Source organism: Ricinus communis, chromosome 5 (assembly GCF_019578655.1).
Source record: "Ricinus communis isolate WT05 ecotype wild-type chromosome 5, ASM1957865v1, whole genome shotgun sequence".
In the NCBI taxonomy this organism is placed as follows: Eukaryota; Viridiplantae; Streptophyta; class Magnoliopsida; order Malpighiales; family Euphorbiaceae; genus Ricinus; species Ricinus communis.
The window spans coordinates 5,925,360-5,997,448 of NC_063260.1; the positions used below are offsets into that span (position 1 = coordinate 5,925,360).

General features: G+C 32.1%; 3 protein-coding genes and 2 long non-coding RNA genes across 8 annotated transcripts; 3 read left to right on the forward strand and 2 right to left on the reverse strand.

Moving 5' to 3' along the window:
- Positions 1 to 4,011: 4,011 nt before the first annotated feature.
- LOC112535868 lies at positions 4,012 to 5,068 on the reverse strand. Its single transcript, XR_003079956.2, has 2 exons — positions 4,566 to 5,068; positions 4,012 to 4,475 (listed from the first exon to the last, which is right to left on the reverse strand). It is a non-coding gene; the product is annotated as an uncharacterized LOC112535868 (long non-coding RNA).
- On the forward strand, positions 4,883 to 6,241 carry LOC112535867. Of its 3 annotated transcripts, none has more exons than XR_003079955.2 (4): positions 4,883 to 4,994; positions 5,062 to 5,739; positions 5,816 to 5,899; positions 5,983 to 6,241. It is a non-coding gene; the product is annotated as an uncharacterized LOC112535867 (long non-coding RNA). The 3 variants fall into 3 exon arrangements; XR_007215753.1 differs by having other exon boundaries at positions 5,062 to 5,408; positions 5,491 to 5,739; positions 5,816 to 6,241; XR_007215754.1 differs by having other exon boundaries at positions 5,816 to 6,241.
- A 1,833-nt stretch (positions 6,242 to 8,074) lies between these two features.
- Positions 8,075 to 14,526, reverse strand: LOC8277867 (helicase SEN1). The gene is made up of 11 exons (XM_048374961.1): positions 14,375 to 14,526; positions 14,045 to 14,239; positions 12,639 to 13,190; positions 11,074 to 12,456; positions 10,673 to 10,997; positions 10,322 to 10,580; positions 10,006 to 10,222; positions 9,221 to 9,585; positions 8,913 to 9,059; positions 8,702 to 8,763; positions 8,075 to 8,375 (listed from the first exon to the last, which is right to left on the reverse strand). Exons 2-10 carry the CDS (start codon positions 14,162 to 14,164, stop codon positions 8,721 to 8,723), a joined length of 3,411 nt encoding a protein of 1,136 aa, XP_048230918.1. The 5' UTR covers positions 14,165 to 14,239; positions 14,375 to 14,526; the 3' UTR covers positions 8,075 to 8,375; positions 8,702 to 8,720.
- Positions 14,527 to 27,471: 12,945 nt separating this feature from the next.
- LOC8277868 (exopolygalacturonase) lies at positions 27,472 to 36,996 on the forward strand. Of its 2 annotated transcripts, XM_048373691.1 has the most exons (5): positions 27,472 to 27,654; positions 27,727 to 28,032; positions 28,139 to 28,577; positions 36,284 to 36,360; positions 36,490 to 36,996. In XM_048373691.1, the coding sequence occupies exons 1-5, from the start codon at positions 27,526 to 27,528 to the stop codon at positions 36,715 to 36,717; spliced, it is 1,179 nt and encodes a 392-aa protein (XP_048229648.1). In that variant the 5' UTR covers positions 27,472 to 27,525; the 3' UTR covers positions 36,718 to 36,996. The 2 variants fall into 2 exon arrangements, with proteins under 2 accessions (XP_048229648.1, XP_002526191.2); XM_002526145.3 differs by lacking the exons at positions 36,284 to 36,360; positions 36,490 to 36,996 and adding an exon at positions 28,784 to 29,290 and having other exon boundaries at positions 28,139 to 28,654.
- An 8,724-nt stretch (positions 36,997 to 45,720) lies between these two features.
- LOC107262575 (exopolygalacturonase-like) lies at positions 45,721 to 47,546 on the forward strand. The gene is made up of 4 exons (XM_048373692.1): positions 45,721 to 45,901; positions 45,987 to 46,292; positions 46,411 to 46,926; positions 47,055 to 47,546. Exons 1-4 carry the CDS (start codon positions 45,773 to 45,775, stop codon positions 47,280 to 47,282), a joined length of 1,179 nt encoding a protein of 392 aa, XP_048229649.1. The 5' UTR covers positions 45,721 to 45,772; the 3' UTR covers positions 47,283 to 47,546.
- Positions 47,547 to 72,089: the final 24,543 nt, after the last annotated feature.

Consider the following 72,089-nt stretch of genomic DNA (forward strand, 5'->3'; position numbering starts at 1 on the left):
CTTGCTCTGATACAATAAGGTGAAAATGGATTTATAAAATTAAAACTTGATCAAATGAAAACATTGAAGTTATAGGGCATGACTCGTAGAAAAAGAATTTACTCAATAATATGGCCTTTTTTGTAAAGAAACATTTGCTCCAATAGCTCGGCTTACCACTATTCGCACTCTTATTACTATAGCTTAAGTTCATCATTGGCCTCTGTTCCAAATGGATGTTTCCTCAATGGTGATCTTTCTGAGGAAGTCTATATGAAGCCACTTCCTAGATTAAACCATCCACCACATAAAGTTTGTCATTTGCGCAAAGGTTTATATGAGCTAAAACAAGCCCTGCGAGCTTGGTTTGCCAAATTTAGTACTACTATTCATGCTCTTGGATTTCAGTCTAATCCTCATGATTCAATATTATTTTTACATCAAACAAATCATGCTACTATTATTCTGCTTCTTTATATGGACAACATGATCATTACTAGGAATGATCCTCAAGGCATTCAACAGCTTAACTATTCTCTCAGTCAAACATTTGAAATGAAGAATTTAGGTCCTTTAAACTATTATTTTGGGAATTGAAGTTAACTTATGTTCTTATGGTTATTTTTTATCTCAAGCTAAGTATGCATCAGATTTTTTTTTCTTGAGTTGGACTTACAGATAATAAAATCTCTGATACATCATTAGAACAAAATATTAAACTTTGATCAACTGATGGTGAATTACTTCTTGATGCTACTTTATACATACAGTTGGTTGGAAGTTTGATCTACCTTGCTGTCACTCGTCCTGACATATCTTATTCAGCCCATCATGTGAGTTAATTCATGGCTGCACAATGATCTATTCATTTTGCTACAGTCTTGCGCATCCTTCGATATGTTGAGGGTACTTTGTTCTACGGGCTTCATTTTTCTTCTAATTCCTCTTTGCACCTTCAAGCCTATTTTGATGCTGATTGGGCAAAAGATGCAATAGATGGGTGCTCTACTATTGGCTTTTGCTTCTTACTTGGTGACTCACTCATTTCTTGGCGAAGTAAGAAACAGTATGTTGTTTCTCGCTCTAGTACTGAAGCTGAGTATCATGCACTTGCTGATACAACTGCAGAGTTACTCTAGCTTCGTCGGTTAATTACTGATTTTGGGGTGCCTTTATCTGCTTCTACTCTATTACATTGTGATAATCAAAGTGCGATTCACATTGCTCATAATGGTATTTTTTATGAACGTATTAAGCACATCAAAATTGACTGTCACTTTGTGCGCCACCACCTATTGCATGACAATCTTCATATTATTTATGTTTGCTCTATTGATCAAGCTGCCGATATCTTTACTAAAGCTCACTCTATTAGACATTTCCGCATATTATTATCTAAACTCAAGTTGACATCGCATATGCCACCTTGAGTTTATGGAGAGATGTTGTATGATACAATCCTATAATCATGATTATATGTTGTAATTATGCCTTTATTATTATTTTCTTTGACCCTGTGATAGAGGTTAGGATTAATCCTTCTTTATTCGTTTTTATATTTAGTTATAAATACCCTTTCTCTGTATAGTATTGAAAACACAAGAAATATAAAATATTCTATATCATTCTCTTATTCTTTTCCAATCATCATAACTTATACAAATTCTTAAAAGATATTCTACTTTGTGAAATTGACATCAATATCGTGGCTTAAAAGTCAAGTTTTCCCCTCAATTTGAGATCAAATGGCCAATACACCCAGTTTTAACTTTTTTTTGGCTCATTTACCGACTAATTTTCTAAAAGTGATCAATTCAGCCTAAACTTTTTACAAAATTAAGAGATTGAGTTTCCCATTCAATGAAAAGTAAGTGAAAAACTCAATTAGGAGACGATTAATAAATAAAGTTCAATTTGGTCCTTGCACTTCGTATTATCAAATTCTTTTGTAGAATTAATTGATAAAAATGTGTTAATAGTGTCATTTACCCTCTTACTCATTTTTACTTTTAATATTTATCAACTTATTTTATTTATATTTTTTTCTTTTTGTTTTAAATCTACTCTACCTTCATGAGGCATGTTATTAATGCAGTAGCATGCTTACATGACTAGTGGATTTGCCACGCTGGATATGCCCATTAAAATAATATTGCTTTATTTTTGGTAAATTCTAGAATTCGATAATGTATAGCGATTTAATTTTTGCCAATATTTTTATGTATTTATTTAATAAAAATTTATAAGACTTAGATCACATTTACATTAAAAATAAATATCTTTAAGCAATTAACATAAAAAAAATTTAGTATATATCTAAAATTTTACATAAAAGTTAAATATTATAAAATTTTATAATTTTTATTAAACAAATACATAAAAATATTAAAAGAATTATATCATTATAAACTACGACATCCACAATTCACATGTATTTTAAGAAAAATGGGAAATTTAGCTTGCTTTCGTGGTCAATTCAAAACCTTTAATCCATCTTTGAGAAATAGTGATAAGTTAGGATTTTTTTGATAATTAAACCTTTTTATTATGACCTCTTTAAATATAATTTGTATTTTTTAATTAAATGCGATTATAAAAAATATAATTAGTAATAAATGTACTTTAATTTTTTTATTTTACATTGGTGTATTAAAAATATTTTATCAACTATTTGCTTAATGGATTATCCACAATTCAAATGTCTACAAATATGGTTAGATATATAACTTTTTGCGTCTAAGAACATTGCACTGCCTTGGCCAATTTCCTATAATTTTTGTTCTTGGGGTGTTCCCTTTCCTCTGTTAATAAAAAAGAAAATAAAATAAAAGGAAAAAGAAACATGGTCCATAAACTCCTAAAAGAAACTAACAGTTTCACTAATTTGAACGAGTCATGATAATGGGATGACATGCTTTCTTGAAACCTTGATATCATGATATTTGCGACTCAGAATAAGACAAATAGTAGTAATACAATAAAGCATAAATTTTAGGTGAATTCTTGGTTGGCTTTGTTAGAATGTCTGTTTTTTTCAATGCTTTGCATGTACCATCTAAAAAAATTTAATATTAAATTTTTTATTTTAAGTTATATTTAAATTTAAAAGGACAGTGACCTGCTAATACAAGTCGCATTATAAAAATAAAATATTTTTATCTTTTTTATTGTTTATTTTATAGAATTTTTATCATTTTAATGTTAATAATAAAATATTTATAAATAAATAAAATTAGTTACGGAATAAAAGAAAACAAATTAATAAAAAAGATAACAAAAAGATATTAGTATGTAAATATAATGCTATTTATATTATTTTTTATTTAATATAAAAATGGTGTATAAAATTATTAATTTTATAATGAATTACATAATTTGTTTAAATATTTATTAAATTAGCATTTTATATAAACATATTTTATATAATATTTATGCTTATTATATAATTTTTATTATATAAAGTAATTTATTCTTAAAAATAAAAAATTTTGATAAGTTAATTGGAGAAATTACTTCATTTAATAATAATTTACACAAACTTAGCAAAATTTTACAAAAAGATATTATTATGTAAATATAATACTATTTCTATAATTTCTTCATTTATTTTATAATTATACCATATAGTGTATAAAATTTGTAATTCTATAAAGTTAAGAGAATGAGTTACATAGTCTGACTAAATTTTTTTTTTAAATCAGTTACATATTACATAAAAAAATATTTTATGTAGTATTTATGTTTATTATATAATTTTTTTTATAAACATTGATTTATTCTTTATATTATTAAAATATAAATTTTTGACAAATTATTTAGAAAAATTATTTAATTTAATAAAAATTTATATAAATTAGTAAAAATTTAGAAAAAATATATTATTATGTACATATAATACTATTTATATAATTTTTTTTATTATATAATTTATAGCATATAGTGCAAAAGATTTATAATTTTATGAAGTTAAGAAAATAAGTTATATAATTTGTGTTAGCCTAAGTCCTTCTGTATGATTCAAGGCATCCTTAATTTTGACCTTAACGATTAAGATTGAGTGTATATAATCTTGACTTTGAGTGTTCTTTGTAGATGTTCTTTGAAGAGCTTAAAAGTTCTAAAAAATACTTTCTAAATTGCAACTGCCACAAGTATGTCGCGAACGCGACTTTCATAAACAACTTTACCCTTGAAGCAATTGATGATTTCACGATCGCGAGCCTCATATCGCGCCCATGAAAGTCTGATTCTGGAAGTTAGAAGGTTTAGCGCCCATGAGCCAAACAATCGCGTCCAAGAACCTCAGTATTAAAGAAGTAGTAAGAATTGCATCGACGCCCTTGATTTCATGACTGCGACTTATACAAACCTCAAGAAATCGCCAACGGTTACTTCTAACACGACGAATCGTATAGTGCCATATGGAATATAGTCGTTGCCACTTTAGGTTTTGCGACCGCAACACAAGTGTCTCGATCGCAAAAAGTTAGTTGCATCTGCAATCAAGGTGTAGTGACCACGACTATATTATGACAGTACTTTTTATGCACTATCTAGAGCTAAAAGAAAAGATCTGGTCTAATTACCTATTTATAACGTCTCTTTTATCGTTAAAGGGTATAAATACCCCTCCTAAGAGACATTTAGCTCCTCTGCGGGACTCGGACCAGGTCTCTTCTTATGACTGGAGGTATGCAACTCTCGCATATCTATACCATCAGATGGATGTCACTATCCGAGGTAGCAAGAGGATTTGCAGTTTTTGGCATGCTATCCATATAAGTTGTGCTCTAACTTCTTTTCTTAGTTCTTTTAAATATAGATATCATGCATGCTGACTCTTTGTTCTACATGTTTGGGCCCTGGAGATCGGCCTTTTGGTGGCCTCACTGCCCATCTGCACTTCACGGGCTTTTCCTCGCCTGAGTCACTGGCGCTCGAGCAAGACTGTCACACTAGAGTGGTCACAAGTTCACGTGCATCACATGTAGATCAACAGTTTAACCTAGGACATGGTAAATACAATTCATTAGTCATATTCATGCTTTATTTATATCGTTACTTACCTTTTCTCGTACACAGATTCAGAGCGATTGCTGGGAGAGCGCAGCTAATGTGAGCCTTATATGCTGTCTGCGGCTGACCTTGAGCAAAGGAAGATACTACTGGCCGGACCTACCTGTCGGGGGTGGCATCTTGGTGAGAGGATTTATGGCTGGGAGCAAGGTCCTAGCAGGCACCGAGTCCCATTATCTCATCCTCTTTCCATGTTCTGGATGACAGATCTTGCTGGGGAGGAGCTAATGGAGTGTTTAAACGGGTATGACAAGCTTGAGGACCTTACCATCCGATCCTGGCTGATAAACTATATCTCGCTCATCCCTCGACTGCTAGGGGCTCTACCTCTTGGCGATGATGCCATTACTCATGTATTTTCTCGGATTCACTTAGAGCTCTCTTTTTCTGTCGTGTACTGCTCTTTTATTCATTTATTTACAACTGGTCCGCCAGGCTCCTACTGCTCATGATCTGATTGGAGGATGATCCTCTCGATGCTCTAGGACTTCTCATGTTGCAGGCTCATCTGCTGGTGTGACTTCCGAGGCACCTCTTATGGCCGTGTTTGATGTGGTTCTCAGGATTGTTGCATTCCCCCATAATTTGATGGCTTTATATTAAAGCCTACTCAATGTTATGAAGCTCTGGCTGGCCATGGATCAATATTTTCCTCCGGAGTTCATTACAAGCACTTGTACCCATGTAAGCTTATTCTTTTCTTTTATGTTTCCACCTCTTAGTTTTCTTGAAAAAGTTAATGACATATATACAAATATAGGTTTAGAGGGATCAGTATGAGCACGTACATTGACTGGTCGATGCCGTAAGAAGACAGCTCTTCATCCTTGGCGAGGACTGGTGGGTAAGAGCCAAAATAAATTATAAATTATGAGATGTAAAGTGTGCATGTATACATGAAATTTGCTAACTAATTCTCCTTTTAAGTTTTCAACAAACGGACCAAGAGGGACTGCAGGGGCAACTGGACAACTCGCAGGGTCAGCTTGATTCTAAACAAAGTTAGATCGATATGCTAACCCTTCAGCTATTTGCCTTGTAGACCTAAGGGATAGATGCTGAATTGGATGACAAGATGGGTAGTTCGGGAGGGAACTCCGGCTTCTGAATTTCCTTTGTATTTTTCTTCTGATTGCTTGTAAAACTTGAGACCTTATATAAACTTTTATCTTTTGAAGATATAACATGTGGCTTTTGAATTGCCCTCATTTTAGTCATTTGTATGAGCTTGTGTGCATTGAAAATCAAGCACCCAAAAAAATGCTAAAATGGGCTAGAAATCGCACCGGGAGACTATAGCCGAATTCTTTTTTTTATTTTTATCTTTCTTTTGCATTAACTCTTGCCTAAGCCGCCCTTTCAGAATTTCAACTTAGCAAGCTCTTGTCTTCATTTTTGCCTAAGCCGCCCTTTCGGGTCCTCAACTTAGCTTTATTCTTTTCTTTTTCTTTTTTTTTTTTGTTTCTTTTTCTTTTTACAAATTTGGCTATGGGAGAAACTTCAGATCCTGGTTTTACCCGATTTGAAAGGATTCAAGAATTAGCTACTCTATCTAAGGATGCAGATAGAGATACAAAGAGGATGAGGAAATAAAAATTATGTCTTTTTTCAGATCTCATTCATTTTGTTTAGAACTTTTTAATTTTGATTTTCTTTCAATTAGTGTGTAAGATATTAAATAGACATATATATGGTTGATAACAATTCTAAACAATTTTATTTCATTTAATAAAAGTCTAGATGTGTATTTTGATTTCTCGCAATATAACTCCTGTCATTAGCTAGTTCTTTCAGATTTATAGTTGATTATTTTATCTCTTTTGTCTTGATTTTTGCCTGACCAGCCTTTTCAGGTATTTCGATCGGCATGCTATTTTTTCTATTATTCTTTTTTTTTTTTTTATACATAGTATTTTGATAAAAAATTCAGTAATGAGCCAAAATCTATAGATTTTAGAATTTAGATAAAAGTTAAATAGATTTTCTTTATAAATCAAATTACTGAGCTTACACCAATACTAAATTTGTGCATAAATAATTACGTGCGGTATACCATATGGATGGAAGCCTTATATGAATGGATTCTTAAAAAATACTTTTAGACTATAAAATAATAAGGCCAAAAATAATGAAAATGATTAATAGTGATATACTTAAATATTAGAAATATTTAAAAAATGAAATATTTAATTTTAAATCCTAGGAATCCTACAGAATACTCTACTAAAAACTAATCCAAAGCCACATAAAATTTATTCAAATTTTTTTAGAATAATTCAGTTCTAAATAGAATTTGTTTAATTAACTAAAATAAATATCATTAAAATAAGAAAAAAATTCATTTTTAAACACTCCCTTATCACATTTTAATTCTTATAAGATTCATTTGTATTATGGTAGCTTCGGTTATTTATATAAAATTATTTTTAAAAGTTGAAAAAATAAATTTAATTTTTTAATTTAATATATTGAAATTTTTCATAAACAATTTTTTTCAAATTTATTTTTGAGAAAAGAATTAATTTATTTATCTTTTATAAAGTAATTTTTAAAACTTAAAATATAAAATAAAAGAAAAACTAAGACTGAAAAAATAATTTGCCAACTTCAATGCCATAGTTACGAACCATGAGACATGCACGACCATGCCCGTGGATTGGGATAAAATTCAGGATTGCCCCTATTTTACAATGAAAGATTAATGGACCCCCTTCATCTAACGGCTGTAATCATTTCGCAAATCAATAAAACGTTTTATCATGCATTCTTAAAGTTTTAGGGTCCCGCACTTGGAAAACTAACATCAGATCAAATCCATCATTATATCTTTTCTTGTGGGGGTTCACTTCTCTTTTTAGCCTTAGTGGTTTAAGAAGTGATTCCCCCTTGTCAAATTGTTATAATCATCATTTTGATTCTTTACCAAAAAGTCCATCAACATTACCCCAGTTCATTAATATATATAGTTTTTATTGTTTCTTTCTTTGGGATAATGCTCAGAATCAACAGAAAAGAAAAATGGAAAAAGACATACAGTCATCATAATTTAATGCTCAATAATACAATATATTAATAGTTGAGGGACTTAATAGCATAAACTAATAAAGTTGAAGGGCCTAGTAGCACAAATTTTGAAAACACTTCACTCGCTTTGAATGTTGCATATTGTACGTCAGGGGCTCTATAGCAAATAATTTCAATTCAGGATTTAATCGGGAAAAGGTCCTAAGTTCAAGGGGGGATTTTTTATGGTTTAATCCTTTTATTTGTCCATTTAATTAGCCTTTACATGGACATATATATTGTAACACATATACCACCTGAAAGAAAAAAAGAAAACTAAATAAATAAAGTTAATCTAAACATAAAATAAAAATGAAATCAGAAGTATGTCAATCTCAGAATGCCAAATTTATTTACTTTAGTTATCTATTTTTCTTCAATTCCTTTTATAATTACTGCAACAGGAACAGTATTTCAGAAGTGACAAGAAATTTTATGATATCAAATCGCATTTATGCAGAGTTGGTATTCTAGTTCCAAATCTTAATCAGTGTTCAACTTTTTGCAACTTAAGATTCAAGTTCTACCCATCAGATTCTGAAAAAATTATCGCTGAAGAAAAAAAAGAAAGAAGAAGCCATACCCATCATCTTGAATCCATTTTACTTGGGTTTTGATCCAGCAGTCTTGCCTTTACGCTTCACTCTGTACTCCAATCAGACATTAAAAAACAATGACTATGTTAACTGGCTTTATCACACTCTGTACACTAGTATATATGTTCTCTGCATTGCCTATTCTTTATCCAGATTATCTATTTTTCTCTTCATCTCAGAATTAAACTTCTCACATACTTATTAGCAGTAGTGGAAGAACTTGATTGATCCCTTAGGCTGAGTGCTGCTAGTGACTCCGACAGCTGCAAGAGATTAGTTCCAGAAGTACTTCCCCGATGAACATTAGAGGAGTTCACTGGCCATCTCATTGGAACAACTAGATTCCTGCATTTATAAAATCATAATGATCGAAAAGATAATTGATAATTACTAACCATCATGCATAATCACCTGACTTCTCCATTAAGTTTTGCTTAAAGAACCGCTGATTTACCTCAACGAATGACCTTTTGTATATATTTTTCCTTTGTAGAATAGCACTTTACCTTTCGAAGCATTTGTATTTGCAGCAATTAATCTTATCTATTGTATATTTCCTGAACAGGTTGTCAAGGCTCTCTGCTAGCTTTGCAACATGAGATGATGACAAAACATCCCAGATCTTCAGGACTTGAATCTGAAATGAATTTTCCTGGAGAATATCCACACTCCAAACAATATTTAGCTGTTCATTAACTTTATATTGCTGTAGAAGTTGGAAAGAGATCCCATCATGCACAATTTGGTCGTTGTCTTTGTCAGATTGACGCCAACCATTTGAAAGTTTTTCTAAGAGGGAAATCACTTTCTTGCGAATTTCGACATCCTTGAGTCTTTCCATTGATCTCTGAAAGTCATCGCTGAAGAAAACCTATTTTAAATTTAAGTAGACAGGATTACTGCTTAAATCAGTGGAACCTTCTGCTGAGTATAGTGCGAGACTGGACTAGCAGAGAACTTAACCTATAAAGTATAAGTTTTCAGGCTTAGTTCAGTGACTAACTACAGCATACTGTTGAACACTAGTAGTCTTACAAAAATCTCAGGAGACCCAGTTAACTAACAGGAAATCAAAGATAATTCTGACCTTTTAAAGATGAAAGTTATTATACTTTGAGTTGGCATTGTAAGAAGAAAGATAATTCATTGACAGATCAGGAAAGCAATGTGATATGTAACAGGGTATATACATATATGTGTGTGTGTGAGTGTATTTTATCCTTCTAAGAACTGTTTAAAGTACCAAGCACTGGACGGAATGATCGCAGGAAACATAAGAACACTAGCATACCTTCCATCTCGCCTTCCTGAATAAAGGAGAAGTCGCTTGCAGTAAAGTATCAAGTTGGTCAAGCTCGATCAAGGCAGCTATTATAGCTTGAGCCAATCTATTATCCTCATCAGCATTATGAAAACACCTTCGTCTTTCTGCATCAGCAACAAGCTTCTTCCAAATAGAACCACTCTTATTTAAAGTGGCTGCATTTCCCAATATCCAGAGGCAATACCTATACAGGCAGACCAGAATAAGAAAAGGGAAAAGAAAAGAAAATTCCAGATCAAGTATATTAAGAAGAAGAAGAAAATGTTTGAGCGGCTAACAGTACCTTGCACGCGTTAATGCCACATTTGCTCTTTGACAATTGGAAAGAAAACCCACTGATCCTTTGTTGTTACATCTAACAGTGGAGAAAATTATTACATCCTCTTCTCCTCCTTGAAAGCCATCAATAGAGCGAACATTTACAGAGAATTCTGCATCAGAGCCTGAACTATAGTTTCCAATCTTCTCTTGAATTGCATGAACCTGAGCCTTGTATGGTGATATGATGCCTATGCTTACCTTCTTCTTCGTGCTAATGAATTCTGAAGTGAAAAATAACTGTTACAAGTTTCTCTAAAGGAGAATTTACATTTAAATGTCTAGCATAATTTCCTTGCCACATTTTAAATGATACCTGAAAACAGGTTAGCTACTATGTCAGAAACTACAGCAACCTCTACCATATTTCTCAAACTTCTGAACTCATCGAATTCCTCTTTTCCGTGAGAGATGTTTATAAAAGAATAGGAACTATACATATTTCCTTCAAGGAAACGTCTCTCATGGCTTATTTCTTTAACATTTAGAGCATCCAAGATTTGCTTGCCATAGAACTCCCTATTTGGCAATAAGCTTATAGATGGATGCATTCTGTATTGGATGTTCAAGAGGTGCTTCTTGTATCCCAACTTTACCAGCCTCTCAAACAGACTCCTTCCAAATCCAGCCTCTTCAGAAATCTAAAAAACAATAGTGCTTTAAATTTGGGAATGATGGAGAAAGAGAAAGGAAATAATACTAACACTAGCTTATAACCTTACTGTTAACCATTGCAGATAATTGCCTTTCATCTCCAACAAGAATGGCATGATGAAGACCAGAAAGTTGCAAGGGAATCGTTGATTCACATTCTTTGAGCTGCGCAGCTTCGTCAATAACCAAGAAACGCAGAGGTGTCATTCTTTTTGTGTGCAACTTAATGGAGCTTGATGTAGTACAGAAAAGAAGGCAAGCATTAGCCAAGCAAAATTCTTTTATAGCAAAAGTACTGGTAAAATCTGGAACTGGGAATGTTGGAGGAAGTGATTTTAGTATACTGAGACACTCTTTTCTTGTCATACTCAACTTCATATGACTGCTAGTTATGCTTCCTGCATTCTCATCTATCCCAAGAACTTGCTTGAACCCTTGCTTGGCAATATTGACACTATTTAACAAGGTTTCAAGAGATGCCAGCAGACCAAGAGCTCCTATCATGTTTCTAACCAACTCTAATGAAATGGAAGAAGTTGGCAAGTGAGTATACAAATTTACAATGCAGAATTTCAACCTTTCTCCAATTGTTTTGAATCTTTTTTCTACGAATTCCTCTAGTGTCATGACCTCGCATTTTGCAACCACCTCCTGTTCAGTTTTCTTGTTCTTAAAGTAACCATCTCCACCCTCATGTTCCTTACCCTTCAGTTTTTGCTTATCTTTCTGGATATGCAAACTTGCCTTCTGTTCTTCCTTTTTCATTTCTTTTACAATTACTTTTTTCCCATTCTTTTTCTTCTTTCCTTTGCGGTTTCCATTGTAATTCTCCTCTCCTTTCTTTTGATTAATCATCTGCTGTTCCTTCTCAACCTTTTTATCCTCTTTATCTTTCTCTGTTCTGTCCTCCTGCAAGTACATTCGATACTGCTCTTGAGGGTTTTCCAGTAAGCATATCATGGATGCTAGACTATGCTTCCAGCCAGACTTTGGAGCAAAACAACTGCTAAGTGTGTCTGCACGATTATCAAGAAATATATCGAAAAGTTCGCTCTGATTATCTATCTTCATTCTTTCTTGGTTTCCAAAAAGAACTATATCACCAATCCCATAGGTGTCATATTGAAGTAGCTTCACAACTGAATTTAGGACACGGGATGCCACTTCTAACACTGCAATGTTTGTTGGGGCACAAGTAAGTGTTCTGCATTTCATTGTAAATAAGGCATACAGCAGGAAACCAACTGTCTTTGTTTTGCCAGTTCCTGGAGGGCCCCAAATTAATTTGACTATACTTCGATGAGAGCACCGCCTTGCAGCGATACAGCTGAAAACTGCAGCTTTTTGTGAATCATTCAAATTAAGAGAATCTGACATGTCCCTTATGCATGATAAGAAAACATCTTTATTTGCTTGAGAAGAGCATATGCTGCAATATTCATTCTCCTGAAAGAAATTAAAAAAAAAAAAAGTATACTCTCAATACAGAAATCAGTAAGAGAAAAATAAGAATTGGGATTGGATTTCTGTATCCAAGGGATGCAAACAACAAGATAAACATGTGTTTCACATTGTCAGGGTTTCAAACATGGAATATTAAAAGCAAGAATATGAATCATAAACCTTACGCTAGAATTGTTTTGCAGCACTTCCTTAATAATATTCATGTTCATCCCTTCCAACTCTGAATTAATTGCTCCCCATATGCGAATATTTGTCGTCAAGTTTATCAAGTAAACAGCAAAAAGTGTTTCTTTCTTCTTATTCTTCTGCGCACCTTGTTCTGTAATAATGGGTTTTGATGATAGTATCGAAAGTGTATCAGAATACTCACCTTTGACCCCACGAACATAGGCAATAAGAAAGGATTGTTTGGATAACCTCAAATCATCAATACATTTTGGTCTGACATCCGTCAGGGCAACAAGATCTCCAACCTGAGGCTCATATGATCCACCACTACTCCTATTCTCTCTCCTTTTCAGGACAACTTCGTAAAACAAGTCCCGCGGAGGTTTATACTGCTTGGAATTATGAATAGAGTGTATTTCAGTTGTCAGTGATCGGGACAGTGCTTGAACACTTAAACACAGATCAGCATGTGTTTCCTCCAGAAGTGGGGGAATGAATGTCTTCATATAATGTGCTGTTGACATGAATGTATCTGGGATCTTCTTCACCTGTAAACAGCGAAGATTTCAGAAATATAACCAATAAACCAGAGATAGATATGAAAATCTACGACAGAAGATGCAAGCATAATGATGATACTAAATGCCGCTTAGTTCTTGTATAAGCCAAAAACTAACAAATCCTGAAGAACCTACATAATTGTTTGACGTAATTGTAAGATAATTTACTTAAAAGAAACCCGTCGAATTGCATTAAAATTGATAACAGTGGTAGTTATTTCCTCAATTGACAAAAATTTGGAACAGATATAATAACAGTCAAGAAAACAATTAACCTGGAAAAAAAAGATAACAAACTTTAGCAGTTGTCTAGCTGTCATCACTGGATGGAGCTATGATTAATGAGCTTGTATTCCATGGCTCAGCTGATGATTACATGTAAATATGTGCTTCTACATATCATATTTTAGCAAGATATATTGTTTTTGAAACAAGCTCAAAGGATTTCAATGTTGCTTAAAATTTAAAATGTTGGAATTCCTGTGATACTAATTGGAATTTATGAACTACCATGAAAAGCAATCAGGAACTGCAAATAAAACTGAGTTCAAGAAACAAGGGAGTAATATATAAACAATTTTGATCCAGTTGGATATTTGGAAAATAATGTTTTGTCAAAATGGTTAGTTATATTTGAAACAATGATAACTTCTATTTTTTAACTCAGCCAAAGCCCAGAATGGGTATCAAGTTTGAGACTCCGCCTTCTCCCTCTTTTAAAAGAAAGTATAATTCTAAGAAAAAGTTATAAAAAAAAAAAAAAGTAAAAGATATTAGTAACTGCAAGACTGTCAAATTTGACATGTAGGAAAAGGAATAACTAAAAAAAATAGTAACCAAACCTGGTCTTTGTAAAGATCCTTATTAAGAACATCATGAATGGACCAAGAAAACACTGAATCTATTAAGCTTCTACCCATGATAGTCATCTTTCCCTTCTTCTCCATATCCTGCTTCTCCATTCTTTTTTTTTTTCTTCACCTTTTTCTTGCCTTCCGGCTTAGTTTTATATGATCAACTGCCCAAACCTAAAGATCCTACATAGAATAAAAACCAGAAAGAGAGACATTACACTACAAGAAAAGAAAACAGAAAACTCAAATGGTAAGAAGGGTACTAAACTATGTTAGATGAAAGAAAGAAAGAAAGCAAGAAAGGATTTTGTTCCTTACAAGGTAAAGCTTCTTTCACACTCAAACAAACCTAAATATGTTTCTTCAACAACAAAGAACACTATTATACATAGAAAGAATCGGGTAAATGTAGTTTTGAAGAAATATGTGAGCAGAGAAGAGGTTGACGTTAGGTCAATGTATATATATATATATATATTATATACGTATGTTTTATAGCCTTTTTCGAAACTGCCATACTTGCTTTTGATGTTGCATATTTCCTGGCTACTTCTGGCATAAATTTTTTCATATTTCTTAATTTAGCTTTAGGCATACATAAGAAAATCTAACTTATTTTAGAATGTATTTTTCAAAATCATAAAAAGAAAGAATTATAATCTCTACTCTGAAAAGTTGGATGGGGATATTATATTACCATACCTTATTTTCTCAGGATCAGATCATAAGACTTTTTATTCAATTTAAAGACCATTTTTAGTAATAATATCAAGTCATCAGCAATCATATTAAACAATTTCACATTTAATCTTATATTTATTATATTAAACCTTTCACTTTATATTTTTTTTACTATTATATTAGTGTTTGTAGAATTTTTCTTTTTAACCCTCTTAATAAGTCATAAATGTCTTTAAAAATAGTCATTATTAAAAGTGAAATTAAGTTTATAAAATATTTGTAATTAAAACAAAAAAATAATTGCTTTATTCTAATTAAAATACATTAATATGAAAAATTAAAAATTTTGAAAAATGTTATTTCATATTATGAATCATATAAAAAATAAATAAATAAATATTTATAATAAGAACTTTTTAAAGCATAATATAAAATGTATGTGTAGATATTTTACTGGAGAAAATAAATATAATACTTATTTTCTTAATATCAAATAAATAATCTAAGTACATAAAAATTTTCAAAGATAAATTAAAAAGTTATGTTCTTTATTGGAAAGATAAAAAATTATTACAATTTAGTTACGGTGAACAAGATTTATGGGCCGATAATTTTTTATTACTTTATTGATGGATAATATTATCTTTGTATATTAAAATAAAATTTTCTAATTTGGCCTTAATAAAATAGAGTGTGACAATAACATTACCTGAAAAAGTTTTGCAAAATGAGACGTGCCAATGGCATATTAAAATGATATGCTTCAAATTTAAGAATGGAATAGAATACTTTTTTCCAAAGTATTATTTCACTTAATAATTCGGTAAGAATCTGAAATCTTTATGATATTATTAATATGAAATAATTTAAATCTCATAGGAAATTATAATAAAATAAGCTTCTAGGAATATAATCAAATGTTTATTTGGAATGTATGCGTCTAAGTTTATTTCGTCTATTTCAGTTACAATATGTAATAAATATGGTATTGGACTTAGTCTTCTCCATCTTAATCAATTCTCTACCTTCCGTATATAATATAAACTAATTCAAAAATTTGGATTTTCGAAATGCAGAAAAAAGAAAAAAGGAAAGTAAAAAAGAAAAGAAAAAGGAAAGCATAAAGATTCTTGAAGTAGGAAATCTTGCTTAAGAATGAAGCAAGGAAAGCTACCCTTATGGTAAGACTTAATACTGCCCGTAAAAGAAGGAATTTAGATGACCTTATATTTAGGCTCTTGATACGGTCGATATATGTACCGGTATATTTATAAATAAACAGATTATTAAAATATAATTTATTTTATAATTTAATTTATATATATTTTGTCTTGTATGTAAGATATTTTTCTAAATTTTTGTGATAGTTTTTTTTTTTTTCCTGAAAAGGAAAAGTATGTGGGAATAGAAAAAAAGAGAATACCAGAACGAAAAGATAGAGAGTGAATGGAAGGAAATGAAAAAAATGAAAATGAGACTACAATAAGTGAAAGGAAATATTAGATTATGAATGGAAAAATGACATATTTACTTTTATTGTTGTAAATAATATAAAACTTAAAGACACCAAAACTATTTAAAATTATAGTAGTCAACGTGATACTAATTTGAAATGTTTAGGACACTGAGATTGAGAAAATATGACATTACTAAAGATACTGATAAAAAAGAGCAGACTTAATTTGTTTTAGTCTTTACACACAGCTTAAATTCTAACATCTATATTATGCCGTTGCATATACAGGTTAAACACAACCATTTTACTTTTCATTTAAATCATTACACTATTTTATTATTATACTTTCTAAAAATAATCTTTTATTATGAAAATGCAGTCAAGTTATATAATATTAATAAAATGTTTATTTGATATTCTTTTATATATTCAAGAAAATTTTTATATTTTCTTTTAAAAATAAAGTCCAATTTGGCCAGTGATCTTATTGCTCAGGTCTACTTTAGCCATTTTCTAAATTTATGTACATTTTAACTTAAACTGTTAAATATTTGATTTAAATTAGCCCAATATTTTATAAAAATGAAAGAATGAGTTCTATATTCTATTCTTAGAAAGAGTGGATACAATAAATAATAAAAAGAATTAACTTTTTATATTAATTGTAATCACTTAAATCAAAAAATATATATTAATATTTAAACAAGACACAATAAAAAAATAAATATAACTATTTTTTAGTATTCTTACTGTTTTTTCTCTTAATAATGACAATAAATGAGACAGTTACGGTGGTAATGGTGCCGAGAACAGTAAGATAAGAACGATTTCAGCGAGAATCATGGTGGTAATAACTACTTATTTCTTACTTATATTAATTGTACTAAACTTATAAAATAATGTTTAAAATTTTTTATAATTTTTTAATTATTTTTTTATTTTCGAAAGAAAGTAACTCTCCCTCTATTAATATTTTCCTAAAATAAAATTAATTTGAGCCAAATATATAAAAGTTTAGGTTAACAAATCTATAAATTTAAAAAACAACTAAATTAACGCCAGATGAAAATATTAGTGGCCAAATTAATTTTTTTTTTTTAAAAATATCTACATCAAAATTAATTCTATGCGCAAAAGTAATTTAAAGTAATAATATAGTTTATGTTATTTTTTGATATAAATTATATAATTTACGTTTAATATTTTAATTTTTCTCTTAATTTTTGTACTACAAATGCAATTTAATATAAATAAGTCATTAAGAAAATCATTAAGACCTTTTAATTTTTATTAAACTAATATTTTAATATTTAGTATAAAATATAAATAAAAATATGTAAAAAAATAAATAAAATTTCTGTCCCTAACTAATGTGTGTTTGTGTTATTAATAAAAAGTATATCAGAAAGTTACTAGTCATAAAACTCATTTTGATTATTAGTATTTTATTATTATTAGTACTTTAGTGTCTATGACTTTCCTTGCAGGATTTTCTCTATGACAGTCTTAAACTTTTCTGGTGGCTAGTATAATGGAAAAATAGTCTTGTTGTATTCGCATATATATATGTATATATATGGGGGACAACAAATAATCAATTTGGTGCAATTACAAATCCACCGTTGAATTACAATGAATTTGGGCGTGGCACGTTTGTACTTTATCTTGCTTTCATCATTATAAATGACATATGTCACCAAATTAATGGCTACCTCTATTTTTTTATCTTTTTAATCTCTTAATTTTCTAAAATCAAACTTTTACCACTAAACTTTATAATTTAAAATCTTATAATCATATAATTAAATCCTCAACACCTTTACATATATTATTTAAAATCCATATTACAAATTATCCAAATATTAACTGTAAATTATACTTATATATATATATATATATATATATATACACACCGAATTATAATATAAAATATTGTAATATTTTATACATCAAAATTAATATTTATTAATATTCTTTCAAAAAATATTAATTTAACATAATCATAAAAACATTCTCATTTTAAAATAATTAATTCAACACAACACTATTTTTTTTATTGCTTATTATTATTATATTATAAATTTTAATATTTGAAAATTTATCTTTTCTGATTGGTTTAAATTTTGTAACATTTTTTTAGTTAAATTATTTTTTACATGCCTTTTACTCTTTTTATTGGTTTAGCTTTATTTTTAATTTTATTAATGTTTATTAAATAAGTTTAATTCTATAAGTGACATACTACTTAATTTTTTATTTAAATATCCAATAAAAATATATTTTGTAATAGAATTTTTAAGACATTATTAGAGAAATATTAAAACAACAAAGTATATAAGTTAAGACACCAAAATTATAATAGTCAATAAGACATCAAAATTAGAATATTTAGGCTAATGAGATAAAGACAATCTAATACTAGTGAAGTAAGGACATTAAAGTTATTTGCTCTAGAAAAAGAGACTAAAATCACTAATAATATATCATATCCATTTAGAAGTTTGATGACTTTTTCTAATCTATTTTGTGTATTATTTATCTATACAAAATAATTAAATATTAGATTAATAAAAATTAACAAAATTTTAATTATTTTTCTAATGACTTGTAACAATAAAATCTTAAGAAATTATATTTATTTTAATGTAAAAAATAAAAAATAAAGAAATAGAGATTTATGTATTTTCATTCACTTTTTATTCAAAACTCATAAAAGGAAAAAAGAAAGAAGAAAAGGAAACGGACAGCTAATAAAAGCAAAAAAAGAAGAAAAGGAAACTGCAGCCTTGGGGATTGAAACTGGTACATGTAAAGCAAGGACAATAATGCATTCCACTGAGCTACTTATAGGTAATTGATTCATGTTTAACAAAAATTAAATATATATAGGTTGGCTCGATTTCTTTAGTTTTTCCATTCTAGAAACCAAATCGATAATGATATTTCTGAAATTTTACAAAATCAAAACCGACAATCGAACTAAATTTATTATTTGGTTTGGTTTTTACTGAATAATGCTATTAAAGTGAAGTAAGGACAATCTTGCTCTAAAAAATCAAAATTACTACTAACAATAAAAATTTGATCATAATATCTAAAATAAATTTAATGACTAATAATTTTTCTAATTTATTTTATATATTATTTCAATATCTTGTGATTCATAATTAATTTTAAATAATTAAATACTAAATTATCAAGATTTTAATTATTATTTCAATAAATATTTAACAATAAAATGTTAAAAAATTAGAATTAGTGTTCTGTAGGAATAAATAAATAAATAAGGATTTATAGATTTTCTTTGACTTTTTTATCCAAAGCTAACAAAAGTATGTTATGTAAACATTACTAAAGAAATACAAAAACACTAAAGTAAATAAGTTAAGAAACCAAAATTATATATAGTAGTTAACATGTCACCATTATAGAATACTTAGAACACTAAGATAGAGGCAATCTAAAGTGAAGTAATGACTGCAAAGTTACTTGTTCTAAAAAATAAGACACTAAAGTTGATTATAGTATCCAATTATAAGCTAAATGACTAATGAATTTTCTAATATATTTTATGTATTATTTTTATAATTTTCAGTCATAGTTGATGATAAATAATTAAATACTAAATTAATAAAAATTAAAAGGTTTTAATTATTTTTCTAATGACTCTTTAATAATAAAATTTTAAAATTATATTTATCTAAGTATAAAAATAAAAAATAAATATATAGAAATTTATGTATTTTCTTTGACTTTTCTTATTGAAAGTTAATAAAAGAATGTCATAATAATAGGATTTCCAAGACATTACTAAAAAAATACTAAAACACCAAAATTTATAAATTAAGACACCAAGACTATAACAATCAATATCACATCAATGTAGAATGTTTAACATACTAAGATAAAGGCAGTCTACCGTTAACTCTTTAATAATAAAATCTTAAATATTACATTTATTTTAGTGTAAAAACTAAAAATAAAAAACTATGAATTTATGCATTTTCTTTGACTTTTTTTTTCGAAGTCAATAAAGGTATATAATGTAATAGGATTTTCAAGATATTACTAAAGAAATACTAAAAAACCAAAGTAAATAAGTTAAGACACTAAGACTATAGTAGTCAACATGACACCATTATTTAACATACTGAGATAGAGACAATCTACTAAAGTGAAATAAGAGCGCCAAAGTTACTTTCTCTAAGAAATGGACTGTAATATCCAAAAAATAAACTTAATGGCTAATAATTTCTTTAATATATTTTATGTAATATTTCTATATTTTTTATTCATAGTTCATGCTAAATAATTAAATACTAAATTAATAAACCCTAAAAAGGTCTTAATTATTTTTAGAATGACTCTTTAACAATAAAACTTTTAAAAATTATATTTATGTGAGCGACAGTTTCGGGTGAGCACCCAAGTGTCTATAGCGATTATAGCATTGCAAGGCCTTTCAACCTAATAGAGAACACGCTAACTAGGCGGAAAGACTAGCATGGAGATGGGAGTCACCACCTGGGTAATTATCTGGGATACTTTTACTAATTAAGTGGCGTTTCTAAATTCCATAAGGAAGTTTCGCCACATCCAAAGATGGATCCAGAAGCCAACTTCCTTATTTGTATATCCTTGTTTTTATTTTTATTGTTTAATAGATTATTGTCTATAAACACAATAATTATAGCTCTACAAATAATCATTACAATATGTGAGGTCCACCTAACTCTAACCCATTTTAGTTAGGCCCAATCTCCTTATCAACACTCATTTCCAGATCTAGATATCGAGAGAATTATGGAAAACCCTATAATGAAAGTTGTTACCTTTCTTGAGTCTCGGGAGATTAAGAAGGGTGAATTCGAATAAGAGTTAAGAATAATTGGACTTAAAATTACTTTTTTAGAATCAATTTGGACCCAATTGATAGAAAAAAAAAGTTTGAGGGGTGAAATGACAGTTTTTACAAATTGAGGGACTAAATCATCAAAATCTTTGAAATTTTTGCCCTTTAAAGTCAATTAGCTTTGTGTACAGCCGAATCGGCTCTCCACAGAGCTGATCGGCTGACATAGAGCTGCATCGGCTTTGTGCGGAGCCGATTGGCTCTACATAGTGTCGATTGACCCTTTTTTCGAAATCTGACACTGTTTTATATGTATTTTATTTTACCTAAAATGCCAAAATTGGTAAAAAGAAGTTTCTAGAAGATATTTATGATGACTATTAATATTTTTAAATATTTCTCATTATAATTTATTAAATATAAAAAATTTAATTTCCTTTTATTTAATGTTAATCTGATAAAGGGAAGGGATAGCTGATAGTTTATTTTTCAAATAATTGAATATTTATCTATTTTTTCTAAGGTTTCCTAACATTACTACTATAAATAGAATGATACACCTTAAATATGGGGTTAACTACATTCCTCAAGGTATTCTTTAAGCAACACTAACACATTAACATATACAAAGAGTTAGTTTTGGGAAGCCACTAAGAAAGAACTCTAAATTATAAAACCCATTTAGAACGACATAAGTTTTTTTTTTGAAATCTCAAAGCAGAACTGGATTTTCAGCTCATCTTTGATTCAACCACTTCGTTGTCTTCTAAGACTCGCATAACAACTATCTATGGTGACAACGTGAGGGTTCTCCTATATTCAGCATCATCAATATCGTTTTTCCCATTAAACTAGTTCTTGTATTCCTTTATGTTTTAGAAACATGATTAGGTGTTCTTTTGTTTATTATTTTTTATGTGTTTGAAATAATTAGAGCAGGATTTCTTATGAATTAACATGCTTATAAACTATTGGGTATTAAATCTGATAATATGAACATTGCTGGGAATTGAATATGATAATAAGAACATTTAGGATTTTAAATCTATTGACATGTTTGCTTTTGGATTTTAGATATGATTGAGTCAAATGATTAGGGTTGCATGTTAGATTTGTAATTTCTTACTCTTTTTATAATTAAAGTTGGTTTTAGGGTTTAATGATCAAAATCTAAAAATTGCCGCTTTCATTTACTGTTAGTCTTATTTCTACAGTTTGTATGACTTCCTTAGATCTTCTTATTAAATATAACCTTTTTATCTCTTTTACTTCATTCTTTCGGGTCCTAATTATTTATTGACCTTTTATGCATGTAAAACTCGCTCTAGGACATAAAAATGCTCAAGAAAATGAAGAACCACCATGGAAAAGCCCTAGAACCCATTAGCTCTATGCTCTGAGCCGATTGGCTATTCACCATTCAGCCCTAATTTCTCTGATTTTTGATGAATTTTCAAGATAAAATGTATACTATACTTAGTTTTAGGTGTTTTCTCTTCAATTTTCTTAATTGTAGGCAGGTTGTAATAGGCAGGTTTACTTTTTTTACTTTATTTTTTTTCCTTATTTTGAGTGAATGCTAAATATATGTTGTATGACTGCGTAATTAAAACTGGTCATATAGACATTAGGCCTTAAAATTGAACCTAGCATGAAAATTATAGTCCATTAGGTTAATTAATGGTAACCGGGCTTAAATTCTAAAATCAATATAGATCTAGTGAGCTTTGCAATATTTTTATTAGGTTAATTAGGTCATATTTAGATTTAAGATTACTTAATTGGGTCTAATCATAAAAGTAGTCAATTAGGTTAAAAGGTTGGAATTCAAAACATAATCTACAATTGGGCTAGACTAGGTGGACTTTATACATAATTTTCTAGTAAATTAGGTTAATAACTTTAGACATGGGCTGGGCTTAATAAAACCGGGCTAGACTTAGGAGAACCATACATACTGTAGTACTTGATATGTAGAAATATAACTGTTGTATTTATAGGGAATAACTCGTTAAAAAATAACTCGTTATCACACATTGTGCACTTTGGTCCTAATAACATCGATGGTGTCTGTTAGTGGTTCTTTGGTTCCATTCAAACCTTGAAATTGCGACACTGGCTGACCATCACTCATAAGTAATTAGTGGACTTCCTTCATTGCATGGACCTTTTAATGGGAATATGAGTCAAGGAAGAATACTTTTTACTTATGAAAGCCTTTTATCCTTATCCAAGACTTAGCTCACGGTAATGATAAAGTTGTAACGCCTGTATTTTCTCAACATACATGTTATATGCATTTACATTTAATCATTAAGCATGATGGTATATTAATAATATTTTTGTTTTTTGAGAATAGATATATATTAATTATAAGTAGAGAATAAGAAGCATGATATTAGATTATTAATTTAGATAAGTTGATTAAGTACTTGGGTTATGTGTATTAAGCCTTAAGACTTAATTGAACCAATACTTGAAGATTGGGTAAATAGATTGGACTTAAAAGATACAATTAAAAGTTAGTACCTATGTATGGTTAGTAAAAATTAACTTGGGATGGTAAAACTAATTTTAGTAGATGGTGGCATTGAGAGATGAATCTTGAAAATTGGAACCATGAGCAAGTTCATTTTACCTCTTCATTTCTCTAAAATTCGTACATGGCCAAAAACTCAAAATTTGGAACAAGAAAGAGGACTGAAATACCTAGAAAAACTTAAAATTAAGATAAGATTTTACCAACTATTAAAGGAACCAAGCTAAAGCTAAAGGTTTTGAGCATATTAGTAACCCAAAAGCTGAAATTAGTGAGTTGTTACTTGAGTATTATTAATTTGTCATTAGGGTTCTTGATTATAAATTGAAAAAACTTCAATTGATACTTTCATTAGTTAATTAAAGGTTTTATTATCATGAATTAGTAGAGTATTGAATGATTGCATAGGGATTAAGCTTGATTTAAATTTAAGTATGTGAAGACAAAAAACTGTCAAAATTCTAACAACCTTAATGCTCTGTATTTTAGGCATAACATGCGTTATATAAATCCAAATTAAACTTAATTGGTATCTATGGAAGTTTTGATGAGTCCTCTATAACTTTTGTAGTTTTGTAATTTTGCTATTTTTGCCATTTTGGCTGCTTAAATTGAGCAAACAGATTGTTGCTCGGGTATAGCAAGCTGTATGACCCTTGCTCAGTAATTTGGGAATAATTAAATCTATAGAAGTCAGAATTGAGTAATTCTTCTTTGAGATGAAACTAGACACATAAAAGTATATGTCTATTTAATACGAGATTCTCTTATTAAGCCAATTTTACCGAGCAATAAATATACTTTGATACTAAATTCTGTCCAAAAAATAGAGATGTTGGAGATTAGTTTTATGCTATTTATTCGATGTTAATTTGAGTTAAATTAGTATATAGCTAGATGGAACATATTTATATGATATTAAAACAGTAATTGAGAGTCTTAGAGGAAGAGTTAGACCTATGAATTAGAAAAGGGATGATCTTGTAATGTATTAGAACTAACATTTACATGAATATTTGGAATATGCATGAAATGTGAATTAATGAATGTGTTAACAGGAACTCAAAGGCTTGGAAAGGAAGTTGTAGAGAAAGGAGGTTCTTCTATGTTGAAGGAATAAGTGTATTTTGAGTAAGTAAATAATCAATATTTGCTATACTCACATATTTAATCAAATGTTTCGCGAATAATTGTGTTTGCTTAATATTGTGTTATGTTTGAATGAATGAATGGAAATGATTGGTGTTAAGTGGAACAATTGTTATTGCTTGAATGTGATATAAGTAAAATAATTGAATTGTGATGTTAAGTGCATATGCGCATGTGAATAGTGGCCCCTTGTGAAAAGAATATATATATATAAAGCCTTGGGAGGCTAAAGCCTAGAGAGGCTATAAAAGTGTGTAATGTGAGGATGAGGCGGGGTAGCTTACCTGTACAATAGGTGAGGATGAGGCAGAGCAGCACATTAAAGGGGATCCATGAGCCGTGAGAACTAATTAGCAGGTTAAGGCCAATTTCTTCGACGTGGTTGACTATCCCGAATGGTTAGCAAATAGTTGTTCAATCCTAAAGAAGGATGGTAAGGTCGGAATGTGCATAGATTATAAGGACTTGAACAAAGCATGTCCTAAGGACAACTTCCCTCTACCTCATATAGATATAATAGTCGACAGTGCTGCTTTGAATGCAATGTATTCTTTTATGGATGGGTTCTCCAGATATAATTAGATCAATGATGGCAGTAGTGGACAAGCTGAAGACGTCGTATATTATTGAGTGGGGGATATACTGCTATAAGGTTATGCCTTTTGGATTAAAGAATGCAGGTGCAACTTATCAAAGAGCAGCCACTACCTTATTTCACGATGTGATGCACAAGGAGGTAAAGGTGTACGTTGATGACATTATGGTAAAGTCTTAAATAAGGGAAGTGCATTTTCAAGCTCTTAATAAGTTTTTAGGACGAGAGGAAATGTATAACCTGAGGCTTAACTAGAAGAAGAGCATATTCAGAGTTACATTAAGGAAGCTATTACGACACTTAATGAGTCAACGGGGCATAGAGATTGATCCGAGCAAGGTCAAGGCTATTCAAAAGATGCCAGCATTGAAGATAGAGAAAGAAGCCAAAGGTTTTTTGGGATGCTTACAATATATCAACAGGTTCATTTCTAAGCTCATAATGGTCTGTGATCCTATCTTTAAGCTTTTAAGAAAACATCAACCCATTGTGTGGGATGAACATTGATATTGCTATTTACATTGCTACAATCTAAGGCAGTGAATCTATCGATGCAGTCTAGCACTAATGGCGAGTATCAAGGTCGTATCCCTCGGAAAAGTGAAAGCCCAGAGTTACTACTTTGTTCTCTGATATATTAGCCTGAAATAAGGTGTGAGAAGTCTAAACTAACTAATTAATGACTATGAATGCAAATAAATAAATGAACAGCAACTAACAATCGAAAGACAACTGCAAAAAGAAAAACAAACCCAAAAGGGACCTAAATGATGGAATTCTAAAGGTTGATTTTATAAATTACCAATCTTGCTTACTCGTGCGTAAATCCTGAATCGAACTCGGTTCCTCTCTTGAGCTCACCAAGTTCCTAAACCTGCACTAACCTAATGGAATCTTTTCCTATCATATTATTACAGATTAGCATTAAGCGTGATATAGAACTATTAAGAGTTGTTAATTCTTAATCCGACGAGTAAATTAACCTTATCTCTAAGTGTTAACTACCAGTTCTTACTATTCAAATTCCAGTTGTAACAAGCATTTCTCAATGTCAAGAAACAACCTAAAAGACAATTAATTCAACGTCTCAAATTAACTGAATCAAACTCTATTATTGAATAGCAAGAAGATTACAAGAATGACAAATATAAATTTAACAACTAAGTACAATCTATCAACAAAGGTAAACCCCAATGGGTTCATCAGCCCTAGCTACTCATAATGAAAGAAACAAATACAAAAGGAGATAAATAATAGAAAAGGAGTAATCCAATAGTTTTAATTTTATTTTTAACATTTTAAAGTTAATATGTAAAAGAATTTCACAATATATAATCCAAGGATTAGAATCAAGGGTAGATCTAGTGCGTCCGCTCGAAAGTGACTCTGCACATTTTTCTTCTTCATATTACTTACCTTCTTAAACAAACCCCTCTTTGAATTCCTTCTACTTTTGAATAACTATAGCTATTTCTTGCTGTGAAGGGCTTGGTGCGAGTGCTCCAATAAAATAGTAGCATTTTTGCTATCTTTTTATCATTAAAATAAAAATAATAATATAATAAAGTAAAAGTAACTTAGTTAAAATAAAGTTAAAGGTTTTTCTGCTTTTATTCTAACCAAGAAAAATTTAATGAACAAAAGTTAAGATATAATCGAATTACTATTAAGATGGATTTCATGGATCTATAGGTCCATAACAAATAAATCCTTTTAATTAGGGTATATATATTGAAAATTTGATGTCTTAAGAATTTATTATTCTGGTATTGATTCTAATCCCAAAGTATTGTAACAATATTTTCAACACTTGTATATAGTATTTGTTGTTTTCTTTTCTCTTAGGCAAATAAATAGCAATGGTTTATTATAGGAGAAAACTTCTTATAAGCTACATAAAGAAGAATATAAAATTTAGAAAAAGTATGTTAAATAAAATACAGAAGTCATCAACTATAATTAGGATTTAGTTATTGCAGAGAAAAATTCAATACTTCAAACCATTTATATTTAGCTTCAGATATATAATATAAGCTAAATTTAGAAAACATACTCGAAAATACTGTAAATCTTTTCAAATTTTATAATAAATTTAGTTAATTATGCTACTTATAAATAATTAAAAAATGAGTTTTGCATATTGCGGAAAAAATAAGTAGCCAACAAAAAGAGAAGAAGGAAGCAACCCAATACAAAGATGAAATTTAGATTGTGTATTTTAACAATCTTTGTATTATTGTCATTTCTTTTTAATATTAGAGCAGAAAAAGTCTTCGATGTGAAAAGTTTTGGTGCTACACCTAGTCAGAAGAATGATATCAGTAAGGTATGGGCATGAGTTTAATTGTAATGGTTTTGTTCAATTTAGTTTTAATCTAAAACTTTTTTTTACACTTAGGCTTTATTAGCTGCTTGGAAGGCTGCTTGTTCAACACCAGGTGCAAGTAGAATTTTGATTCCAGAAGCTAAATATGCATTACGGGATGTACTTTTGGAAGGCCCTTGTAAGGGTTCAATGGTACTTCAAATTAAAGGAACCTTAATGGCCCCAGCAGACCCTAGTGAGCACCATAGCCAGGGTTGGATTACTTTCCAACATGTCGATCATTTAACTATATCTGGAGGTAATTTGGATGGTCGAGGAAAAATTGCATGGGGAAAAAATACTTGTCGTACGAATGTAAATTGCAAGAATCTCCCAATGGTATGTTATTCATCAATACCATGTCACACATTTTACTATTTTATTATAAAAAGTACTATTGCTAATAATATTAACATATGTGTGATGTTTTCACAATCTTTATCAGAATTTAAGGTTTGATTTTGTCACCAATACCATCGTTGAAGATTTAACTTCCCGGGATAGTAAGAATTTTCACATGAATCTCATCGGGTGCCAAAATTTCACACTGCAACGTATTAAGATTATAGCGCCTGGTGATAGTGCTAATACAGACAGAATTCACATTGGACGTTCTAATGAAGTAAACATTATTGATTCAAAGATCGGCACTGGTGATGATTGCATCTCTATTGGTGATGGTAGTCGGAATATCAAAATCACAGGAGTAAGATGTGGACCAGGTCACGGTATTAGCATTGGAAGCTTAGGAAAATACAAAAATGAAGAACCTGTTAGTGGAGTTTATGTTAAGAAATGCGACCTTATAAATACTTCTAATGGCATAAGAATTAAGTCTTGGCCAGGATTATACAGTGGCGCTGCAACTGATATGCATTTTGAAGATATTTCCATGAATAACGTGAGCAATGCTATCCTCATAGATCAAATGTACTGTCCTTGGAACCACTGCAATTCCAAGGTAATTTTCAACATTATAGGAAATGAAAAGAAATATAAATAATTTTCTTAATTTGTATATATTTGATAAATAGTCAACTAATCTTTTGTACATATGTATCTAATCTTTTAATTTTTTTTATCCTTACAGGCTTCATCAAATGTTAAGATCAGTAAGGTTACTTTCTCTAATATAAAGGGCACTTCTTCAACTCCTACTATCGTTAAGCTTTTATGCAGCAAAGGCTTACCATGCGAGGGCGTGGAACTCAATAATATTAACGTCGTATATAAGGGCCCTGATGGTCCTGCAAAATCTGAATGTACAAATGTCAAGCCTAAAATTGGGATACGAACAGATGTGCTTCGTGGATGCTAACGTCAAAGACTTGAATTTATATTTTTATTATATTCTCTAAATTTAATAATTATTTGTGAACACTAAAGATTATTATGCAAAACCTTATTTTGCAGAAAATTTAAAGATGGATCCCACATGCTTAGTAGAATAAGGTATTAGTAGGTTGACATTGTTAATGTGGTAAAACCTTGTACTTTTACTTTTGTACTCATATTGCTTATGTTAACAAACTTGCAATATTGATAAAGATAATATAGAATGATTTCTACATTATTAATTTAAATAGCTATTCTTTTAGTCATAATCCATTTGGTTGATGAAGTGGACACATGCAAATGACTCATGTACTCCCTTGGCACAATTTAGCATAACAACCTTTAGAAATTCTACCTCTCCTTCCTTTTCTTCCTTTCTCTCGCTGCTCATAGAGACAACATACCAAGAACCAATTCTCTCTAAAGCAAATCCATTCGATTCTCCAATAAACAACCTAAACAATATATGTCCTAATTGTGGCATTGTTACTTGTACCACTAATGGCGTCTTATTTCGATTTTACTACCCGCATTAAGAGCTGAAGGAATAATAGGAAAATCAGGAAGTATGAACTACCTATCGAGTATAAAAAATCAACTAGCATCATAAATCTATCTATTTTCTCTAGTAAACTTAAATCCTTTTCAAATTCTTCAACATAACACATGACTTTTCCAAATAATTAGAGCAATTTTAATTCTCTTCATTCTCTTTTAACTATGCATTTGATTTCATCTTATAAAGGGATCAAGAAACCTACCATCAAGTCAACTCAGTGATGACTCTAGTAGTGCTCCACCGAGTCATATTGATTTAGATAAGGCCTTGCAAGGTTTAATTTCAAAACATTTAGTGAAACCGGATAGCAAAAAATGATTTTATACAGATTATCTATCACCATTATTATGATATTAAAAAAAATGAAATAAAACTCAGCTATAAAGAAACATATAGTCTGGGAGGTTGAGGAATAAAAAGATGTGTGATCCCTATAAAGGAAGAAAGAGAATGAAAATGGCGTATGCAAATAAATAATTTTTAAGAAGTAGCCAAAATAAACTATATAGTTTTTTCTCTTTGAAAACCACCTATTCTAATCAGTATCTACATTCGTAAATTGTGAAATACATAGACATAAAATAACGGGGTGTGTCAACACGCGCATCACATTTGTTAACTTAAGGACTAAATGAGTATAATGATAAAAATATAAGGACGAGTTAAGATGAAATTGATGGATGGGAACCAAGTGAAACAAAGTTGAATAGTACAGGGACCCAAATGTAAGTTTTGCCAAATTGTTATGGAAAGTTTAGACAAATCATTACGAAAGGAAATGGAGTCTTTTCATAATTATTCCATGCATGTGTGCTCAACAAAATATGTCAAGGAATGCGTTACATCCATGCATTTGTAAATCCCTTTTTCGAGAGATAATTAGCATGAAATAGGGTTCTTTGCCATTTTTCTAGTTGGGGGTTCCTTTGTTGTAAGGGGCAGCTCGTCGAAAATTTCTACAAGGAACTATGGATTAAACTCTAAATAAATTCGCCAATTGGAAAAGACAATTGCTTTCTACGACTGGTCAATTGGCCTTGATAAATTTGGTAATTTATGGCTCCTTTATTTATTCATTTACAATCTATAAATAACCTCAGAATTTAATTATTCCTTTGGAGAAGCAAATGAGGAATTTTTTATGGACTGGTAACATCTTCATTCGAAAATTGGTTGCATTAGCTTAGATGGAGTGTTGCAAACCGATAAAAAATGGAGGATTAGGCCTTAAGCATTTGGCTGATTTAAATGAATGTGTCCTTTTTAAGCTTGCATGGAAGGTTCGAAGTTCTGCATCTGCAATTCTTTGCTTCAGCAGGACTAGGATTCTTGATCAATGGGACTTGCCTCGTCTCAAGTATTCTCGATTCTCTATTTGGAGCTCAATATATATTTGTTACCTCGAACTTTTTAAAGAATCTAAATGGATAGTGTCTCCATTTTCCTCCTTGAGTTTCTAGAATAACAATTGGTTGGGTGACATCGTTTCGGAGAAGATTGAGAATCAGCCTGCTCTGCAAAGACGCTTGAAAGCTCGCATTTCTAATATTTTTTATAATGATACCTGGCACCTTTCATCAGCTTTTGCTCAACATTTTCATGAGACTACAACTCATATATAGAGCATGGATTTTGGTAGCACGAATTCGTCGGTTTGGATAGGTTCTCGTAATGGCACAATCACATGTAAGCTTGTAATGAGTTCTATGTATAATCCTTTGCCCATTTGCAGGGGAATAAATCTTTGTGGAAACAATATATACCTCCATCAAGGTCCCTTTTGAGTTGACGCCTTTTCACCTTCAAGATTCCAACAGATGATATCTTGGCGCGTAAGAGCTTTAATTTGCCCTCCATTTGTTGCCATCTTTTGGAACATTGGATCATCTTTTTCTTTGTTTCCCGTTTACAGCAGCTTTCTAGAGAGCAAGTGCACTTTGATAAGTCCAACCTGATATCTCTTTATTTATCAGCTCGACAAAATCCTCATGGCTCCTAGATTGCCAACCTTCTCAATATAGTTATAGTCTCGAGCTTTTGGGTCATTTGGCTTGGCCAGAATCTTATTTGGTGTTGTATTAAGGAGAGCGAGAACTTCGATATTTGCACAATGCCAAACACCTTGAAAGATAAATCAATCCTCCATCGGCTGTGTATTTCTCCAAAGCTTGCGAAAGCACCAAAAATCATTGAGGTAAGCTGGTGCCCTCCTCTTTCAGGTTGGATAGATTAAATACTAATAGTTCAACTAGCGGTTCTCCAGGAAAAGCAGGTGCACGTGCGATCTTCAGAAGTAATCAAGGCTTTATTCATAGGCTCTTTGCTTCTTCTATAGGAGTTTGTTTTGCTTATGACGTTGAGATTGATGTTATAATTATGGAATTAGAGAGGCTTGGAATCTCGGGTTGCATAATTTATGGTTGGAAAGTGATTCGACATATGTTGTAAATCTTCTGAAAACCATCTTTTGGAAGTGCCATGGAAGTGGAGAGCAGCTTGGCAAGTTTGTCTTTCATTCTTGTCAAAATGAACTTTGTGGCCTCGCATATTTATAGAGATGATTGATGGTCTTACTGTTTAGGAAAATTGATACTGCTGCGATAATTTGGTGGAGCTCTCCTCCTTAATTTTGTAAATTTTTTTCTATGATAGCAATGGCCGAGTTTGTTATCCTTTTTAAGGATGCTTGTGTAGCTCTTTTATTTCAGTATGTTCTTTTTGTATAATGACTCTGATATTATTTTTTGTTATTGATATAGATGGAGGATTATATGATGTGCGGTGCTGAGGGGATGTCTGCCTAAGCCCGAGTACATTATTTGTTAGCCTTTCCATCAATCTTTTTTTAAGAAAAAATAGAGAAACACTAATTTGATAGCCCTAATAGAGGCACTCGACCTTAATAATTTGTTTACCTCAGGTATTTGAAAATTAATGAAATCATCCTTAATTTTTTTTAATAACATATATAATTCTAGTCCTTTTACTATATTTAAGTCTCTTAAATAGACTCATATTTTAAATAAAATCATATTTTATTTTCAATTTCTCAATTTGTTAATGATTAAAAAGTTATTTTATAATTTCAAGAATAAAATAACTTCTTAGTTATTAAAAGATAGAGAAATTGAAATTAAAATATGATAAAATAAAAAATAAATGATTTTTCACTCAATCTTCAAATAAGAATAACAAAAGTATAATTAAGGATAAAACTTTTGCTTTTCTTATTACAATTATTATTATTATTTTATTATTATTATTTTTAATAAAATAATCCATAGGAAATTAGAGTGTACGAGGACATCTCAATTAGACTGATACCTTCATAGCACTCCTCATATCATATAAATTATAATATGTAATAACCGTTTCTTTATGATTATTTTTTAATTCAATTTATAATCATTAATTAATTAAAAATTATTGAATTCAGATCTAGATTTATTCTTAATAGATAGGTAAACTCAGTCCAAGTATTTAATTAATTTGAATAAAATAAAATATTATTACTTATTGGTAATTAATCTCTACACACACATAGACACACACTCACTTATATATATATATATATATATCCGCTCTCTTCTTGAACAAATTTCATAGAATAAAAGGATAAAAAATATTTTTCTTTATTTCTATCTTGAATTGAGGAATTCTAAGCTATAAAGATATGATCATTTTTCTTAAAAGAATTTACATAAGACATGCTCTATTTACTTCTTTTTATGCTTTTTTTGAAAAATAGCTAATTTCAAGCTCTTTCTTTGCTCTAGTCTATCATTAACTGTGAAATGGTGATGTCTAAAGCTCAAATTCCCGGCACAAGTATTTTTGGGATGAGAAATTCATGTGGCATTAGATTAGACTAATGAATATGAAAGATGATCCTTCTAGTGGTGGCAGTCGAAGGAGATTGTTTTTGTCTCTTTCAAATGTTCATTTTGTAAAGAATCTATGTTAACCGATAATGGAGACTGGCAGAGCAAGTGCAGATCAGTCTATAATGGGAGTTTGGTAGTAAGATAATGTTGTTAGGACGTTAGATGGAGAACGACGAAGGTAGCGGCGGGAAAGAGAACTTGTTGATAGAAGAGAAAGTGAGGGAAGGGCTAGAATAGTAATTTGCCTACAGTGCAAGTTGCTATTAAGTCCTTTCTTTTTAAAAAATGCTGCTATTAAGTCCCTCTATTTAATATATATGTAAATCATTTATATTTTGGCAAGATCATCATTTCTTAAAATAACTTTATTAATGAACCATACTCTCATCATATTTTATTACTTAAATTGGATTAAAATAAAGATTAAAATAATATAAAGTAATTATAATAAATTAAATACATAAAATTAATATAGCACTCACATATATATTAAAATAATTAACCAATCAAAGATGCTTAGCGATTAAATAATATATCAACACCTAAATAAATTCTTAATAAACAAATATTAAAATACTGAAATACCCATGAACATTATCATTAAAAAATTAAAAACTTAGGGTTTTTTTTTAATGGTTGATTTTTTTTTTTAATTGATTTTAGTTGATGTGTGATATTTTCTTAAAGATTTTTAGTATGATTGATGTTTAATTAAGTTTTAGGGTATTTGACTTAAGCGTATTTTTATAAATATATTTTCTAGAAAGGCGTATTTTTTTAAACTTTTTTTAGATAAAATGCAATTATAGTTATAAAAAGAGATATTTTTTGCAAAGAACTATTTTTATGCGTGGAAAGCCTAATGAATTGTAAGCTACGTAATAGAAGGTAGTCATCTCATTATACTTACTATAACGATGAAAATTCACCTAATCCAGATGTAGGGATTTCAACTAAAGACATCTACCTCCCAAAGAAAAAAATATTATTGTCACTTGAGCTAGGTCTCAAATATAAATATGAATGCTTTTTTTTATTTGTTATTAGTTAATCTATTTTAGTAACATAACCAAATAGTTTTAGTTTCATTTTTTATATTTTAAAATCATTATTATGGTATATAATAATAATTTTTAATTAGTAATAAAAGGATGGTATTTTTACTTTATTCTTTTTATCAAAATGAAAATATATCAATACAACAAGCTGAAATTAATTAAAAAAAATTAAAGGTTAGTATCCTTATTCTAAGAAACTAAAGTTTAATAAATAAAGATTAATATAAAATTGAATTACTATTAAAATAACTTTTATGCACACCCGTCTACACACATTTATATATATATATTTGAAGTTTTTAAGAATTTATTTTTTTATAATGATTCTCTTATAGTGTTTTAACAATATTCCCGACTGTTATGCATTACCATTTGACATTTTCTTCCTTTTAGACAAATGAATGGAAATGATTAATCATAGAAGAAAACTTTTACAAGTCCTATAGAGGAGAATCTAGAATTTAGGAAAAGATATTAAATGAAAAATGATGGCCATCAATTACAATTGTTCAATACATTATATTTAGCTTCAAACACATAATTTAAGCTAAATTTAGAAAACATGCATTAAAATATTCTTTTAAATTTAATCAATTACACTACTTATAAATAATTCAGATTCGAACTCTCTTCTTGCAAAATAACAAGTACCAACAAAAGAAAAAGAAGAAAGCAACCTTATACAAAGATGAAATCTAAATTGAGTATTTTAACAATCTTTGTATTGTTGTCAATTTCTTTGAAAATTAGAGCAGAAAAGGTTTTCGATGTAAAAAATTTTGGTGCTACACCTAGCCAAAAGAATGATATTAGTAAGGTATGTGTGCATGAATTTAATTGTAATGGTTTTTATTCTGTTTAGTTCTAATCTAAAGCCTTCTCTTTTCTTTATTCAAACTTAGGCTCTATTAGCTGCTTGGAAGGCTGCTTGTTCAACACCAGGTGCAAGTAGAATTTTAATTCCACATGCTAAATATGCATTACGCGATGTACTTTTGGAAGGCCCTTGCAAAGGTTCAATGGTACTTCAAATTAAAGGAACCTTAATGGCCCCAGCAGACCCTAGTGAGCACCATAGCCAGGGTTGGATTACTTTCCAACATGTCGATCATTTAACTATATCTGGAGGTAATTTGGATGGTCGAGGAAAAATTGCATGGGGGAAAAATACTTGTCGTACCAATGTAAATTGCAAGAATCTCCCAATGGTATGTTATTCTTCAATACCATGTCATACACTTCACTATTTATAAGAACTATTATTGGTAATAATATTAACATAACTATTTTCTATGTGTTTCTGATGTTTTCACAACCTTTATCAGAATTTAAGGTTTGATTTTGTCACTAATACCATCGTTGAAGATTTAACTTCCCGGGACAGTAAGAATTTTCACATGAATCTCATCGGGTGCCAAAATTTTACACTCCAACGTATTAAGATTATAGCGCCTGGTGATAGTGCTAATACAGACGGAATTCACATTGGACGTTCTAATGGAGTAAACATTATTGATTCAAAGATCGACCTTTGGTGATGATTGCATCTCTATTGGTGATGGCGATTTGAATATCAAAATCACAGGAGTAAGATGTGGACCAGTCACGGTATTAGCATCTGGAAGCTTAGGAAAGTACAAAATGAAGAACACAGTAGTGGAGTTTATGTTAAGAAATGCGATCTCATAAACACTACTAATGGCATAAGAATTAAATCTTGGCCGGGACTATTGGGTCGTGATCGCATTTTGAAGATATTTCCATGAATAACGTGAGCAATGCTATCCTCATAGATCAAATGTACTGTCCTTGGAACCACTGCAATTCCAAGGTAATTTTCAACATTATAGGAAATGAAAAGAAATATAAATAATTTTCTTAATTTGTATATATTTGATAAATAGTCAACTAATCTTTTGTACATATGTATCTAATCTTTTAATTTTTTTTATCCTTACAGGCTTCATCAAATGTTAAGATCAGTAAGGTTACTTTCTCTAATATAAAGGGCACTTCTTCAACTCCTACTATCGTTAAGCTTTTATGCAGCAAAGGCTTACCATGCGAGGGCGTGGAACTCAATAATATTAACGTCGTATATAAGGGCCCTGATGGTCCTGCAAAATCTGAATGTACAAATGTCAAGCCTAAAATTGGGATACGAACAGATGTGCTTCGTGGATGCTAACGTCAAAGACTTGAATTTATATTTTTATTATATTCTCTAAATTTAATAATTATTTGTGAACACTAAAGATTATTATGCAAAACCTTATTTTGCAGAAAATTTAAAGATGGATCCCACATGCTTAGTAGAATAAGGTATTAGTAGGTTGACATTGTTAATGTGGTAAAACCTTGTACTTTTACTTTTGTACTCATATTGCTTATGTTAACAAACTTGCAATATTGATAAAGATAATATAGAATGATTTCTACATTATTAATTTAAATAGCTATTCTTTTAGTCATAATCCATTTGGTTGATGAAGTGGACACATGCAAATGACTCATGTACTCCCTTGGCACAATTTAGCATAACAACCTTTAGAAATTCTACCTCTCCTTCCTTTTCTTCCTCTCTCTCGCTGCTCATAGAGACAACATACCAAAAATCAATTCTCTCTAAAGCAACTCCAATCGATTCTCCAATAAACAATCTAAATAATATATTTCCTAATTGTAGCGTGTCATTACTTGTACCACTAAGGGCGTCTCATTTCAATTTTGCTACCCGCATTAAGAATTGAAGGAATAATAGGAAAATTAGGAAGTATGAACTACCTATCAAGCCTAAAAAGATAAACTAGCATCATAAATCTATCTATTTTCACTAGTAAACTTAGATCCTTTTCAAATTCTTCACCAAACCATATGATTTTTCCTAAATAATTAGAGCAATTTTAATTCTCTTCCTTGTCTTTTAACTATGCATTTGATTTCATCTTATAAAGGGATCAAGAAACCTACTATTAAGTCAGATGGTGACTTGTCACGACCCGATCTATGGGCCTATGACCGGCGCTTGGAAATGGGTAGGCGTAAGGCCACTGAAACCTGTAGCAAGCCTAGCCATTTGCTAACTCAATTAAAATATAATCCAAATTCTATCCATTATAACACTAATTCATAATTAAACTTTAACCACCCAGATACTATATATTTGATTTAGTTTGCTAGCATAAATAGGCAGTACCTGAATTTACATGCCTTTATAAAATGATAAGTTTAAAATTTACTACTGCAGAGAATCTAGAATTTTAAAAATCAACATACCAATAAAATCAGTTACATTAAACTCGAAGATGAAGGAAGTCGAGCTGTTAGAGGTAAAGAACTGTGAAAACTAACAAACACCTGAAAAATAATTAAATTTGAGATTGTCAGTCTCGAGAGTTAGTTAAAATCATATATCCAAAAATGAATATAACTACTTCAATAAAATATTTTTTTAATCAAAAATAAAATATTAGGTCATATCAAAACGCATGTAATGCCAATGATTCAATAAAAATATATTTTTCATGGTACGGGACAAGTACCTCAGCAAAACCCTAACCCCAACACTAACAGCCTTAGCCTTTCGGCTCTCTCACTCCAACAGGACTAGCACCGAGATAGCGAAGCTCGACTAGGGTCCTTAAATCTAGTATGATCACTTGATTCCAATAAAGCCGGTACCTAGAGAGCAACGCTCGACCAGGGACCTTTAGTCCGACACTCAAACTCTATACAACCCAGAGAATTGAACTCGAATAGGACAACTCTTAAAAATATTCTTTTACTACCTGTCTCAGATCTATACTGGTGCGCACGCGGTTTTGATGCAACCCACCAGGTGGCATATTCTACTGCCGTCTCATCCCGAGTCAATATGCAATTACAATAATAATGATGTAGAAAATGGTATAGGAATAGTATCTAAATAAATTATTTCAATCTTTAAATCAATAAATCAGAATTGCTATATATAACTTAGCATGACACAAGTATAGCAGATATATGATTTAACTCACAGTTCTAATGACCTCCTTGCTGTGCTCCTATGCCTTGGGTGGAGCGAGTTGAAATGATGGATTATCTATTCAAGGGAACAATTCAATCAATAAAAGTAAATTATTTAACAAATAACTCTAGGTCTAGATTCCTAGAACTGACTCTTTAAGAATTTCGACTCGGATAAATTCTACTGAAAATTCGGCAGAACCTCCCCTTAAAATACGGATGTTTACCCCGTGTATAATGGGTCTAGGACTTGCTAGAAACACTTATGATATTCATCAATTAATTAACGGGATTCGGGCCACCAAAACTATATTTTTTTTCCCAACTCCACACATCACATATCACAATTATTGGTAGATGGTCCGACACACTATTATTTTGATAATCAATCCACACATAATTTTTCTAGTATGCAACACTATAAATAATCAAATAATTTTTAATTAACAATCTCTAAAAATTAACGGCTAGAGAATTATCGAGATGCTTGATATATCGGTCGACTCACCTCAAGCCGCTGGAGTCCGATCGACGATCCGAGCGAGCTTTCGGACTCGAAATAACATCCAGACGATGATTCTAGCATCTGATTCTTTGATCCAATCCCCTATCGTCCAGAGAAAATCACAAACAGTTTCGACTGTTGATTTTCAAACGGAGTTCGATCGCTGCAAAATTAGTGCCATTGGAAAGTTTGAGCTGAGGGGAGTTCATCCATGAACTTTGATCAGCTATAACTCGCCGAAAATGGCCGAAAAAGTCTGAAAACTCGGCTGCCTTCACTTCGCCGGAACTCTCTTCTCTGGCCACCATTGCCAATATTGCTGCCCTATTTAAAAGCCCTCAAGTCGCTAGTCTTTTTAAGACTGAAACTGCCGCCATGGGATGCCAGGAACTACGTCGGAGAGCGGCTGCCTTCTTCTCCACTTTTTGCCACCCCTCACCACTGCACTCGCCGGCGCCTCCTCTGCCTCCGGTCGTCGTTACCACGCTCGGCCGAGCCTCCTCCACCATTTCGCCATTGATGCCGACGAAAGCTTCTCCCTTCTTCCTCCTCTTCTTCGATCTCCTTCTCTTTTCTTTCTTTTCTTATCGTAAAAAGGTCCTTCAATTTTTGCTTAAAACCATTTAGACCCTCATTCTTTTTAATTACTAACTATTACCCCTGCAAAATTCATGTTTAACCCTTCAGTTTTTCTTTAGTATTTCAATTAAGTCCCTAACTACTTAATTTGGGCTAAATTAAAATTATTAAAAATAAAGAGTTACTTATTTACTCTTGCTTTTAATGATGAAATTACTAAAATGCTCTTACCGATATATTTAATTAAGTGTTAGGATAATTTGACAATTAATTATGAAATAAGGGCTAAAAGTATAGTTGCATTAATATGGGGTTTATACTAATCTATATACTATATAATATATAGAATATAATTATATATATAATAGAGGGGATGTAAGAATCCATAGCCGATCGTGTCCTTCAAGTCGCACGTTGCTTTCTACCACATCGTTAACTTTCATCGTACTGTGCTCTCCAAAGAGCAACTCTTCTCAAAATCTCAAAAGGTGCTAAGTTGGAATCCCATTCTAACTAAAGATTCTTGTGGTTCTGGAGGATCCAGCTACAGGAAAACCAGGAATGGAGAGCTTACCCCCCCTTTCCGTAAGAATATTATTTACTATTTCTTTCATAACTTTCAAATATAATATTTAATTTATATTTGGGAGAAAATTTGAGTGTGACCTATATATATATATATATATATATATATATAATATAATATAATTTATGCTCTATGGAACTCACTTAATTAATTTCTTAAAAAAACTAATTAGATATAGACAAATGAATCACTTTATTTCTATCTAGCATTAAAATTCTATTTTAAATCATCCCAATTCAATTAATTAAAATTAGATTAAATTAAATTAAATAAAAACTCTTATTAGTTATTACTATTATTATTATTAAAAAAAATCTCGGATATTACATGACTGTATTAGTGGTGCACCGAGTCATAGATTTCGATAAGGCCTTGCAAGGTTTAATTTCAGAAAATTTAGTGAAACTGGATAGCAAAAAATAATTTTATACAGATCATCTCTCACTATTATTATCATAATAAAAAAAAGTGAAACAAAACTCGGCTATAAAGAAACAAATAGTCTAGGAGGTTGAGGAATAAAAAGATGCGTGATCTCTATAAAGGAAGAAAGAGAATCAAAATGACATATGCAAATACATATGCCAAAATAAACTATATAGTTTTTTCTCTTTGAAAACCACCTATTCTAATCAGTGTCTACAGTCGTAAGTTGTGAAATACATAGACATAAAATAACAAGGTGTGTCAACACACGCACTACATTTGTTAACTTAAGGATTAAATGAGTAATAATGATAAAAGTATAAGGGCGAGTTAAGACGAAATTGGTGGATGGGAACCAAGTGAAACAAAGTTGAATAGTACAGGACCCAAATGTAGGTTTTGCCAAATTGTTATGGAAAGCTTAGACAAATCATTATGAAAGAAAATTGAGTCTTTTCATAGTTATTCCATGCATGTGTGCTCAATAAAATATGTCAAGGAATGCATTACATCCATGCATTTGTAAATCCCTTTATCGAGAGATTATTAACATGAAATAGGGTTCTTTGCCATTTTGCTAGTTGGGGAGTTCCTTTGTTCTAAGGGGCAGCTCCTCGAAAGTTTCTATAAGGAACCATGGATTAAATTCTAAATAAATTCGCCAATTGGAAAAGACAATTGCTTTCTGCGACTGGTCAATTGGCCTTGATAAATTTTGTAATTTATGGCTCCTTTATTTATTCATTTACAATCTATAAATAACTTCAGAATTTAATTATTCCTTTGGAGAAGCAAATGAGGAATTTTTTATGGACCGGTAACATCTTCATCCGAAAATTGGTTGCATTAGCTTAGATGGATTGTTGCAAACCGATAAAAAATGGAGGATTAGGCCTTAAGAATTTGGCTGATTTAAATGAATGTCTCCTTTTTAAGCTTGCATGGAAGGTTCGAAGTTCTGCATCTGCAATTCTTTGCTTCATCAGGACTAGGATTCTTGATCAATGGGACTTGCCTCGTCTCAAGTATTCTCGTTCCTCTATTTGGAACTCAATATATATTTGTTACCTCGAACTTTTTAAAGAATCTGAATGGATAGTGTCTCCAATTTCCTCCTTGAGTTCCTAGAATAACAATTGGTTGGGTTACATCGTTTCGGAGAAGATTGAAAATCAGCCTGCTTTGCAAAGACGCTTGAAAGCTCGCATTTCTGATATTTTTTATAATGATACCTGGCACCTTTCATCAGCTTTTGCTCAACATTTTCATGATACTACAACTCATATATAGAGCATGGATTTTGGTAGCACGAATTTGTCGGTTTGGATAGTTCTCGTAATGGCACAATTACATGTAAGCTTGTGATGAGTTCTATGTATAATCCTTTGCCCATTTGCAGAGGAAATAAATCTTTGTGGAAACATTTTATACCTCCATCAAGGTCCCTTTTGAGTTGACGCCTTTTCAACTTCAAGATTCCAACAGATGATATCTTGGCGGGTAAGAGCTTTAGCTTGCCCTCCATTTGTTGCCATCTTTTGGAACATTGGATCATCTTTTTCTTTGTTTCCCGCTTACAGCAGCTTTCTAGAGAGCAAGTGCACTTTGATAAGTCCAACCTGATATCTCTTTATTTATCAGCTCGACAAAATCCTCCTGGCTACTAGATTGCTAACCTTCTCAATATAGTTATAGTCTCGAGCTTTTGGGTCATTTGGCTTGGCCAGAATCTTATTTGGTGTTCTATTAAGGAGAGTGAGAACTTTGATATTTGCACAATGCCAAACACCTTGAAAGATAAATCAATCCTCCATCGGCTGTGTATTTCTCCAAAGCTTGCGAAAGGACCAAAAATCATTGAGGTAATCTGGTGTCCTCCTCTTTCAGGTTGGATAGATTAAATACTAATAGTTCAACTAGCGGTTCTCCAGGAAAAGCAGGTGCACGTGCGATCTTCAGGAGTAATCAAGGCTTTATTCATAGGCTCTTTGCTTCTTCTATAGGAGTTTGTTTTGCTTATGACGTTGAGATTGATGTTCTAGTTATGGAATCAGAGAGGCTTGGAATTTCTGGTTGCATACTTTATGATTGGAAAGTGATTCGACATATGTTGTAAATCTTCTAGAAAACCATCTTTTGGAAGTGCTATGGAAGTGGAGGGCAGCTAGGCAGGTTTGTCTTTCTTTCTTGTCAAAATGAACTTTGGGGTCTCGCATATTTATAGAGAAGGCAATGTTATCATTCATGCTCTTACTGTTTAGGGAAATTGATGCTGCTGCGACAATTGGGTGGAGCTCTCCTCCTCAATTTTGTAATTTTTTTTCTATAATAGCAATGGCCATGTTTGTTATCCTTTTTTAAGGATGCTTGTGTAGCTCTTTTATTTCAGTATGTTCTTTTTGTATAATGACTCTGATATTATTTTTTTGTTACTGATATAGATAGAGGGTTATATTATGTTCGGTGCTGAGGGGATGTCCGCATAGCAAGGATGCGTGAATACACTATTTGATAGCCTTTCCATCATTTTTTTTTTTTTTAAATAAAGAAAACTAATTTGATAGCCCTAATAGAGGCACTCGACCTGTTCCTAATTGAGCAAAATACTATATATCCATTTCAGTCTCCACCTTGATAATTTGTTCACCTCTCGTATTTGAAAATTAATTAAATCATTCTTAATACTATATTCTAGTCCTTTTTTTTATTATATTTGAGTCTCTTAAGTAGACTCATATTTTAAACAAAATCATATTTTAATTTCAATTTCTCAATCCTTTAATGACTAAAAAGTTATTTTATAAATTCAAGAATAAAATAACTTCTCTGTAATTAAAAGATTTGTTATATTTATTATAATTATTATTATTTTGAATAAAATCATCCATATGAAATTAGAGAGTGCACCGGGATATCTCAATTAGGCTGATACCTCCATAGCACTCCCCATTATCATATAAATTATGATGTGTAATAACTGTTTCTTTTATGATTATTTTTTAATTTAATTTAAAACCATTAATTAATTAAAAATTATTGAATTCAGATGTAGATCTATCCTTAATAGATATGTAAACTTAATCCAAGTATTTAATTAATTTAAATAAAATAAAATAAAATTTTATATATATATATATGTATGTATGTATGCGCTCTCTTCTTGAATAAAGTTCATAGAATAAAAAAATAGAAAATATCTTTCTTTGTTTCTATCTTGAATTATGGGATTCTAATTTCTTCTCTTTTTACTTGTTTTTATGCTTTTTTTTGAAAAATAGCTAATTTCAAGCTCTTTCTTTGCTCTAGTATATCATTAACTGTGAAACAGTGATGTCCAAGCTAAAATTTCCGGCACAAGCATTTTTGGGACGAGAAATTCATGTGGCATTAGATTAGGCTAATGAATATGAGAGATGGTGCTTCTAGTGGTGGCAGTCAAAGGAGATTATTTCTCTCTTTACCAAATGTTCATTCTGTAAAGAATCAATGCTAACTGTTGATGGAGACTAGCAGAGCAAGTGTAGATCAGTATATAATGGAAATTTGGTAGTAAGACAATGCCGTAGGACGTTGGATGGAGAACAAGGGAGGTAGCGGCAGGAGAGAGAACTTGTTGATAAAAGAGAAAGTGAGGGAGGGGCTAGAATAGTTATTTAGCTACAGTGCAGATTGCTATCAAGTCCTTACTTTTTAGAAGTTTCTGCTATTAAGTCCTTCTATTTAATACATATGTAAATAATTTATATTTCACGGACAAGATAATTATTTCTTAAAATAACTTTATTAATAAACCACACTCTCATCATTTTTTATTATTTAAATTGGATTAAAATAAAGATTAAAATAATATAAAGTAATTATAATAAATTAAATTCATAAAATTAATATAGCACTCACATTTATATTAAAATAATTAACCAATCAAAGATGTTTAGTGATTAAATAATATATCAACACCTAAATAAATTTTTAATAAAAAAATATTAAAATACTGAAATACCCATGAAAAATTATCATTAAAAAATTAAAAACTTAGGGTGTTTTTTATAATGGTTGATTTTTTTTAATTGATTTTAGTTGATGTATGATATTTTCTTAAAGATTTTTAGTACGATTGATGTTTAATTGATTTCTAGGGTATTTGACTTAAGTGTATTTTTATAAATATATTTTCTAGAAAGGCGTATTTTTGTAAACTTTGTTGAGATAAAATGCAATTATAGTTATAAAGAGATATTTTTTGCAAAGAACTATTTTTATGCGTGGAAAGCCTAATGAGTTGTAAGCTATATAATAGAAGGTAGTCATCTCATTGTACTTGTCATAAAGACGAAAATTTACCTAGTCCAGATGTGGGAATCTCAACTAAAGACATCTACCTCCCAAAGAACAAATGTTGTTGCTACTTGAGCTAGGTTTCAAGTATAGATATGAATGTTTTTTTTATTTGTTATTACTTATTCTATTTTAGTAAGATAAACGAATAGTTTTAGTTTCATTTTTGATATTTCAAAATCAATATTATGGTATACAATAATAACTTTTAATTAGTAATAAAAGGATGGCATTTTTACTTTCTTCTTTTTATCAAAATGAAAATATCAATATAACAAGCTGAAATTAATTAAAAAAATTAAAGGTTAGTACCCTTATTCTAAGAAATTAAAGTTCAATAATTAAAAATTAATATAAAATTGAATTACTATTAAAATAAATTTTATGCACACCTGCCTACACTATATATATATTAATTTAAAGTTTTTAAGAATTTATTTTTTTCATAATACTCTCATATAGTGTTTTAACAATATTCCCGACTGTTATGCATTACCATTTGACATTTTCTTCCTTTTGGACAAATGAATGGAAATGATTAATACAAGTCATATAGAGGAGAATCTAGAATTTAGGAAAAGATATTAAATGAAAAATGATGGCCATCAATTACAATTATTCAATACAACAAGCTGTTTATATTTAGCTTCAAACACATAATTTAAGCTAAATTTAGAAAACATGCATTAAAATATTCTTTTAAATTTAGTCAATTACACTACTTATAAATAATTCAGATTCAAACTCTCTTATCGCAAAATAACAAGTATCAACAAAAGAAAAAGAAGAAAGCAACCTTATACAAAGATGAAATCTAAATTGAGTATTTTAACAATCTTTGTATTGTTATCAATTTCTTTGAAAATTAGAGCAGAAAAGGTTTTCGATGTGAAAAATTTTGGTGCTACACCTAGCCAAAAGAATGATATTAGTAAGGTGTGTGTGCATGAATTTAATTGTAATGGTTTTTATTCTGTTTAGTTCTAATCTAAAGCCTTCTCTTTTCTTTATTCAAACTTAGGCTCTATTAGCTGCTTGGAAGGCTGCTTGTTCAACACCAGGTGCAAGTAGAATTTTAATTCCACATGCTAAATATGCATTACGCGATGTACTTTTGGAAGGCCCTTGCAAAGGTTCAATGGTACTTCAAATTAAAGGAACCTTAATGGCCCCAGCAGACCCTAGTGAGCACCATAGCCAGGGTTGGATTACTTTCCAACATGTCGATCATTTAACTATATCTGGAGGTAATTTGGATGGTCGAGGAAAAATTGCATGGGGAAAAAATACTTGTCGTACGAATGTAAATTGCAAGAATCTCCCAATGGTATGTTATTCTTCAATACCATGTCATACACTTCACTATTTTATAAGAAGTATTATTGGTAATAATATTAACATAACTATTTTCTATGTGTTTCTGATGTTTTCACAACCTTTATCAGAATTTAAGGTTTGATTTTGTCACTAATACCATCGTTGAAGATTTAACTTCCCGGGACAGTAAGAATTTTCACATGAATCTCATCGGGTGCCAAAATTTTACACTCCAACGTATTAAGATTATAGCGCCTGGTGATAGTGCTAATACAGACGGAATTCACATTGGACGTTCTAATGGAGTAAACATTATTGATTCAAAGATCGGCACTGGTGATGATTGCATCTCTATTGGTGATGGCAGTCGGAATATCAAAATCACAGGAGTAAGATGTGGACCAGGTCACGGTATTAGCATCGGAAGCTTAGGAAAGTACAAAAATGAAGAACCTGTTAGTGGAGTTTATGTTAAGAAATGCGATCTCATAAATACTACTAATGGCATAAGAATTAAATCTTGGCCAGGACTATTCAGTGGCACTGCAACTGATCTGCATTTTGAAGATATTTCCATGAATAACGTGAGCAACGCTATCCTCATAGATCAAATGTACTGTCCTTGGAACCACTGCAATTCCAAGGTAATTTTCAACATTATAGGAAATGAAAAGAAATATAAATAATTTCTTAATTTGTATATATTTGATAAAATAGTCAACTAATCTTTTGTACATATGTATCTAATCTTTTAATTTTTTTATCCTTACAGGCTTCATCAAATGTTAAGATCAGTAAGGTTACTTTCTCTAATATAAAGGGCACTTCTTCAACTCCTACCATCGTTAAACTTTTATGCAGTAAAGGCTTACCATGCGAGGGCGTGGAACTCAATAATATTAACGTCGTATATAAAGGCCCTGAAGGTCCTGCAAAATCTGAATGTACAAATGTCAAGCCTAAAATCGGGATACGAACAGATATGCTTCGTGGATGCTAACGTCAAAGACTTGAATTTATATTTTTATTATATTTTATAAATTTAATAATTATTTGTGAACACTAAAGATTATTATGCAAAACTTTATTTTGCAGAAAATTTAAAGATGGATCCCACATGCTTAGTAGAATAAGGTATTAGTAGGTTGACATTGTTAATGTGATAAAACCTTGTACTTTTACTTTTGTACTCATATTGCTTATGTTAACAAACTTGCGAAATTGATAAAGGTAATATAGAATGATTCCACATTATTAATTTAAATAGCTATTCTTTTAGTCATAATCCATTTGGCTGATGGAGTGGACACATGCATATGATTCATGTACTCCCTAGGCACAATTTAGCATACTAACCTTTAGAAATTCTACCCCTCCTTCCTTTTCTTCCTCTCTCTCGCTGCTCATAGAGACAATATACCAAAAATCAATTCTCTCTAAAGTAACTCCAATCGATTCTCCAATAAACAATCTAAACAATATATCTCCTAATTGTAGCGTGTCATTACTTGTACCACTAAGGGCCTCTCATTTCAATTTCGCTACCCGCATTAAGAATTGAAGGAATAATAGGAAAATTAGGAAGTATGAACTCTTATCAAGCCTGAAAAGATCAACTAGCATCATAAATCTATCTATTTTCACTAGTAAACTTAGATCCTTTTCAAATTTTTCACCAAACCACATGATTTTTCCCAAATAATTGAAGCAATTTTAATTCTCTTCATTGTCTTTTAACTACGCATTTGATTTCATCTTATAAAGGGATAAAGAAACCTACCACTATGTCAACTCGGTGGCGACTCTAGTAGTGGTCCACCGAGTCATATTGATTTAGATAAGGCCTTGCAAGGTTTAATTTCAAAACATTTAGTGAAATTGGATAGCGAAAAATTATTTTATACAAATCATCTCTCACTATTATTATAATAATAAAAAATTGAAACAAAAACTCAGTTGTAAAAAAAAAAGTATAGGGGGTTAAGGAATAAAAAGATGTGTGACGTTTATAAAAGTAGGAAGAGAATGAAAATGACGTATGCAAATAAACGATTTTTAAGAAGTATCTAAAATAAACTATATAGTTTTTTAGTCTTTGAAAACCACCTATTCTCATGAGTGTCTACATTTGTAAGTTCTGAAACATATAGACATAAAATAACGGGGCGTGTCAACACGCGCATCACATTTGTTAACTTAAGGACTAAATGAGTATAACGATAAAAGTATAAGGATGAGTTAAGACGAAATTGATGGATGGGAACCAAGTGAAACAAAGTTGAATAGTACAGAGAACCAAATGTAGGTTTTGCCAAATTGTTATGGAAAGTTTAGACAAATCATTATGAAAGAAAATTGAGTCTTTTCATAGTTATTCCATGCATTTGTGCTCAACAAAATATGTCAAGGAATGCATTACATCCATGCATTTGTAAATCCCTTTATCGAGAGATTATTAGCATGAAATAGTGTTCTTTGCCATTTTTTATAGTTGGGGGGGTTCCTTTGTTCTAAAGGACAGCTTGTCGAAAGCTTCTTCAAGGAACTATGGATTAAATTCTGAATAAATTCGCCAATTAGAAAAGACAATTGCTTTCTACGACTGGTCAATTGGCCTTGATAAATTTGGTAATTTATGGCTCCTTTATTTATTCATTTACAATCTATAAATAACCTCAGAATTTAATTATTCCGTTGGAGATGCAAATGAGGAATTTTTTATGGACTGGTAACATCTTCATTCGAAAATTGGTTGCAATAGCTTAGATGGATTGTTGCAAACCGATAAAAACTGGAGGATTAGGCCTTAAGCATTTGGCTGATTTAAATGAATGTCTCCTTTTTAAGCTTGCATGGAAGGTTCGAAGTTCTGCATCTGCAATTCTTTGCTTCATCAGGACTAGGATTCTTGAACAATGGGACTTGCCTCGTCTTAAGTATTCTCGATCCTCCAGTGGGTGCTCAATCTATATTTGTTACCTCGGACTTTTTAAAGAATCTAAACGGATAGTATCTTCATTTTCCTCCTTGAGTTTCTAGAATAACAATTGGTTGGGTGACATCCTTTCGAAGAAGATTGGAAATCAGCCTGCTTTGCAAAGACGCTTGAAAGCTCGCATTTCTGATTTTTTTTATAATGATACCTGACACCTTTCTTCAGCATTTGCTCAACATTTTTATTATTCTACAACTGATATATAGAGCATGGATTTTATTAGCAAGGATTCATTGGTTTGGATAGGTTCTCATGGCACAATTACATGTAAGCTTGTGATGAATTCTATGTATTATCTCTTGCCCATTTTTAAGTGAAAACCATAAATACCACCATCAAGGTCCCTTTTAAGTTGGCATCTTTTCAACTTTAAGATTTCAACAAAGGATATCTTGGCGCATAAGAGCTTTAACTTGCCTTCCATTTGTTGCCACCTTAGATTGGCTTTTGAAACATTGGATCATCTTTTTCTTTGTTGCTCGTCTACAACAACTATTTAGAGAGCAAGTGCACTTTTATAAGTTTAGCAAGATATCTCTTTATTTATCAGCTAGACGAAATCCTCATGGCTCCCAGACTGCTAACCTTCTAATTGTAGTTATTGTCTCCAGCTTTTGGGTCATTTGGCTTGGCCAGAATCGTAACATAATGGAGTTGTGCATTCTATTCACCCAGTCCTCTATCTTATTTAGTGTTGTATTAAGGAGAGTGAGAGCTTTGATATTGGCATAATGCCAAAGACCTGGAATGATAAATCTATTCTCCATCAGCTATGTATTTCCTCAAAGCTTGCGAAAGCACCAGAGATCCTTGAGTTTAGCTGGTGCCCTCCTCTTCTAGGTTGGATTAGATTAAATACTGATAGTTCAATTAGCGATTCTCTAGGAAAAGCAGGTGCATGTGGGGTCTTCAAGAATAATCAAGGTTTTATTCATAGGTGCTTTGCTTATTCTATAGGAGTTTGTTTTGCATTTGAAGTAAGATCACTGTCTGTAGTCATGGAATTGGGGTGTCATAATTTATGGTTGGAAAGTGGTTCGACTTATGTTGTAAATACTCTAGAAAACCATCTTTCGGAAGTGCCCTGGAAGTGGAAGGCAGCTTGGCAGGTGTGTCTTTCTTTCTTGTCAAAATGAACTTTATGGTCTCGCATATTTATAGAGAAGGCAACTTTATGGTTGATACTCTTATTGTCAAGGAAAATTGATGTTGCTACGACAATTTGATGGAGCTCTCCTCCTCAATTTTGTAATATGATGGCCATGGACAAGTTTGTTATCTTTTAGAAGGATGTTTGTGGGGTTAAATGCCCCGCTTGTACCAAACCTTCGCACTTTTTTCCAATTGGTACCAAACCTTAAATTTGTTTCTTTTTAGTACTACTCCTATTATTTCTATATCTTCCGCCAGTACCAATAAAGAATCTGGCACTTATTTGCTAATGTGGTTGTTGGATTTATGAAGGATAACACACCACTTGCCACATCTGTTGCTGACTCCTTCACTTTATCCTAGTCAGCAATTAATTAATTACCTTTAATTTGAGCTACAAAATTGAGAGACATTGTGATCAAATTGTTTTCATCCTCTAAGCTAACCCAAAAGTAACCGTTGGTACCAAACCTAAAAAATCAATGTAAATCGCTCGACTTCCACCTCCATTGTCAACACTCTCTGAATCTCTCGTTTCTCATCTCTGACCTTCTGCTTCGTACCTGCACATTGCAACATTGTGGAACAATGACACTTGACTGGCGAGTAAGGGAGAAAGCCGAAGACCCACCACTATACTATAAGTACAAGCGCCGCTAGTTATTCTGTTGTTATTGAAAGCTATTTTACATCTTTCAATGCGTAATTCATGCTGCATTTCTTTGGAAGTTAACATGCAGGGGCTAGGTTTTCCCTAATTCCTTTTTATTTGTTGAATGTTGATGATGTTTCTTTATTAATATTGCTTATGTGTGGTTGTTTCATATTTGTTTAATTAATTTATTTTGCAGTGCCTAATTTCGACTACTTTTCAATTTGTATTGGCATGATTATGGAGTTTATGATAAAGGTCAACCTAAGCTATGGGATATAGGAGCTATGGATTTTTGTATTTCAGATAAGATCTCTAGGATAGAAATAGATTCAATGGCTAGAGAGCTAGGATTGAATCCTGAAAGAAAGCTTATTATGTGGAAGGATACTACAAAGAGTATGAGTGATGGGTTGAGAAGCCTTAAAACTGATAGGGATGCTTTAGAAATGGTAATGGCTGTGGAGGGTTCTAAATTAATGCATATATTTAGTAGGGATAAGTTTGAAGCTGGGGAAGAAGCTGGGGAAAAAGGTGGGGAAGAAGATGGGGCAAAAGTTGGGGATGAGGCTGTGAAAAATATGGATGATGATAGCTGTAAGGATAGTGAGAATAGTGATGCAGATTCAGAGGACAGTGAGTTTGTGGACTCTGATTATGACCTGAGGGATGAAGATGCTGATGATGATGCCATGTTTGATGAGTTTGTTGATAAGGAGCTTGAGAGGGATATACCTTCTAGTTCTAGAAGTGCTAGATAACCTGCTGAGGAGTTGTCTGAAGAAATAGATGCCACAGTATATGGTCCATCAGATGAGCTGTTGTCATGCTCCTCATCTGAAGACAGTGATGCAGATTCAAGGAAGTAGAGATGACCTGTGTTTAATGAGGAGACTGACATGGCAAATCCCAACTTCAAGATTGGAATGCTCTTCAATTCTTTCAAACAATTCAAGGATGCTATTAAGAGCTTATCAATCAAAAGTAGAAACCAGGTTATATTTGGGCCAAATACAGGGCAGAAATGCAAGAAAAGATGCCAGTTTTTCATTTGGGCTTACCTGCTGAACTCAAACAAACAAAAGTGCAGATCAAGTCAGCCAATTTCACTCACAACTGTTCAAGAGAGGCATACAATAGGCATGTTAATACCAATTGGATAGCTCAACATTATATTGAAAGGTTCAGAGCTGATCCCAAGTTGGGCAATTCAATGGATCATACAAGCTGTGAAAGAAGATTGTGGTGTTGAAGTGTCCAAACTGAAAGCATGGAGAGCAAGAAATGTTGCTTTAAGATTTATCAATGGTGATGAGACAGAACAACTTTCTAGCCTTCATGATTACAAGCTAGAACTCTTGAGAAGTAATCCAGGAAGCACAATAGTTTTTGGTTTGAATGAAGGTGTTTTTAACAGTATGTATGTGTGCTTTGCTGCATTGAGGGAAGGATTTAAGTTTTGTAGGCCTTTCATATCTTTGGATGGGTGTTGGCTGAAAGGAGTATTTGGAGGACAGCTTCTTACAACTGTTGGTTTGGATGCAAATGACTGCATCTATTCAGTGGTATGGTGTGTTGTACAAAAAGAAAACAAGGAGAACTGGAAATGGTTTTTGGAGCTTCTGGCTGAAGATTTGGGGATAACAAACAATTATCATTTTGGTGTTTATAACTGATAGGCAGAAGGTAAATACTCTTCACAAATTACTTTTCTATTCCTTCATATATTTTGGCATAATGGTATTAATTGTGTGTTGTTCTTTTGGACTAGGGTCTTATTCCTGCTATTGAAGAACTATTCCCTAATTCTAAACATAGGTTTTATGTTAAACATGTGCATAATAATTTTAGAAAGAAATTTAATAGTCTAGGGTTAAAAGAACTTGTGTGGAATGCTACTAGGGCAAGTTATGTCCAGATATTTCAAAGGATAATGGAGAAGTTTGCATCAGCATCACATCAAGGACATAACTACATGAATAGCATCTCCTCTCATCACTGGTCTAGATCTCATTTTAGGACAGATGCTAAGTGTGACATGTTGTTAAACAACTTATGTGAGTGTTTTAACAATTTTATCTTAAATGCTAGAAGCAAGGTTGTGATAGCTATGAATGATGTTATAAGAACAAAATTAATGAAGAGGATACATAAGAACAGGGATGCTATGAAAAGAGTGGCATCTGCTTACTGCCCTAAGATCTTGAAAGAACTAGAAAAGTCCGAAGAATTTTACTGGATGTTTACAACAGAGTGGTCTGGAGGTGAGAGATTTCAAGTGGTTGGCCCAGGGGGACAATTTATAATTGACAAACAAGAAATGACATGCACATGTAGGAGGTGGGATCTAACTGGAATACTGTGTTGTCATGCTGTATGTGCAATTTGGTATAACAATAAGAACCCTGAATTTTATATACATGACTTCTACAAGGTTGAAACATACCTAAAATGCTATAGCCATGTGATTAACCCAACCACTAGTAAAGAATTTTGGCCCAAGGCAAGCAGTCTTACCCCCAAACCAATCAAACCTAGAAAAGGCACACCGCTAGAAAGAGAAGGTTAGAGGAAGAAGAGATGGAGGGTCTGATAAGAAATGGCAAGGTCACCAAGAAGGGCTCTGTAATGACATGCACAGTTTGTGGTGTTAAGTGCCTGATGGGCTACTTGTGTTAGCTACAATCTAAGGCAGTGTACCTATCGATGCAGTCTAGCACTAATAGCGAGTATCAAGGTCGTATTCCTTGGGAAAGTGAAAGCCCAGAGTTACTCCTTTGTTCTTTATTATATTAACCTAAAATTAGTGATGAATAATTTCTAAACTAACTAATAGCTACAAGCTAAATTCTAAAGAAGATACAGGAGTAATTGATAACTAAAACAACCAAGACAAGAAAGCAAACCCAAAGGGAACCTAAACTAGTTGGCCATCAAACAAAAGATAAAGGATTGATGAATCCAATTATGCTACCCGTGGATGAATTCTTAACCGAATTCAGTTTCTCTCTCGAGATAACTGAATTCCTAAATCTAATAACCTAAAGTTGGAATCTCTTCCTAACGATTGATTCTTAAATTAGCATTAAGCTTTAATCCGCCTCTATTAAGCTTTGTTAATTCTTAATCCGGCTAGTTAATTATCCTTATCTCTAAGCGATTATTAACCAGTTCTTGCTATTCAAAATTCCAATTGCCAAATGGACTTCTCAATCACACAAAGCAATCTAAACACACAATTCACAACGTCTCATGAATGATGCATTATCTTATTAATACTGAAAGCAAAAAAGAATACAAAACCAACTCAAATAATCCAACAATATAATATTAAGCCAACATAGTAAAGAAATCTCAATGGATTTAATCAGTCTAGCTAAACATGTTCATGTTTAAAATAATCTAGGAAATCAATTACAATGAAAGAATAATGAAATAAAACATGTACACCCTTTTCTCTCGAATTGGATGAACAGCTCCAAATCTGGATCTACACTTTGATTAATCTCCCAAATTGCCTCTTGAATTGCTCCACTACTATTCTGCACTCGGAACCTTGCGATTCCGAGATTCTTCCTCCCTGTAACTCTCTCTCGCACTCAATACTGTGCAGAAACCGAACCAGCCACCAGGGCTCTATGTCATTCCTTCCCCCTCTTTTCTTCCACCCTAAAAAATTCATTTTCCTTATATATTTTGTTTCAGCACGACCGTTGTAACACCCGGAATTTTTTATATATTTAATAATGAGTTTTTATTTAAGTTAATTTTAGCTTCATTATTATTGGGTTTAATTTGAAATGATTTAATGAAAAAATTTAATATTAATCAAATAAATGAGTTATTTTCTATACCCAATTAGTTTGAAATTTTAAGAAATTATTCAAGTAAATTATTTGAGAAATGATTATATTTTGGTTATTCAAAATTTTTCCCAATGCATATTTATATAAGTAAAATTATATATTGGAAAATTTTGGAAGAAATTATAAAGGATGTTTTTATAAAAGAATTTTGGGAAAATTGGTATTATAATTGATTAGTAGTATTAAATTTTAAGTTGGAAATTGATTATTTAATTTAATTGTGTATTTTCAATAATTCGGTTTTGGCCCAAATTAAATAGTTAAGGGCTTAATTGAAAGGCTAAAGGAAAGTTTGGGGGTTAAATTGAAGTTCGCAGGGATGAAATTGTAAGTAATTAAGAAAGTTGAGGGACCAAATTGTAATAAGGAAAAGTTCAGGGGTCAAATGTCGATATTGAAGGGAAAGAAATCGGGGAAGAAGAAAGGAGGAGAGAGAGAGAGAGAGAGAGAGAGAAAGCTCTAGTTGGGTGGCGATCGGCTCCTCTCGGTGAGGGCTCTCTTTGGATGGCCGGAGTTGCAAGATCCGGCAAAGTGAAACTTAGAGTGGCGGTAGGCGTTTTTGGATTTTTCCCGTGATATCCGGGAGGATGGATGATCGGAGGGCATATCCCGACTCTCCTCACCAAGCTTCGCGATGGCACCGGTTTCGTGGCGATCGGACTTCGTTTGCAAATCGACGGTCGAGATCGTCCGTAAATCTCTCCCGGATGATCGGGTGTCGGATCGGAAAATCGGGCGGGGATCGTCATCGGTAGCTGAGTCCGATGGTGTGTTCGGATCGTCGATCGGACTCCGGAAGCGAGTCGGCAAGCGATCGAGCATCTCGATGATCTGTCTGTTCAGCTCGCTCCAACCGAGGCACCGGAGCAGAGCTAGGAGGTCGCCCAATCCTGTGAGTTAAAGTCATTTAATCATTGCACTATTGCTAAGTCTGATTTTAATATGCTATTTTGGAAGTTTATGTTTAACATGGTTACTAATATCTCAACGTAATTAATTTTATCTTGGATTATTAATTATTGAAGATAATATGAGTATTATTATAGTAATGTTATAATAATTCCAAATATCATCAGTTTTCCACCTGAGCTGCCTGATGTTTTACTCTTAATTGTTAATCATTAATTTGATATGGTTGAATGACTTCATTATACAATGATATTTATTAAATGGATGATTGCGAATTGGGAAATGTGGCTTGTAGAACATACGATGGGTTACACCGGTAATGATCATGGATATAAGGTTATTATGGATTTGTTTGCCCGATCGAGCATTGCTCTGCCGAGTTCGATTGGTTACGGAGTTAAGGTCCCCGATCGAGCGATGCTCTCGGCCAGTCTTATTGGATTAAGAGAGCCGAATGGCTACTAGATTTCTTATTTGGATATTTAAGTGACCAGACTGGAGGTAAGGTCCCTGGTCGAGCATTGCTCTCGAGGCGCCAGTCTTATTGGATTAAGAGAGCCGAATGGCTACTAGATTTCTTATTTGGATATTTAAGTGACCATCGCAGGTAAGGTCCCCGGTCGAGCATTGCTCTGGCCAGTCTTATTGGATTAAGAGAGCCGAATGGCTACTAGATTTTGGGGTTTAGGGTTCTACCGAGCCACTCGTCCCGTAAAAGTAAATATATATTTTTATTTATTTATTTATTATGGTATTTGATTATAATATTAATTTGAGTTGAGATTTGTTTAAATCAGTGAGTGTTAGGCTTACTACGGGTTTCGGTGGCCTTAAGCCTACCCATTCCCTAGTGCCGATCACGGGCCCACCGTGACAAAGTTGGTATCGAGCTTAGGTTTAGATTTCCTTCCGACCTAAGTTGAGATTTTTCTTGGTACTGCGGAGTTAGGATCAAGTTTGTCTTGTTGTTTTCATTGACTCTAGTGTCTCAGCCTTCACTGTTAGAGAGTCAGTCTTTCTTTTCTTGTAAGCTTGTCTTTGGTGCTGTGCTGAGAATGAGCTTTGTAGCGATGGGAAGATCCGAAGCGCGACAGACTCGTGCTGTTTCTTCAAGTGATTAGTGCAGTCCGCCTTTAGAAGCTTTGATTGTTGTTTGATAGTGAGCGTGGTTGCGGTCGTGTTATGGGCCTCGTCATCGCATCGAGCATCGTCTTTTGAGTAGCCAAGGTAGTGCACAGGAAGTCGGCGGATGTCGGCTGTTATGGTTGAGTTGGTGATTGTAAGAAGCTTAAGAAAGGTGGCAGGAGTATTTTCGGACGCTCGGAAATCCAGAGAAACTTAAGCGAACATTGTTTATTTTTCTAAGTAGGATAAGTGTTTTAAAATACAATGTTGCGCCCAGTCCCGTAAGAATGCATATGGCATTTTACTGTTAGGCATGCATAAATTCATTTTAGGACATGCATCATACATCGTGCATTGCAACCTTTGGTGATAGGGGGCATCATCACCCTGGCGCACGATATTGTAGAATTTTATATAAAGAAAAATGGCTAGAGATTTTACGATTTTGTAAAAGTGTTTTTCAAGATAATAAAGTTTTTATCAGTGATGATTATAAAGTAAGTAAAGATGTAATTTTTCAAAGTAAATAGTGTTAGCTTGAGAATTCTCTGGATGACGAGTTGAGTTGTTGAGAGAGTAAGTCTGTGGAGCTGTAGGCCCCATGTTAGATTATAAGGGAGGCTTTTGGATTTTAGTCAGAGAGGAATCTTGTGTCAGGATGGCATGGTTGTGTCGGTTGTTGCGATCAGATGGATGTTATGTCATGGATGATGTGATGTAGATGTTAAGGATTTTTCTGTACGTGCAAGGGGCACGTCATTAGGAAGGAAACTTGGTGAGTGGATTTTTAGCAGGATAAGAATTGGCCCTTCTTGTGTGGAGACCCTTGGTTTTGTCGGCAGGTTGGTGAGGTGGCATGTAAGTTGGACTTGCCGCCAAGTATTAGTAATGTTCTCTGAGGTCAAATCCAGTTGTTTGTAAGTCTGAGTTGAGGAAGTATATTTTCGATCCTTTGCTCGTGTTGGACCCTTAGTGTGTGGAAGCAAGTGAAGATTTGGTTTCCGAGGAGTAGTAAGTGAGGATCGCGGATTTTCAGGTTCGCCAGTTTTATTTAAGGGTTTTATTGATAAGTCTTGTGGTTTAGTTTAGTTTCTACCGAGGAAAAGTTTCCGAGAAGCCGAGTTGGAGATGAGAGGTTCCTAATTAGTTTCAGTCTTAGAGTGTAGCCCCTTTTCTTTTAAAATTCGAGGTCGAATTTTTTTTAAGGGGGGGAGAATGTAACACCCGGAATTTTTTATATATTTAATAATGAGTTTTTATTTAAGTTAATTTTAGCTTCATTATTATTGGGTTTAATTTGAAATGATTTAATGAAAAAATTTAATATTAATCAAATAAATGAGTTATTTTCTATACCCAATTAGTTTGAAATTTTAAGAAATTATTCAAATAAATTATTTGAGAAATGATTATATTTTGGTTATTCAAAATTTTTCCCAATGCATATTTATATAAGTAAAATTATATATTGGAAAATTTTGGAAGAAATTATAAAGGATGTTTTTATAAAAGAATTTTGGGAAAATTGGTATTATAATTGATTAGTAGTATTAAATTTTAAGTTGAAAATTGATTATTTAATTTAATTGTGTATTTTCAATAATTCGGTTTTGGCCCAAATTAAATAGTTAAGGGCTTAATTGAAAGGCTAAAGGAAAGTTTGGGGGTTAAATTGAAGTTCTGCAGGATGAAATTGTAAGTAATTAAGAAAGTTGAGGGACCAAATTGTAATAAGGAAAAGTTCAGGGGTCAAATGTCGATATTGAAGGAAAGAAATCGGGAAGAAGAAAGGAGGAGAGAGAGAGAGAGAGAGAGAAGGGACGTTGTAGTCGTCGGGCGTGGGGCGTGGGCGAAGAGCGTGTTCGGCGTTGTTGGCGGCCGAGTTGGGTGGCGACGGCGAGGCTCTCTTCAGCGATGGCGGCCTTTGGGATGGCCGGAGTTGCAAGATCCGGCAAAGTGAAACTTAGAGTGGCGGCGTTTTGAATTTTTCCGTGATGGGAGGATGGATGATCGAAGGGCATATCCCGACTCTCCTCACCAAGCTTCGCGATGGCACCGGTTTCGTGGGCGATCGGACTTCGCTTGCAAATCGACGGTCGAGATCGTCCGTAAATCTCCCGGATGATCGGGTGTCGGATCGGAAAATCGAAAGCGTGGATCGTCAGCCGTCGAGTCCGATGGTGTGTTCGGATCGTCGATCGGACTCCGGCGGCTGGAGGCGAGTCGACCGAGCGATCGAGCGTCTCGATGATCTGTCTGTTCGGCTCGCTCCAACCGAGGCACCGGAGCAGAGCTAGGAGGTTGCCCAATCCTGTGAGTTAAAGTCATTTAATCATTGCACTATTGCTAAGTCTGATTTTAATATGCTATTTTGGAAGTTTATGTTTAACATGGTTACTAATATCTCAACGTAATTAATTTTACTGGATTATTAATTATTGAAGATAATATGAGTATTATTATAGTAATGTTATAATAATTCCAAATATCATCAGTTTTCCACCTGAGCTGCCTGATGTTTTACTCTTAATTGTTAATCATTAATTTGATATGGTTGAATGACTTCATTATACAATGATATTTATTAAATGGATGATTGCGAATTGGGAAATGTGGCTTGTAGAACATGCATGGGTTACATCGATGCGCAGTAATGATCATGGATATAAGGTTATTATGGATTTGTTTGCCCTGATCGAGCATTGCTCTCTGGGCTGAGTTCAGTTGATTGCCGGAGTTAAGGTCCCTCATCGAGCGATGCTCTCGGGGCGCCAGTCTTATTGGATTAAGAGAGCCGAATGACTACTAGATTTCTTATTTGGATATTTAAGTGACCAGACTGGAGGTAAGGTCCCTGGTCGAGCATTGCTCTCGGGGCGCCAGTCTTATTGGATTAAGAGAGCCGAATGGCTACTAGATTTCTTATTTGGATATTTAAGTGACCATACTGGAGGTAAGGTCCCTGGTCGAGCATTGCTCTCGGGCCTTATTGGATTAAGAGAGCCGAATGGCTACTAGATTTTGGGGTTTAGGGTTCTACCGAGCCACTCGTCCTGTAAAAGTAAATATATATTTTTATTTATTTATTTATTATGGTATTTGATTATAATATTAATTTGAGTTGAGATTTGTTTAAATCAGTGAGTGTTAGGCTTACTACGGGTTTCGGTGGCCTTAAGCCTACCCATTCCCTAGTGCCGGTCACGGGCCCATGGGTGGGGTCGTGAGCCGTCTTGAAACTATGGATCTCACCAAGTAAGTTTTCACCATGGTCGTGCTGCCGTCCGTAGTGGCCTTGGAAATCGTGCCCAAACCATTATTTTGAAGACCAAGTTTCGATGGTTGGTCACGGCCAGAGTCCAGGCCGTGATGGTCAGCACGGCCTTAACTCAGGCAATGCTCAATGTGTGCAACGCGAGCTCTTGTCCGATCTTGATGAATTCTCGTCCATTTCCACACATATTGATCTGTAATTGCTTAAACACTGATGACGGTCCTATAAATGCTCCTGAAATGCAAAAGAAGACAAAACACTGGTGATCTGGGAATAAAAGCACAATAATTGCTAAGAACATATGTAATAATATGCAAGCAAATATGTGTAAAACTATGCACATCAAATTACCCCACACTTAAGCTATTGCTTGTCCTCAAGCAATTAACAACTCACCTCATAAAACTGCAGTTAGTAATTCCTTACAGTTTGTGCCCCTAGTCCACAACAGATAGTATCCGACACATCTCAAAGGATACTCAATCATAAATCAAATTGCAAATCATTAATAGAGAATGGAAATAATATTAATGCATGAATAACTTAAATGACAACTCAATACAAACATCACGAACTGCCCGGGATCACTCAAGTCGCTCAAAGTGTATATTAGGTGAATAACAAATCCCTCAAAACAAATGCACAAAACCCGCTCACCATAAGCTTGCTCATAAATCATATCTTCGCTACTGTGAACAAGTAAATACCAAAATCAAAGGGTCTTTACCAAGGTTATAATGAGGCTAAAGTAAAGGTATGGAGATTTGGATAGAAGTGTGAAAATGCTGGAATTCGTGCGATAAACAATAGTATATGCTCAAAGGATTAAATGCCTAAGATCACAAAAAGAATCATTCACTAAAATCCCTACTTCATAGAATAACGCTCGCAAATGCTCTAAATCCAATAAAGAGATAAATAATTAAAGAATTTTATTTATTATATTTTTTTTCTTCTTCTTCTTTTTTTCTTTTTTCTTTTTCTTTTTTTCTTTTTTTTTAATAATGAACTAGTAGCTTATTAGCGACCGCTGCATACAACTCAAATAAACATAAAGAATAACAAATACAAATTGGATCAAAGGGAGCATTTAAAATATTAAAAAGATTTAGTGAATTTACCAACATAGCAACTGGTATTTTAATCCCACATAAAGTTGAACAAATCACAGAAAGAAGTTCCAGCATAAGGGTAAAGGAAAGATAAATATAAAGAATGGTATAATTGAAGTGTATAGGTATAGATTATGAAGAAAAGGTTAAGGCTCAAAACTGGCTAACTAATGGAAACATAAGGGGATAGGCTTTTGGTCAAATGTGGTGGATCCTAAATCGCCCAAATCATCTCATTGTATTCACAATATTCATGTAACTTCAACACGCATTACAAAGCAAGTTCTAGAAGCAAAGTCAAGTACAATGCATACTCAAACAAGAAATATAAAGAGCATAAGTATAATGAATGCTCAACAGACTCAAAATCTCACTTTGAGGTATGGTATTAGGTGCAATTGGTTCACAACATCATTAATTGAATCATTACTTAAGAAACACATGCATATGACATTATCAACGTTCTAAGTTAAAATTTGACAATTTGAAAAACAATTAAATAACACCATCAATTGTTTTCCAAGGACAATGAACAATAAATAAAAGTAACTACAATTCTATAAATCAAGTCATCAATCAACTCAAAAATAGCATACTTAAGTGCATAAAAACACAGTGTTCTAACATCCCCTAAAAATACACAACACCTAGCGATAGCAATTTCAGATATATCTAAAAACCATATGAAAGATTAGGATTATAAGGTTTACCCACAACCACCCCACACTTGAAGAACACACTGTCCTCAGTGTAAAATATTATGGATACCCCGCATGGAATGCTCAACTAAAAGAACAAAGGCAATATAATCCAAGTGCATGACATGTATGAAAAATAAAGTAAATAAATGCAAAAATAAAAGATTTAGGAGACTGCCCTGATCGTCCGCCGAGGTTGATGTAGTGGAAATTTAGTGCGTCCTCGGTAGAAGCTGCAAATAATAAATTAAAGAATTAAAATCAAAACCGAAACAAAAATTAAATAAAATATAAAAACTAAAACTAATAAAATGTTTCAAAATGAAAGGGTAAAATATTAAAAATGAAAAACAGAATTTGGGGTGCCTCCCAAAAGTGCTTCTTTTTGATGTGATGAGTCTTCTTAGCTGGACTCATGATGAAAAGCAAACGGTGGGGATTGCTGACCATCCATCCTTCTTCCAAGCAAATGGCTTCAAGTATCCGCTCAGAGGACTATTCATCAAATTTCTCTTTCCGACGGTCAAGCAAGCTGCCACTATGATGGGCAACTCTCGCTCCTCGTATAATTGCACGTAGTCATGATACTCTAGGGGCTCTTCCAATTTGAAAGCTAAAGTTTCACCAAATGGAAGGATCAACGGTTGGACAATTTGTTTAGGAACGTCGATGATTTTCTCTAATCCTTGGCTTGGTTCACTTGCTAGAAGAAATTCGAGCTCCTCCAAGACTTCTTCATTGGATAACTCGTGCTCATCTTCCATCATCAAAGGGACTTGTGGAAAATCCACCAAAAAATCCTCTAACTGCAACTCAACATCATCAACTGTACCTTCTTGTTGATGGTCTTTCAGAGGAATCATGTTTGCCTCTTCCTTTTCTGGTTCTATCTCCATGTTCAAGGAGTCGTCCTGCACATAAGCATCTTCGTCAAACATAATAGATAAACCAGAAAAATTCTCACCTGAACGCAAAGTGACGGTGCTCAAATGTTCCTCGGATTCAGTAGCGTTTGATGGAGTTCCCAATTGCTCTTCAGCTAGTAACTTGAAGATCAAGCCTACTTGATGCTCTATGTTCTTAATGGAGGCTTGTTGACTTTCAAGTATCCTCTATGTTTGTTGGAATCTATCATCAAGACTTGTAATGAACCTCATCATCAGCTCCTCCGACACTAACTCTTCATCTTGAGTTGAAGGTGTAAGATTAAGTCACTTGGCGTGGTTCTTTGAGATTCCGTGGTGGTTCTGGGCCATCTAAGCTCCATCTAAAGGGTGAATGAGTGCTCCACTCTTGATTGTAGGTGCTTCCATACGAGTCATTTGGCCAACATAATTCACATGTTCATAGTTATAAGAACAATGAGCAACATTATTATACAATGGACAATCATTACTCAAATGTAAACCACAACAAAATTCACAAAAAACTTGAAATGAAAGGATAGGAGTAGAGAGTTGATCGGTAGCCCTGCAAAACGATTCCATTTGAGCTTCTAAAGATGCATGGGTATCCCAATTTTTAGCACTCTCTTGGTTCCTAATCCCATTTTCCAATGCATCATACAAAGAGTTTGAATTTAACATTGAACCTCCTTATCATTCACTACCTGAATCATAAACTTAACTAAATAAATATATACAAACAAAACAGAATTAAAATAAAAAAATGGCTAAATTAACAAATAGCAAATTTCACTCTAGTTTTCAAACATTCCCCGGCAACGGCGCCAAAAACTTGATGGGCTACTTGTGTTAGCTACAATCTAAGGCAGTGTACCTATCGATGCAGTCTAGCACTAATGGCAAGTATCAAGGTCGTATTCCTCGGGAAAGTGAAAGCCCAGAGTTACTCATTTGTTCTTTATTAAATTAACCTAAAAATAGTGATGAATAATTTCTAAACTAACTAATAGCTACAAGCTAAATTCTAAGAGAGATGCAGGAGTAATTGATAACTAAAATAACCAAGACAAGAAAGCAAACCCCAAAGGGACCCTAAACTAGTTGGCAATCAAACAAAAGATAAAGGATTGATCGCACCGGTAATTATGCTACCCGTGGATGAATTCTTAACCGAATTCGATTTCTCTCTCGAGATAACCGAACTCCTGAATCTAATAACCTAAAGTTGGAATCTCTTCCTAACGATTGATTCTTAAATTAGCATTAAGCTTTAATCCGCCTCTATTAAGCTTTGTTAATTCTTAATCCGGCTAGTTAATTATCCTTATCTCTAAGCGATTATTAACCAGTTCTTGCTATTCAAAATTCCAATTGCCAAATGGACTTCTCAATCACACTAAGCAATCTAAACACACAATCCACAACGTCTCATGAATTATGCATTATCTTATTCATACTAAAAGCAAAAAAGAATACAAAACCAACTCAAACAATCCAACAATATAATATTAAGCCAACATAGTAAAGAAATCTCAATGGATTTAATCAGTCTAGCTAAACATGTTCATGTTTAAAACAATCTAGGAAATCAATTATAATGAAAGAATAATGAAAATAAAACATGTACACCCTTTTCTTTCGAATTGGATAAACAGCTCCAAATCTGGATCTACACTTTGATTAATCTCCCAAATTGCCTCTTGAATTGCTCCACTACTATTTTGCACTCGGAACCTTGCGATTCCGGGATTTTTCCTCCCTGCAACTCTCTCTCGCACTCAATACTGTGCAGAAACCGAACCAGCCGCCAGGGCTCTTGTCACTCCTTCCCCCTCTTTTTTCCCACCCTAAAAAATTTGTTTTCCTTATATATTTTGTTTTAGCATAGCTGGAGTCTAGGCCGTGCTGAAACTGTGGATCTCAGCAAGTAAGTTTTCACCATGGCCGTGCTGCCGCCTGTGCTGGCCACCACGGCTCATGGTGGAGGCCGTGGTGGCCTCGGAAACCGTGCCCAAACCATTATTTTGAAGACCAAGTTTTGATGGTTGGTCACGGCCAGAGTCCAGGCCGTGATGGTCAGCACGGCCTTAACTCAGGCCATGCTCAATGTGTGCAACGCGAGCTCTTGTCCGATCTTGATGAATTCTCGTCCATTTCCACATGTATTGATCTATAATTGCTTAAACACCGATGTCAGTCCTATAAATGCTCCTGAAATGCAAAAGAAGATAAAACACGGGTGATCTGGGAATAAAAGTACAATAATTGCTAAGAACATACGCAATAATATACAAGCAAATATGTGTAAAACTATGCACATCAGGGCCACAACAAGAGGTTTCATGGTGTTCTACAAGGCAATAGAGGAGGGAAAAAACTGCTTGTAAGTATGCCATTCCTCTCATTTAATTCTACCTCCACTTATATCCAATTGGTACCAAACATTGGTCACTATATCAAATTGGTACCAAACATTAGTCACTTATATCCAATTGGTACCAAACATTGGTCACTGATATCCAATTAGTACCAAACATTGGTCACTTATCCAATTGGTACATCCAGTTGGTATTAACCCTTCAATTTCTTTCTTTCTTATACTAGATGATGAGGAAGACAAAGAAACAGCAAAAGGAAAAGGAATCAAATGCTAAAAATAGTGCACAGAATGTTCAAACACATGAAGATGACCAACCTGATCATGTAGCTCCTACAGACAGAGCTCCTTCAGGGACAGCTTCAACATTTGATAATTTGTCACCACTAATACCATTGTCATAGGTAACTAATATGTCACCTCTAATATTTATTCAGTAATGTCAACTGTATGCTAACTTCAGACTTTATTATACAGTTATTCAATGTAACACCATCAGCAAAAGAAGTTGAAAAACCTGCAGTTCAGCTTGGCATACCAGCTCATTTAGTTGATTGTGGTGATTATGCTTCACAATAGAAAATACATTTACACTCTACTACATCACCTTCAAAAGCTACCAGCAAGAAAAGTAAAAGCATTAATGATTTGTTGAGTGAGCTGCCACCAGATCTGGGCATTGGAAGACTTTAACAAACACAGAAAGTAGGAACTGAAGCTAAGGGAAAAAAGACTTTCAAATCCCCAGGGTTGTTGAGCAAAGATGTTGGGGATGAAGGAGTTAGCACAGTAACAAAACCAGACAAAGGAAAATAAAAGATTGATGGAAGTATTTCAACAAAGAAGAGAGCTTGGGTGCCTCCAGGAAATGTAAAGAACAAAGGAATTAGAATTGGAAATCCTAGAAACTAATGTTTATTTTGGTTGTTGTGTTGTTAATATGTTAATATATGTGTGGACCTAACATGTGGTCCTTTGACATTATTTCCACATCCATGTTTTTTGTAATGGCTTTTGACAGCCTTGGGTGTAGGGTTCATGTGGACAGAATTTCCACATCTTTTATCTTTTTGTTTAAAGATTTCATTATTTAAAGTAATCAACAGCCTCATTTATTTATTACATTGTCACTCAATTTGTCTATTGCGAGGGTTGCTCTATATGACATGTCTGTGCATATTTATTATAACAGTAACATTCAAATGAAGCAATAGTAATCAACTACTATAAAAACCAAATACTCATTTATCATTTTATTCATTCATCATTAAATTACATAAGTAACAGTAGTTGTAAATACTACTGTATCCAAAGTACATTTTTAAATTAAGCTAACAAAAGTATATCTTCTAAATAACAATCCTAGCCATACCATAACAACCAAGCTTAGACAAGTCCATTCTGCACTTCATGCTCCTTCTTTCTTCTCTCATTTTTTGCAGCTTTGAATTTAGCAAACTAATCCATTCTTGTACTCATTCAGCAGCTCAGTTGTAAGGTCAGATTCACCAATGTCCATTCTTAATTTAATAAAATGACAGATGAAGAACCTGTACAAGAAGAAACCTTTATTAGAACTAAAAATATATCAATGTAAACTAAGAGAGCGTCCTCAAAACTTGCACTCGGGTTTCCTTCAAGTTCGAGAGACGAAGCTTCACTTTCAGTTATTTTTGGCAAAGCTTCACTTGCCATTCTATATGCATATATAGATCAGTGGCTCAACTCCAACACTAAACACACTTTCAGTTGTTTCTTGCTCCATTTATTCGACAAGATAAAGAACAAGGAAGCTACAGAATCGATTATTAGAGAAAGTAAATCGATCGAAATAATTAAAACTAGGTTTCATAAATTGAAAATTTCTCGGATTTAAGGTTTTTTTATTTGGGGTTGAGATGTTGTTAATTGCTGACTTGGATTATTATTTGTTGAGTCAGCAACAGATGTGGCAAGTGGTGTGTTATCTTTCATAAATCCGGCAGCCACATCAGCAAATAAGTGCCTGATTCCTCATTGGTACTGGCGGAAGATACAGAAATAATAGGAGTGGTACCAAAAAGAAACAAATTGAAGTTTTGGTATCAATTGGATATAAGTGACCAAGGTTTGGTACCAGCGATGCATTTAACCTGATGTTTGTGTATCTCTTTTGTATAATGACTCCGATATTCTTTTTTATTAATGTTATAGATGGAGGGTTATATGATGTGCGGTGCTAAAGGGATGTCTGCCTAGCAAGAAAGACTGAGTACACTTTCTGATAGCCTTTCCATCAATTTTTTAAGAGAAAGTAAAAAACACTAATTTGATAGCCCTAATAGAGGAACCTGACCTATTCTTAATTCAGCAAATTACTATATATCCCTTTGAGTCTCAACCTTACTTCTTTCATCTCCCTTAATTGAAACTTAATAAAATCATCATTAATTCTTTTTTAATAACAGACATAACTCTAATCTTTTTACTATAATTATGTTTCTTAAATAGACTCATATTTTAAACAAAATCATATTTTAATTTTAATTTCTCAATTTTTTAGTGACTAAAAAGTTATTTTGTAAATTCAAGAATAAAATAACTTCTTAGTCATTAAAAGATTGAGAAATTAAAATTAAAATATGACAAAATAAAAAGTAAATGATGATTTCTCTCAATCTTCAAATAAAAGTAACAAAAGTATAATTAAGTACAAAACTTTTGCTTTACTTATTACAATTATCGTTGTTGTTATTATTATTATTATTATTATTATTATTATTATTATTGAGTAAAATTAACCATAGGAATTTAGAGAGTGCACCAAGTCATCTCAATTAGGCTTGCACTTTTATAGCACTCCCCACATCATATAAATTGTGATGTGTAATAGCAGTTTCCTTGTGATTATTTTTAATTCAATTTAAAATCATTTATTAAATAAAAATTATTGAATTTGGAGCCATATCTATCCCTAATAGATAGGTAAACTGAGTTCAAGTATTTAATTTATTTGAATAAAATATAATTATTTATTAGTAATTAATCTCTCTCTCTATATATATATGCTCTCGTTTTGAACAAAGTTCATAGAATAAAAGAATGGAAAATGTCTTTTTTTTTTTTCTGTCTTGAATTAAAGCATTCTGAGTTATAAAGATATGAGTGTTTTTCTTGAAAGAACTTACACAAGAAATGCTCTCTTTACTTCTTTTTATGCTGCTTTTGAAAAAAAAGCTAAATTTAAACTTTTTCTTTACTCTAGTCTACCATTAACTGTAAAATGGTGAGGCCTAAGGCTGAAATTCCTGACACAAGCATTTGTGGAATGAGAAATTCATATGTGGCATCAAATTGGACTAATGGATGTGAGGGGTGGTGCTTTTAATGGCGGCAGTCAAAGGAGATAGTTTCTCTCTCTTCCAACTGTCCATTCTGTAAAGAGTCAATGCTAAACGATGATGGAGACTAGGAGAGCTAGTGTAGATTGGTCTGTAGTGAAAGTTTAGTGGTAAGACAATATCATTAGAATGTTGGATGGGGAACGACAGAGGTAGTGATTGGATAGAGAACCTGTTGGTGAAAGAGAAAGTGAGGGAGGGGCTGAAATAGTTATTTGGCTATAGTACAAATTACTATATATCCCTTTGGGTCTCGACTTTGATGATTTTTTATCTCTCTTATTGAAAAGTTAATGAAATTATCCTTAATTTTTTTTAAAATATATATACTTTTAGTCCTTTTGCTATATGTGAGTCTTTTAAATAAATTTATTTTTTAAACAAAATCATATTTTAATTTCAATTTTTCAATCTTTTAATGCCTAAAAAGTTATTTAAATATTCAAGAATATAGTAACCTTATAGGCATTAAAAGTTTGAGAAATTAAAATTGAAATATAATAAAATAAAAGTAAATGATGGTTTCACTCAATTTTTAAATAGAAGTAATAAAAGTATAATTAAGGACAAAATTTTTACTTTTCTTATTACAATTATCGTTGTTGTTATTATTATTATTATTATTATTATTATTATTGCTTTGAATAAAATCAGCCATAGGAAATTAGACAGTGCAGTAGGACATCTCAACTAGGCTGACGCCTCCATAGCACTCTGCACATTATATAAATTGTGATGTGTAATAGTCATTTCTTTATGATTTTTTCTTAATTCAATTTATAATCATTAATTAATTAAAAATTATTAAATTTGGATCCAGATCTATCCCCAGTAGATAGGTAAACCCAGTCCAAGTATTTAATTTATTTGAATAAAATAAAATATAACTGCTTATTGGTAGTTAATATATATATATATATTTAAATTGCTCTCTTCTTGAACAAAGTTTATAGAATAAAATATTAGAAAATATCTTTCTCTATTTCTTATCTTGAATAAAGAGATTTCAACCTATAAAAATATGAGTTTTTTTCTTAGAGAAATTTACACAAGATATGCTTTCTCTTTACTTCTTTTTACGCTTTTTTTTATAAAAAAATAGTCAAATTTAAGCTCTTTCTTTGCTCTAGTCTATCGTTAACCGTGAAATGGTGATGTCCAAGGCCGAAATTTATGGCACAAACATTTTTGAAATGAGAAATTCATATGTGGCATCAAATTGGGCTAATGGATGCAAGAGCTGGTGCTTCTAGTGGTGACAGTCGAAAAAGATAGTTTCACTCTCTCTTCCAACTGTCTATTCTTTAAAGAATAGATACTACTAAATGATGGAGACTTTAAGAGCAAGTGTAGATTGGTCTGTGATGGAAGTTTGGTAGTAACACAATGTCATTAGGACATTGGATAGGGAACGATGGAGGTGGCAATAGGAGAGAGAACCTACTGGTGAAAGAGAAAGTGAAGGAGTGGTTGTAATAATTATTTGATTACAGTGCAAATTACTATATATCTCTTTGAATCTCGACCTTGACAATTTTTCATCTCTCTTATTTGAAAACTAATGAAATCATCCTTAATTGTTTTAATAACTTATATATTTCTACTCCTTTTACTATATTTAAGTCTCTTAAATAGACTCATATCTTAAATAAAATCATATTTTAATTTCAATTTCTCAATCCTTTAATGACTAAAAAGCAATTTTATAAATTCAAGAATAAATTAACTTTTTAGTCACTAAAACAAAATTAAAATATGACAAAATAAAAAGTAAATAATGGCTTCACCCATTTTTTAAATAAAAGTAACAAAAGTGTAGTTAAGGACAAAACTTTTGCTATTCTTATTATAATTATCGTTGATGTTATTGTTATTATTATTATTATTGTTATTATGAATAACATCAACCACATAAAATTAGAGAGTGCACTAGGACATCTTAACTAGGCTGACACCTCCATAACACTCCTCATATCATATAAATTGTGATGTATAATAGTTGTTTCTTTATGATTCCTTTCTAATTCAATTTATAATCATTTATTAATTAAAAGTTATTGAATTTGAATCCAGATCTATCCTTAATAGATAGGTAAACCCAGTCCAAATATTTTATTATATATATATATATATATATATAAACTTACTCTCTTCTTGAACAAAGTTTATAGAATAAAAGAATGGAAAATATCTTTTTCAGTTTCTATCTTGAATAAAAGGATTTTAACCTATAAAGATATGAGTGTTTTTCTTAGAGAAATTTACACAAGATACGTTTTCTCTTTTTTTCTTTTTACGCTTTATTTGTAAAATAAATTTAAGCTCTTTTTTTGCTCTAGTCTACCATTAACATTGAAATGGTGATATCCAAGGCTGAAATTTTTGGCACGAGCATTTTTGAAATGAGAAATTCATATATAACATTAGATTAGGCTAACAGCTTCGAGAGGTGGTGCTTCTAGTGGCGGCAGTCAAAGGAGATAGTTTCTGTCTCTTCCACCTATCCATTCTGTAAAGAATCGATACTAACCGATGATGGAGACTGATAGAGCAAGTGTAGATCGGTCTGTAATGAAATTTTGATAATAAGACAATATGATTAGGTCGTTCGATAGGGAACGACAAAGGTAGCGAAAGGAGAGAGAACCTGTTGGTGAAAGAGAAACTAAAGAAGGGGCTGGAAAAGTTATTTGGCTATAGTGCAAATTACTATATTTCTTTGAGTCTCGATCTTGATAATTTTTTCACCTCTCTTATTTGAAAATTAATGAAATCATCCTTAATTGTTTTTAATAACTTATATAATTCTTTTCCTTTTATTATATTTGAGTCTCTTAAATAAACTAATATCTTGAACAAAATCATATTTTAATTTTAATTTCTAAATCATGTAATGACTAAAAAGTTATTTTATAAATTCAAGAATAAATTAACTTTTAAATCATTAAAAGAATGAGAAATTAAAATTAAAATATAACAAAATAAAAAGTAAATGATGGTTTCACTCATTTTTCAAATAAAAGTAACAAAAGTACAGTTAAGGATAAAACTTTTTCTTTTCTTCTTATATTTATCATTGTTATTATTATTATTATTGTTATTTTAAATAAAATCAATCATAGAAAATTAGAGAGTGCATTAGGACATCTCAACTAGGCTGATATCTCCATAGCAATCCCGAAATCATATAAATTATGATGTGTAATGGTCGTTACTTAATGATTATTTTTTAATTCAATTTATAATCATTAATTAATTCAAAGTTATTAGTTTATCTTCCGGTGACAAAACAACATTATAATCTCTTTTAAGAATCTTTTTTGGGGAAGAGCAATTAGAGTAAATTTGGATCCAGGTCTATT

What these genes read in the sequence shown, in the direction of transcription:
- LOC8277867 (XM_048374961.1), bottom strand. Translation starts at nt 14,164, where the DNA reads ATGGAGAAGCAGGATATGGAGAAGAAGGGAAAGATGACTATCATGGGT. An exon ending in AGGATCTTTACAAAGACCAG is followed by an intron (nt 13,191 to 14,044) that starts GTTTGGTTACTA and finishes CGCTGTTTACAG; the next exon opens with GTGAAGAAGATCCCAGATAC. An exon ending in CTGCAATGGTTAACAGTAAG is followed by an intron (nt 10,998 to 11,073) that starts GTTATAAGCTAG and finishes ATTGTTTTTTAG; the next exon opens with ATTTCTGAAGAGGCTGGATT.
- LOC8277868 (XM_048373691.1), top strand. Translation starts at nt 27,526, where the DNA reads ATGAAATTTAGATTGTGTATTTTAACAATCTTTGTATTATTGTCATTT. An exon ending in ATTGCAAGAATCTCCCAATG is followed by an intron (nt 28,033 to 28,138) that starts GTATGTTATTCA and finishes AATCTTTATCAG; the next exon opens with AATTTAAGGTTTGATTTTGT. An exon ending in AACTGATATGCATTTTGAAG is followed by an intron (nt 28,578 to 36,283) that starts ATATTTCCATGA and finishes CGCATTTTGAAG; the next exon opens with ATATTTCCATGAATAACGTG.
- LOC107262575 (XM_048373692.1), top strand. Translation starts at nt 45,773, where the DNA reads ATGAAATCTAAATTGAGTATTTTAACAATCTTTGTATTGTTATCAATT. An exon ending in AAAAGAATGATATTAGTAAG is followed by an intron (nt 45,902 to 45,986) that starts GTGTGTGTGCAT and finishes ATTCAAACTTAG; the next exon opens with GCTCTATTAGCTGCTTGGAA. An exon ending in GGAACCACTGCAATTCCAAG is followed by an intron (nt 46,927 to 47,054) that starts GTAATTTTCAAC and finishes TTATCCTTACAG; the next exon opens with GCTTCATCAAATGTTAAGAT.